Below are 72,089 nucleotides of genomic sequence, written 5' to 3' on the forward strand. Positions count from 1 at the left end.
CTATGAGAGACAGCCAGAGAGTGTGAGAGTGGGAAAGTGAGGGAGAGAGTGTGGAAGAGGGAGAGGGACATGATGATAGTGTGACAGAAGGGGAGAATGAGAAAGTGGCGACAAATAACGGAAGAGAATACATGGATTCATGGAGGGGGAATAAGAGAGAGACTGTAACCGAGAGAGATGGCGAGTGAGGGAGAGAGTGTAGAAGATGAAGAGAGAGTGAGTGAGGGAGAAAGAGAAAGAGCGGTACCTGAGAGAGGTAGAAAATGGCGGGGTGAGGATATGAAAGAGGAATGGGGCACAAAGAGTGAGAAGGAGGGGAAGGGAAGTAAAGAGAGACCTTGGCCGAGAGAGACGTCAGAGTGCAGAAATGAAAGAGGAACAACGAGAGAGAGAGAGAGAGGCGTGTCAGACAAAATGAGAGAGACAAGGGGAGAATATCAAGGAGGTAGGGTAGGGAATAAGAGTGTGAGAGGAACGGGAAGTGAAATAGAGAAAGGCTGTGTGGCCGAGAGAGAGGAGGGAGATTGTGTATGTCGGAGTGCGCGCTTGAGCGAGAAATATCAGCCTACCATTGCCATGACCTCAATACTGACCGGCTCAATGCTTACCATTTCAGGTCACAGATAATCTGAGTCCACACGCTATGCGTATATTTACATACTCTTATCATTGACTGCAATCACCCTCTGACGATCAGATATCAGGAAGTAGTTTGTTTAAGGTCTAACTACCGCAAGATTAAGCCAAGGGTATACAGAATAACACTTAGTTCAACTGCTACTGGCATATTTGTTCAATGCCATTCATTCCAGAAATGATCTGTCTGTACAGTTATGTCATGTCTAGTGGGGCATCTAATACCCAAGCAGATTGGTATATGGGTATTTTAATGCAACTTGAAACGTCCCAAGACCACAGACTGTGGACACGTGACAAGATCATACCAAGTTCTGTTAATACGATTTAACGAAATGTCAAATGAGTTCATTGACGGCAACATATTGATGACATCAGAATAGTAAAATCAATAACAGTCATCGATCCAATGCTAGACTTTCGAAAGTTCGACAAATGAAAGCATTCGACTATTCGAAGATCCACCAACCTAGATATTTGGTAATAAGTTGAATCATTAAGGTGGATGGTCAGGTTCGCAGGCGCTTATTATTATAGACAATATAATAAGTCTCCATTGTCTACGAAATCTTTTTTGCGCGAAAAAGACAAAACAAAAGGTAACAATGATATTTATGGATAACCAAACATCTTCGACAACACCACATTAGGGGCGTCTCAATGGGGTAGCCCGATGTAATATCTTCTCATAAAGCTTCTCCACAAATGACTGACCCTTGACAGGCTTGGTGAATGATTTCACCTGGTTTACTCCCATCGCCGTAACGTCATGCCAGCAGTACAACCAAATCAGACTGTCCAACAACCTTGGCACGCTTACAGTAGATGTGGAAACATCTTTTGCTTTCATCATAAGTCTGGACATGAATCAACATAGGGTCATCCGATAAATAAATATGTGCAAACGTGCCCAATAAAAATCTGTCACGAAAAGCCTCCACATTAATCAAAACCCGACATCCAGAACCGACTGGCATACACAAATGATCAAGTGAGAAACGAGAGTTGTGGACTCTGTTATCAGACATGATTCTTCTGGTTAGGCTGCCAAGATTCTGCATAGCTCATCCAGTCAACTTCTCCGACGAAGTAGGAGAAGCATGTCACAGCAAAAGTATTGGTGGCTTTGACCTTGTTTCAAGCATTTAGCACTGAGCTCCAGATTTTCTTTAGTTTAAGCGAGATTTATGTTCGACCCGAAATTTCTCTTGAATCTGGGTATTCTGGAGCTTGTCTCGATCTTGCATTTCAAGATAGGTTTAGGTCTGATCTTCCACCAGATGCTCAATCATTTTTGGTGCGAGAAGTTGATCGAAATCCCCCTAAATCCCTTTCTCGCCCCTTTTGCTCTCTATAAATTATGTCAACAGAGGAGCGGTAAGGTGACACAGTTTGTCAAACACCCTGTGAAGATTTTATATTGCGCATTCAAACATTTTCATTGGCATCCATGGGAGTCCGTTTGTTTTCAGTTACTTGTAGAAAGTTTTTCATGATTTTAAATAGTTTATTTTGTTGTTTAATGTATTTTTCTTTTCCCATTTTTTTCTCTCTTACAGTCCAAACCTTAAGGGAAGTAACAATTTGGAGAAGTATTCTTCTCTGGTTGTCTTATACGGTAATTTGAACTTTCTCCAAACTGACTATTATTAGTATTATTATCATTAACACAGCCGCCGCCATACAGCTAGCATATAGAGTCAGGTGTTACACAACACACAAACAAAACAATCAAAATTAGCTCACCGTCATACTTCAATATGACTTGGAAAAGTTATACGCGAACCATATTACATATTCTAGATGCAGCATAGTTTCAAACCGAGTTTGGAAATCAATGCATGGGTTATTGTGTGCTCTTGACACAATATTTATGTGTTTAAACTCAGAGGCCACTCCATATATAGAATTGATAGTCTATTTCCATAACCACTAGGATGAATGTATCTTTCACTGCTTCTGGTATTCATCTCAAACACATGCAATGGCAAGTCGATTTGTCAACTGCTAGAATATAGGAGTAGACACGTCTGAAAACGGATCACCTTATCATCATATTTAGACAATATCCTAGATATGTCCACTATGAATGTTTATCAACTATGCCCTTGAAATACCTGATCAAACAAACTTAAACGGGAATCATATGGCAAATGTGATACCATGTTTACACGCAATTTACGTTTTCCTGATGACAGACACGTGGATCTGAGTGTAGTGACCGGACAGACAGCATATGTTGTCAGTAAACAAGAACAGTCTTTCCGAATCAATAGACAATGTTCCTCCGAAGGCTCAAAAATAAAGATTGTTCCAGGACAGTGACTCAGGGGAGAAATCAACAGGGAATGAAGCAAGTGTCATCGAAGTAAACTGGCCACTCTTATGACTAATGAGTATCAAATACATGTACCAGCATCTGGTTGAGGGAACATGTTGCGAGCAAATACAAGTGCTGTACATTTGTCAGATTCCATCGGTCCGTTTACGAGTATTGATAACAACTTAACAAGATCGGTGTCACCTGTCACTGAGGCTGTGAAGAGCGTCGTGAATGACTGATATTAACAAATACTGGGTAGAGGTTCTCTCGGTTTTTTGGGTACATTACGTCATGTGTTCAATTTAATGCTAAAAGGAACTGGGCAAGTGGCAAAAACGTGCTGTAATTTTCTATTTTCAATATCTTCTCTTTGCTATTTTTGTGTTGATTTGGGGATCATAAATGCATAAATTTAAGATCCATTTGCGTTTTATTTGCTCTTTGTCTATCGCTAACGTTATGCGTGGGGTCACAGTAAGTCGTGACGTCACTCGTGACGTAAATTATTACAAATTATGCTGAATGTACATATATTTTCCTACTTCCTGGTACGTTAAATGTTCTTTCCACATGAGTAAGAGTCTGTGAACGGATCTCTCACAATATGAGATAATGATAAACAGTGTAAAATCTGAACTTTGTTTTCTTTGCATTTTAAACAAGTCTTGTTTTCAGAGTACGGCGTTCGTTTACACGCCTGATTAATTTTGCCAGATTTCACCGAGATACTTGGTATTCTGATTTTGTTATATTATTTATTTATTTTATTCATATTGATTTTATTTATTTGTTTATTATTTTTATTTATTTTATGTGATGGGTTCATGATTCATGTAAGGAAGCTGGGTTTGAATTATACGTGATGTCACACGCGTAATATAACCTGTATGCGTACGTAACAGTGTACGATATCAGGGAACTAGAGCTATACTATATCGTAGTATCGATAATCGAGATACTTTATCGGAAAATAAATATAACGACACACTTTTTCGCATCATGATACGTATCGTTGACCATGAAAATGTAAATTTTCACTGTAAAATTCAAAATTCACACTTTTACTTGATATCAAAATACACGTTTTCAAACATAACTAAATAACTAAACATAACACACTGTGATGTGCATCGAATTGCATCGTATCGGTCCAAGATATCGCGATACGTATCGCATCGTGAATTTACAGCATCGTCACACCACTACAGAGAACACGACATTTCCCCAGAAAAATCAAAATTGTGAAGTGCATTTACGTTTTTCATGTATTTTCATATGTTTCGATATCAAGGCAAAGTTTGAAGTGGAGTGACATTCCAAGCATTAGCAAACGTAGCATACTGGTATATTCACCCATGGGTAGGCACATTTTCGGCACGAACGTTTTAAATTTTCTGATGAAGAGACTGTTAGAAAGATAATGTATTCAATTTGAATCTTATAAAATTTGGTCACACTGTGTGACGAAATAACGTTGCAATAAATTTTATATTATATACAGTGCGGCGCTGAGCAGTGCACTAGTTCGCTGTCGGCCATTGCGGTCAACAGTAGGATGCACCACGTGAAAACGCTCTGAATACGTCATACGTGTGTCAGTTGGCACCAGTGACATGATATTACATGGGACATAACCCTATGACCTGTTTATGATGGAAAACTTTCGTGATGTAGCTATAGATGTATCTCAATTTACTAGAGCAAACCTCCATGTACTTGTCTTTCCCGGTGTATTTTGACCAGATTATCTTCTGAAATCATCATTACGGCCCTCAGTTCCCAAAGTAAACTTATGATATGATGGATTAGACAAGGGACGCTGATTTGTCTCCCAATAAAACCAAAAGCATCTCTAGGGTACAAAAAGCGAAGTAGATCAGTAAAAGCAAATGGAACTACGAATACAAAGCACGACAGAGATGTGTAAAGTATGTACCAAGAGAAACTTTATAACAAGTATCAAGAGTCAGTGAAGCTGTGGTACAAATCTGACAAATAAAGCGACAAAGCGCTTTGCACAAACCTCTGACAAGAGAGGATGTGATTCTGACTATATCATAAGTCATCGATCGCACCCTACGCACGCATCAGTCCGCAAAGTGTATTGGCTGATTGATTGTTCAACACCTTGTTCCCTTGACAAAACGGTTTCATATTGCCTTTTCTCTAGCAGCGGCAAGATGTGGTTGAGCCTGGCTCTGATAGCTAGCGGTATTCTCCTGGCGAAATGCGACGAAGTGAAAGTCCAACCGGTGAGTCTAGTCATGACAGCGTTCACTAATGACTGTGAAAAAATAAATAGATATTTAAAACAAAAATGATGAAGTCGACTGGGAAACTTGCATGTAGCTGTGAAAGTGATCTTTTTCTTACGGTTGGGATTGAAATGGGCAGGTGGGGGCGGCTTTAGTTTAAAATTGTGGGTACAAAATATTGTTCTCCTTCTACACCTGCAAAGAATATATGTTTGGTCTGAAGTCCAGTTGTATTTGTTTAAGGATAGTCTTGCGACGACCTGTTTTATATCGCTGGCAATGTTTCTCAGTTTAATCAGGACCCCTAAGTAACTGAAGGAATTACGGCAAATTTGAAGGAATTGCATCTCAAATTTAAACAAACGCAGCCCTCTCGCGAAACAATTGCAGCGACATCGGTAGTTTAGCGGTAATAACATAAACACAACGCCTCTACCGGAAACAATGTCGGTAATACTTAAAACACGCTCCGCCATCTTCGGAGATTTCTCGGCTCCGTTCCGTGATTTGTCGGTAGAGTCCTGAAACACACATGAAAAAACATGGCGTCACTGGAAGGAGCACCCGTCTCTTTTAGTTTTGTTTTTATCTTCTACGGTGTTCATTTTCATAATTATCCATCTCTGACCACCCGTGTTGAATGCGTTTAGGTATGAGGTGTTGTCGGATCTATAGAATACTTTGTTAAGGAAAGGAGCGTCATACGCCATGCTCCCGGGGAGGTTGTTTGCATCTGAACATCGGAAGCATTGCTGCATTTGTTTCGCGAGAGGGCTGCGTTTGTTTAAGTTTGAGATGCAATTCCTTCAAATTTGCCGCAGTGCCTTCCACTTAGGGGTGATGGCGGTGTGTGTGTGTGTGTGTGTGTGTGTGTGTGTGTGTGTGTGTGTGTGTGTGTGTGTGTGTTAATAGTCAGACGAGACATCGTCCTGGTGGATTGACACACTTCCTCTTCAGATTCCTACGATGTTCACTCTTCATATTCTCACCTAGTTGCCTTGGCAGATGAGCCGAACACTGACCATTAATTGTCTGATCTTACTTTTGAGAGACAGTCCTCCAGCGGGATTCTGTTGGAGTTCTCTGCAACCCCTCAAACCCGGAGCCAATTTACAGGTCAAAACCACAGACAGTCCCTTTTAATGTCCGCACTGCATTAACTGGATCGTGTTCAGGATGAACCCAAGGCTTCGACAAAACCTGCTGGGTCAGTTCAGTTCATGGAGCGTTTGTAAATCGGACCGAGACTCCTTGAACCCGAGCGTTCATGTCCAACTGATTCCAAAGAACCGTCCCAACTCTATCATGAGAGGATAAAACGTCTACATGTGTATATGTGGCAAATGGAGAAACATCCACAATAGCATCAATTATCTTATCAAAACTATTCCATAAGTAGCTGAAGGTCTTCCTGGTCTTGCAATCTTGCAATCTCCACGCAAAATCTCAACGCAAAAAATGATTAACAGTTATAGGACTGTGAAGAAAATATATTGAGCGGGTCGTTTCCTTCCAATTACAATGAGTATGCATAATGAGTGTCCAGTGCGACATCTTCGGATCACCTCTTCATCTTGACGATTTAAATCAGTAAAGGAATTGTATCCTATCAAAACATTCTATGGCATGAAGATTTGTTCCATCTACAATGCTTTGACCTATTACCAAACAGGAAGTTCCAAGTTAGTGTAAAATTAACGATAGCCCTTGATTTCACAAGAACTGATTTAACTTGGATCCGCCGTGGAATTTCCTCTGTTACAAATGTGACTGGGTCGCCTACCATCAGCATGCCATTGTAAGCTACATACAGGTTCAAACGTCATTTCAGAATTTTAGCAAAATGAATGGTCACATTGACTTTATGATTGTTTATTATCTGTAGGCAAGAGAAACTGTCTGCAAACATGAACGTTTAGTAGGTTTCAAAGATAATGAGATCGCCCAAGCGTCTGCTTGAAAGAGGGACCTCCGTCAGTTAATCGTTGTGATATAGTGTCACCATCAGTAACACCTGCAGCTGTCTCAATGCTTTGATCAGTCGAGATGACGAGGTAGAATAATTGTTAAGGCGTTCTCTCGTCATGCTGCATACCCGGATTTGATTCCCCATGGGTACAATGTTAGAAACATGTTTTGGGTGCTGGAATATGGAAAAAAGCGGCGTAAAACGTTACTCACATACTCAGTCTTTCATCGGTGTATAGAGTTATATTATCAAGAGACTGATGTTTAATTTCCAGAGAAGCTTGTTGTGACAAGGCGCGTGTTTCAATTTGTAATTCCACATTAACATGATGATTCATAAACTGCCAAGGAAACAATTGCAGAAAATAACCCTTTTCCCAAATAGTGTTAAGTAACAGACCTTACAGAGAAGATTCAGGGATATGCTTTCATAAGTGATAGTGGGCGCCGTATGACCCAGACGGCCTTGTATCATGAGTCTTGATGAAAGCCCCGCGTTGTTATTCAGCGCAAATCTTTCACTATAATCTACACAATTATGACCATTAAAGTCACCAACAAGCATGACAGACACTGGACTACTAGATTTGGTTCTTGACATTGACATGCAGAGCGCTGAGAAGGGTAGGTATATGATGAAGACAGCGTAATGCAACATAGAGAGTTAAGCACACTGCCATCGCTTGCAGTTGAAGGTTGGAATTCAAAGAAATCGAACTGTATAGTGGGCGATGTGTAAATCAAAGCCAGCAGATGTCTTACTATTTAAAACTTTTAACACAGAAAATATACATATTATAGTGGCCATGTTAGTATTTTCTTTCCAATATGGTTTAACATGGGAATTTGCGCTTAAACTTTGGCAATTCCACTGAATTAATGGGTTTGGGTAACTCGATTAAGGAGGTGTAACTTCTAGATCTGGACGTGGATGTTATCGCGGATGATTTTTGTGCAGTAACATTGTCATGAGAGACTTGATTTCGCGTGTCTCAAAATGTTCCTGGCAGATCAGTCTCTAAATGTATTGATGTTGTTTACAAACTTTTCATTGTCTTTAAATGTATAATAATGCCCTGTTATGTTTGCTTTGTTTGCCGAGGCAACTGATTTTGCTTGTTTCTCTACATTTCTTCTCATTTCATCTTTTGAGACTCAATGATTATTTTCCCTGCAGTCAAACGAAAATAACAATGGTCCCTTTGACAGTTCAAGTAGTTTAATGACTGCGTGACTGTATCACCATCATGGTCAAGTCTCAATTCCGCCCATGTTCAAATTTCTGAAATTTGAGACAGCATGTAGGTCCATGGAGTTGGGCACGCCTGAGAATACATGCTACAAATGCAGAATTGTCTTTTTTCCATGATGCGTCCTTCAAATTCCTGATGGACGTGAGGAAGAAGAGACGGTAATAGAGGGTAGAGCCAGGGATTCACGTGACAGACGATTGTGCCAGTTCTGGGCATCCCCTGACAATGTGATGAACAGTCTCATTAGATCCAAAACAAGATTTAACTAAACAAAACATTGGCAGTTTGGAGTAGGTATTGAGTGGACCAGAGCAGCAAACACAAGCACCCGTGTCATTTTGCATGTTTCCCGTTTCAGACTGACTTCTTATAAGCGAAAAACTCTGCAGAGTTGCTGTTCAACATTCTGATTCGACGTTCATTTAAACATGTTTCCTCTAAATCTCATTGAAGGCTTTACGCCGATTTTACCAATATTCAAGCGAGAGACACCAGAATTTGGCCTCAGATATTGCGCCCATGTGTGGAATCGAAACAGGGTCTTCAGCGAGACGGGCGAGAGCTTTAAACAGTTAGGGTACCCCGTCGGCCCGATATTCTCTGAAATCTAATGTAAACGTGTATTACATCTACATGTATGATTCTCAATGAGATTGGTTTTATGGTGTTGATGTGTTTTGAAAATGTCCATATTCATTTTCTCTCTGTATTCCAGGTGCCGCTTACGATTCTAAAGGAGGCCACCCCTCCGAAGATGGAGCCTCATTTCATGTTAAACGGTGTTGATGATTCCTTCTTCAACCAGGTAAGATCACATTTATACAGAACACAAGCGTTGCTTCTTCCACGATCAAGGATACATTCGACCACACCGTCCCCACATTCACCCGAAAGCAATGCTGAAAGCTGAATCCATTTCAATTACGGCATAAGCAATGTTTCACAAAATACATTCATCAAAGTTAAGTAGGGAGTAATCAGAAAATAATCACTGGAATAATGCTTTCACACATAACTCATCGATTATTTCGGATTGTTTCAAATGTAAGGTTTGCAAGTTAAGAACCATTTAGATCTATCTTTGAAACATAGCCGGATTGATCTGAGCAGGATTGATCTGTCACTTTGAAACATAAGTCCCAACAAACACAAACAAACACTAGCATACACATAAACACACACACACACACACACACACACACACACACACACACACTAATTGCAATGTGTTGTGACTAGAACTGCTTGTATTAATTGTACGTCATTGCGAAACATTCCAGACGGGATGCTGTTCAGAATTTGAAACTTTTGGACCTTTGCGTGTTTCAGCCTAAAGCTACAGGTGTTAACTAGACTAGACACAATCAATTCCATGTAAGCTGTTGTAGCTCTTGAAAACCCAATCCAGAAACGTCACACGTGTTTCATTCACAAAATCAACAATGTAGCCTTATTGGCTGATACAAGAATTCATAAAATGCTGACCACTGACCAGTGCTTGCCACTGCATCACAGATGTATACTTCAGCATGTCACATAAATAAATAGGTTTCTTCCTTAGGATGTCTGTGGACATAATTCCTATGCAGGATCTAGAATTACGAACCGGCGTCATATCGGTTCTTATAACCAGCCTGAGAGAAAATGGCCCCCGTTATTGCCAGTGGTGGCGAGTGGTCCTGAGCTTAGTGCTCAGGTCACCATCAGTTGAAGTTAAGCACCATCGAGCTCGGAGAGTCCTTGGATGGGAGACCGTGTTTGGCAGTTTGACTCCTGAGACGTCGGTCCTGCAACACAACGAGGCATTTGGGAAACATGTGGTCACACCGTAGGCAAGTGAGTTTGTTCAGATTTGCATCTGTTCACCCAGCACAAAATGGGTACCCGTTGAGATAAAGTCCTGTGACTATAACCTTCTAGCGCCTAAGAGGCAGCTTGGGTTATTCGGGGTAATGATAATCAGATTCTGATTACAGCGTCCAGTGAGCAACTAGTCAGATGGATACTAGGCGCTATATAAGTGACTTGTTATCATTATTATTATATCATTATCACTGTGCACCCTGTGAGACCATGGTGAAGTCCAATCATCGGCAACCAATGTTATGTCTCTACGCAGCCCTTACACCAGCCATAGATGTACCTTTGACTTCAGTATTGTTCAATGTTAAAGTGAAGGCCCACAACATTTTCCTCGTCATACTGCGTAAATATTGTGTTTTGCTATGTAACACATACTGTCAGGAACACCATTATAGATTAAAGTTTCATGAAAACGCATGTCGTGTCCTGTCAAAAGTAATAATTAATATTCAAGGACGTTTAGGATAAACTATGTGGCGACACCTGAGCAGGATTGATCTGTCACTTCAGACACACATGTTAAAATCAACAATCAACATTTTGTAATTTGTGTGTATGTATCAGAAACTGAGGTTTTTCTCAGGTTCTGTTTCTCCGTTTGTTTATTTAACAAAGCAGCAGGAAAACTCCAAAAAAAAATACCGAAGACCTGTATGCTCAGGAATCGAAGAGACAAACCACTGATTGACATTATACTAATATGGCTACAAAACCCCTTGGAGTAATCAAAAGAAATCATTCATATCACAGTCATTTGTACTCACCCAACTATTATATGGGCATATGGTCATGATTCATGGCCAGTGACTATCAGATAAAAGATGGCCTTTACACAAAAACTGATTATTCCTTTTAAGAAACAAAGGTACACTGTACAAAATAATGAACTGCATCGGACACCATTTTCTTCTTGTACCCGAAATCATTGAATTGTTCAACATATAATGAATGATTGGATCTTTTTAAGATCCTGAATGTTATAATCCTGACCCTGCTATATCGGTCGCTGTATATATCATTAACTTTACAACATTTACATAAAACATGTAGAATAAACCGTAGGTGTTTCAGGGAGACAATAAAATTACCGTACAACTCTATCATAATAAAGAGTTTGGTGAAGACAGAGGACATCTTTCTGTATAGTATTCATGTGACAACAATATCAAAACCTGTCTTGTTATTATAACGGGTTAGAATTCAAATAGAACTTTAGAGCTAAAGCACCTTTCATAAAATCCTTTGAAGGCCTGTCATATCAAACAAATGGCATTGACGGAACTGTTTGTGTATTGATTTATGCTTGCACAAAATAAACTATTGACACGCGACAGCAAGCATAGATCAGGCATCAATATACATGTTTCCAGAACTGTATACAAACATTTTATGTCTGAAAATCACTCAATCTTATGCCCGAAAAATAGGACATTAGAAAAAGCACACCATTCTAATAGCCTTACATGCAGTCGACCTTACAAAATGCCAAGAGAAGATCATAGCATTTCATTGCTTCATGCATATACAGCAATGCCAAATGGATGGCATGTCAGAATAGAAGACGACGGCAGTCTTTCCAACAGAAGTACCGCCAACGGTAATGTAATGTTTCCGGCATTCAAAAGGCAACGTCCAGTGTTGACGAAGTTCTCAGTGTGATGGTTCTTTTCGGTCAGGTGGTGAGAGGCATTGACACTATTACTTCACTGGAAAGACTTATATACCTACTGTTATCGACACACAAAGAGTGCAGGTCAGTTCCCGACTACATATGTTAGTCAGACTTTCCCGTTCACAAACTTTGAGGTGCAACTCAACATTCTCATTTTACCAATATTTCAAACAGGGTCATACGACTTTTCTCAGAATTTGTTGAATCAAGGGCACATCCAATATCTCAGTGGAACATTGAAAGATATCCAAGAAGACTCTCTCTTTGATGGATCAAGGACACATCCAATATCGCATTGGAACACTGAGAGGTATAATGGAAGACTCTCTCTTTGTTGGATCAAGGACACATCCAGTGTCTCACTAGTACTGGTACACTGGAAGTTATGCAGGAGGCCATGTGGTGAACATTTCTAAATTTGTGAATCAGTGTCAAACATAGTGTACGATGAAATTGCCTATTTTGATTTCGATTCTTTTTCATGTGAACAATTGACTAGCCTTCACGTGTGTTTAGGCCGGGTGCGACTGGTGTGGGAAGGAAAAGCTTACTGCCTTATCCCGAAGGTCTGCTGTCGTCACTATAATTCATAAACACATGTTCATGATGTAGTCGGAATTGTGCAGTCGACTCTGATTATAACAATATTTAATATTCAACAAAAATGTGGAGAGGCTTTTGGCCGTTTATTATTTATAGCATACTTGGGGAAAGAAATGTAAACCTTTGAAGCGAGGTGCACAAAAACGGCACATCTGTCTACATACCATTCCACACACTGTGAATTCTAACGCATGGTAAATAAACTCTTCAGAAAGAAACAAAAGGGCAATATTGGAGACAGATTTTGAGCAAGTTTATTCCGGGTAGTTCTTCATAATATTTGTTAAACGTTCCAAACATCCAAAGTCTGCAAAGGTGAATCCACGGTAACTAGGTGAAGTTTAATGTCACTCAACGACAAAAACGAGAATGGCCCCTGTGAGCATCGATAACTGCTTGGCATCTCCTGCCCATGGAAGCGATGAGATGATGAATCACATCCCGTGGTCTGCTATTCACTCAGCCTGCAAACCCGCTGCAAGCTGAGGTTAAGTCTGCGGTTAAGACTGTCGACGTCGCAGACGTCGGTCCAACTCGTCTCAAACATGTTCAATGGGGTTTAAATCGGGTGATCTGGAGGGGGTCAAGGGAAGAGCGTCGATGTTGTGGTTTCTCAGGAAGGCAGTAGTCAGTCGAGCTGTGCGAGGACGGGCGTTGTCCTGCTTAAAAAACGGCGTTGACATTCACCATGATGGGTTGCACATGGGGCTAAAGAATCTTGTCGACGTTTCGCTGAACCGTAAGAATGTGCACAAGGCTTGCTCTTGCATTGAAGCCTTGTAAGCCCACATCATGACACTATCATATCCAAATCTGACAACTTCTGCACACAGTTTGTTGCAAATCACGCCGACGATAAACACGGGGCCTTCCTTCCTGCCTACGAAGCATAAAATATGATTCATTGTTGAACAAAACTTGCCTCCATCGCAGATGAAGCCATACCTGACGTGCCCGAGTCCACTGCGGCCGTGCTTGACGATGTTGCTGGGTGAAGGTGACGCCTCTTACCGGACGTCGAGGTCGGATTCCTGCATCTCGTAGACGGTTGCGTACGTACTTTCTGAGCGAAAGTCCTATGCAGCCCTGATATGGTTGAGGCAGTAGACGTCGCAGTGGTGGCCCTATCCCGAACGTGACGTACCCGTATGTAACGATCTTGTGTGGGCGTGGTCACACGAGGTCAGCCGGATCTGGGTTGATCCATGTTGTAGGTGACGATTCCACTGCCTTGTGATGGTGCTTGGGCGGACATTCAAAGTTCTGGCGACATCTGATCGAGATTCACCTGCTTCCAAGCGACCAATGGTGTTCTTGCGTTGATTCAGTCTGGGCATCACTTAATTAGCTTGGTGGCTTAACACTGAGCCATGTAAACCAAAAACCTGTCACCTTTGTAGAGATTCTGCTCATGTTGCTGAACACGAAGATCTCTCAAACAACTTTATTGGAAACGACTGAGATTTGTCGAAAAATTCTACGTTTTCTTCAGTTTTCAAAGTGGACAACTTTTATTGTCATTTTCTCTGACAATCAGTGCCTAAATATGTGTAACGTCACATACTATGAGCTAGTGATGTTATTACATATATTTCTCTTTGAAATAAAAATGATATCCCGTTTTCGTTTCTGTTTTGAAGAGTATATATGATGTTGTTTCCAAAACTATGTGAACAATTTTATTTCAAATAAATAAATATTTCAATAAAATAGGAAAACTTGTTTATCTAAATGCCTCAAGGTAATGTGTTGTAAAAACAAGTGGTTTGTGCTAAACGTAACGTACAATTGCACAAGTGAAATACACTAAGTCAGTATGTTGAAGTTGGTGTTGTATGGTATGTCTAGGCGAGGAAAAATGACAATGATTTGCGAGCTTCCGGAAAAGAAAACGTTACTTGTTTACACATATGTATGCGATTCAATATTTTCCAGTCACTGTCATTGTTGCAAGCTGTTGATAGTTTTAACGCCCTTCAGTCATATTACTGCTTGTCTGGGCAGGACTATTGACGGAGAACACATGGCGTTTGTAAAGTATACACCTCTGATGCGGTCTTTCGTTAGCTGTAGCAGAATCAATGCTAATGTTTTAACACATGTGGACACGTAAGGTCATTCGTTACAGGGTGCCCGTCAGACCTTTCAAAGAAGAACCATGGACAGTGGCATTTTCACAATGTATAACATCTATTACGTCACTTGCTACAAGGACTAATCAGGGGCAATATAGAGTAAAGAGTAGTAAGCAATAGAGAATACAGTCACGTTAATTCCTCGAAGGAGATTCCTCTGGACCTGAACAAATTTTTGTTGACATTAGTATGAATAGTTAACATAGTCGGTAATCAAATAAGGTATGACGACTGTCATACCTAGTTACACTATCCATTGTGTTCTTGAATTGATGTGAAGGTGTATTTCGACAGTGTTTCTAATAAGCTAATCACATCATTACTCAAACGTCGCATTAAAACAATAATAAATAAATTTGACAACCCTATCTTCACTGATAATGTATTCAAATAACATTTATCAACGTCTCGATTATGAAACAGATTCCACTGTTCAATTAAAGATCTGAGCATTAGCACACCCCTTCTCACACAATGTGCGCATTGTTTGTGTAATAATCAGTGGCTCCAATATTTTGAAATGGCAAAGAATCTATGCAATGAAAAACAGACCAATCAAATGTTTGTCTTTATGCGGCTAGGTACCAAAACGTACCATTTGTAACGCATCAGCATTCGAAGCTGAAAGAAAAAGAGTTCATTTGCACAAGGAATGCAAGTTCGTTGATGTCCCACAACTGACTGCATTTTTTCTCACTTCCGCTTCAAGACCATCAACACTAAAATTAACATATTACATTTGCTTCTCAGATAGACGATCTTCACAAAGGCCATAGTGAAGCTGAAGCTAAACTGGAACGAGAGGTATGTAGGTGGTCTTTGTAGCCCTCCAATCGGACATCGTCTCTAGAACTCGTGTCTTCTAGACTATCCTTCATCCATATAATTACTGAAGAAAACCGTTAGTACAAATAAACCATTAACAAGACATTACCATACACTAAACAGTGACATGATTAAGAAAGTTACACAATAATTATATATACTAATTCCATATGGATTTAGGAATTAAAGTCTTTCCTGGAACTCTACAAGTCTCGGGAAAAACAGAGGAAGAGCTATGAAAGGGTCAATAAACGTGAAAAGGTTGACCAGAGCCGGAGGACTAAACGCTCAGCAAGTCTTGAAGTTCACCGTGGCCTTACTAGACGGAAGCGATTCTTTGGCACATGGATGTTATGGGAAAAGGGAATTGTGCCTTATTCGTGGGGCAACGCAAGTAGGTATCTTGACATTCAAAAATATCCCCCTTATTTGTTTAATAAAACCTAATAGCAAAAGAAACGATGCGTCTCAGTTGATTTCAGCACATCTGCAGGCAATTATAAAGTTATCATGGCAGATAGTTCCTGTGCCGAGTTCGATATTTGATTGTCAGTTAGATGGTGATGTAGAGGAGACTGCCAGATGTCGTTCTAACAGTGGCTATAGAAGATACTGATGTGACCGACAATAGTGAAACATACAACCACAGCAAAAACTATTTAAGAACCGGTCTAAATTAGATTGGGAGTGCAGTTATAATATAATTTATATAGTTTCTTTGCTGATTTTCGTGCTTTTGCGCCCGTGAAAATCCGAGTTAGAACTGATCTTCAGTAGAGCATGATTGTCTTATGAGGCAACTAACGGGATCGGGTGGTCAAGCTTGCTGACTCGGTTGACATAGGTCATCGTGTAAGAAGTGGCCAAGCAAAACCCCTTTGAGCTGGTCTCTTACTGGGGTTCTGCACCGCCATCCAATGCTAATTCTCACACATCCTGCAGATTGAGATGTTTACACGTTAAACGGCCCTAATGCTTGAGTTCATCATCACTGTATTAAACCCCTATATTTGATTTCACTACATCTGTGTTCGTATACTTGGGTTCACCACCTTTCTGCTCAAAATCTGTATGTCGATGTCCTATACAAACACATGTGTTCATCGTACCTATTATGTACCTACATGCCAGGACCCGGATTCACGAAGCGTTCTTATCGATACGACCTATCGTAAGTTTACACTTTACTATAGGTTTACGAATGGCATAGTGCTACGAACAATATGTACACATGGCCCTAGGATTGGGATCAACAGCGCTACGACGTTCGTAAGCCTACGTCAAACTATAATTTTGCGACATGTCGTAACTTTACGAACACTTTGTGGATCGAGAATTCAGTGATAATGATAGCAACATAAGACACCCATGACAATGTTTCAGCGATCCAAGAGCAGATGTCTGCTAAGGCAGCTATGGACATTATTCACAAGTACACCTGTGTTCGGTTCGTTTTGAGTGATGGGTCGCCTGACTTCAACAGAAAACTAGGCCTTTCCCATACAACAACTCTGACCTTTCTCAAACAGGGGTCTTCAGGGTACGTTACTTCAGTTGAAATCTCATTGATTTATACATGTCACACAAGAGAAACAATATACAATATACCATTTAAAAATGTAGAGGATATTGGATTTACAAGATCGACAAAATGTAAATGATGAAACCAAAGAGAAAACAGATGACGAGGGGGTATTAGGGAAGATGTGACAATTTATTCCATTCGTTTAGAAATGTTTCACTTGTAAGGATATATATTACTTTTTCTCATACGCATTGAGTGAGTGAGTGAGTGAATTTGGTTTTACGCCGCTTTTAGCAATATTCCAGCGATATCACCTCCGGGGACACCAGAAAATGGACCTCACACATTGTACCCATGTGGGGAATCGAACCCGGGTCTTCGGCGTGACGAGCGAACGCTTTAACCACCCCACCACCCCTCACATTCATTGGCAATTGCTAGTGGTATGCTCGCAAAATGGACTATCCCCTACCTTTTTCGAATGGTATATATTGGAACGAACTCCAGAATACATCAGGCACATGTTTGATAGTATCGGGTGACATGTCCTTTACTAGTAAGTCAGTGGTAGTTCCTTTCCCAATGATAATGTTAGTATGTCGTGATTACCTTGGCCGTCGAGCGTCGGTATTTTTTCGTTCAACATGGAATTTGCTCAAGTGGATCATGACAGTAGTCGTCGTTCCTGTAACCGATGAACGTCAGTATGTCGCGTCAGTATGTCGTGTCAGTATATAAACTGAAGCAGGCACAAATATGGAAGCACATGTAGCCAAGAAAAAAAAAAACAGAATCATTTTGAGTTCTGCTATTGACAATTGTCAAATTATTGTCTAAATTATTTCCAGGTGCTGGTCACGTGTTGGAATGAAACAAACCAGAATACAGGAGATCAGTGCTTGCAGTGGAATGGTAAACTGACATTTACAGAACAGTCAAAGAGTTTTGAGGAAGTTTTGAATATATGTACCGATTGAATTCAATTTGTAACTAACATCCGAAATTTGAAACATTTCATCTCAAGCGAGTTAGTGCGTTAGTTTTACGCGGCACTCAGCAATATTCCGGCTATGTGGTACGTCATTAATCGAGTCTGGACCAGCCAATCCAGTGATCAACTGCTGGAGCATCGATCTACCCAAATGGGTTACCATGACATGAATGAGTCAAATCAGCGAGTCTGACTACCCGACAGTCGCCGCTTAATACATAAATGGGTTACTGAAGATCAGCTTAAGATGGATGGATAATCCGCAGGTACAAGTAAATTATTCTATATTAAAATGACTTGACACATGCCAAATTGCGTCGATCGATGCTCATGCTGTTGATCACTTGATTGTCTAATGCAGACTCGATTGTTGACAAAGTGCCATCATAAACCTGGTCTACTGCTAATTACAATTTTAATAACAAACAAAACTATCTATTTGGTGCGCTACCAGAGCGAACAGAAACGCTCGTAAAATATACGTAGCGAGGACTTCTTACCTGTCACTCAAATCAACCAGCTGTCTTCGACCTTGGAACTGTGATTGTTAAAAGCACATCTAATAACGCCCGATGCTGAGTTCTTCAGGTATCTGACTGAAATGAACACCATTCCACAAGCGAATATCATATGAAGGCAAGTTTACTCCAAAACAATGCTCATGTATAAAATATTTAAACTTTAAGGCACGAGGCTTGTAATAAGTAAATGAATGCCCCCTGGAGTGAATAGTGTTTTACGCCGTTGATTGTAGCAATGCTCGAACAAACACACACTCACTCACACACACACACACACACACACACACACACACACACACACACTCACACACACACACACACACACAGAGTAAAAGCTTTATAAATTGTAATGTCAAATATTATAGACAATATTATCCTTGAAGATCCTGGCTAGATTTGATCCTCAGTAACTCATGCTTGCCGTAAGAGGTGACTGACGGATCGCGTTGTCCAATTCGCTGACACATACCACCGTATATCCAGTTGCGTCGAAGACTATGCTTGTTGTAAGAGGCGACTAACGGGATCAGAGGGTCAGACTCGCTGCCTTGGTTGACACATGTCATCGGTTCCCAATTGCGCAGATCGATGCTCATGCTGTTGCTCACCGGAATGTCTGGTCCAAACTCGATTATTTACAGAACGCCTCCATATAGCTTGAATATTGCTGAGTGTGGCCTAAAACTAAAACTGCTTACTGGAATATTGATGAGAGCGGCGTAGAACTAACCTCACTCTTCCACTCGCTATAGACAATATTACACACAAAGAGCGAACCCCCAAAAGGACTTGACGAGAGAAAATCAGTCGCCTTAATTAGTCGGCTAAAATCCCACGTATTGAGAATTGAAACTTTGTTTTATTTCAAGTCGTAATGAAAGTTCAGGGCTCGGGAGGCTGAGAACAGAGCATTTCACATCCACCTAAGGCACTTCCTTGTGTTTTAAGCTGACGTCCCTCCATGAGATCTGCCACGCACTGGGCGGGTACCATGAACACGTCAGCTACAACCGAGACGGGAACGTCGAGACAAACACCCAAAATATAAAGAAAGGTAGGTGTTCTGCGTACCGTCTGTCAGATGTTTCGTGACATGTAACGGTGCTGGTAGTAAAAGGTGTCCAACAATGGTGTAAATGTTTCAAAGTTCAAGTTCTCTGTAACTCCCTGTACCATTCCAGCTTGGACTGCAAAACAAAAACTGCTGTCCTGAATGAAATTCCCTTAAGTTATCAACACTGCATTCATACAGTGAACAGGCACACACATCTTTGTTTATATTTCTTGATCTTATCTTATCTTATCTTATCTTATCTTATCTTATCTTATCTTATCTTATCTTATCTTATCTTATCTTTATATAGCGCACATATCCATAAAGTTATTGCTTGCTCAAGGTATTTGTTTTCGCTCGATCATTGTATGTCCGTCTCAGCGTCACATCGTATGATCAATCTCAACTCCCTGGGGACTATTGAATACAGATGTTGATTTCACTGTACTGAAGTAGATTTCAGATAAAGCGAGATAAATTTAAGTTGCAAGAAATTAATGTTATTCTATATTTCAAGGTGCTGAGAACAACTTCCAGAAGTTTAGCCCCGCTTACAAAAGCTTCTTCAACACAGATGTTTTCGATATCCAGTCGATTATGCACTATGAGCCCCACGTAAGTAGTTACGTTGTGAGTGGTCCATCATGCACTGACGATTCGTCTCAGAGTATTAACGTAAGTCAGTTACGTTGTGAGTGGTCCATCATGCACTGACGATTCGTCTCAGAGTATTAACGTAAGTCAGTTACGTTGTGAGTGGCCCATCATGCACTGACGATTCGTCTCAGAGTATTAACGTAAGTCAGTTACGTTGTGAGTGGTCCATCATGCACTGACGATTCGTCTCAGAGTATTAACGTAAGTCAGTTACGTTGTGAGTGGTCCATCATGCACTGACGATTCGTCTCAGAGTATTAACGTAAGTCAGTTACGTTGTGAGTGGTCCATCATGCACTGACGATTCGTCTCAGAGTATTAACGTAAGTCTGCTAAGATACTCGTACACTCCGTTAACGGACACTAATCACTTTGTGCTATGAGGCTCATACTCTCATTCATCCTCATATCAGACATTGATCTAAATCCTTTACCTCTGCCTCTATACCAGAAGCACAAAATCCTGAACATAATCCTCATCCTCATCCGCGTCCACATCTTTATCCTCGCCCACACCTGACTGTATTACCTTCATATCATCACTTATACCTCCCATGTCCACCATCAACAATGCCCTTTGTAGGAATGCCATACTAAGCATCACACTCACACCTCCGAAAACATCACTCCTATCATCATTTTCACCCTCAGTTTCGCCTCACCTGACCATCACCCACAACCTCAACCTCACCCCATTCCCACCCTCAACTTCACTCCCAACCCCAACCCCAACCCCAACCCCAACCCCAACCCCAAGCTCAAGCTCTCACTCTCGCTTAGCATCACCCCCAACCTAACCGTCAACCTCAATCTCAACCCCACACCTACATAATTTGGTGTATACAATCAGGCCCTTTGAACAGAAACAAACAAAACGTATATAAACAATGGTGTGCACTTTCTAAACCCATGGGTTGCCCATATAATATACCCTTGAGACCGGTAACAGCTAACACTATCTTTCTAGGACTTCTCCTCCAACGGTATGCCGACCCTGGACCCTTTGTACCGAGACTTCGCTGAGCCTGCTGATGACTACTGGCTTCTGATGAAGGAGGTCAGCAAAGTGTACAAGTGCATGGGTAAGAAGGAGTGTGGTGGTAGCCTACTGGTTAAGGCATTCACTCGTCACGCCGAAGACCCTACATGGATATAATATGTCGAACCGATTTCTTGCATCCCACGCCCTGATATTGCTGGAATAGTGATAAAGGTGGCGCAAAATAAACCAAACTCACCCACCTTGGTAATCCACGTCTACAGCAGTAAATCTAGCTGATGATGATAATAATGAAACAATTTTACCAGCTCAGTGATTGTTTTAGTTTAATGCTGTTGTAACGTCACGGCGTTTGTGATAGTTTTGCTAGTTTCTGTACAGTTATTTTCCTCTTTGGTGAGACCTAAACTTTAACTCACTCACTCGCCAACCAGTACGGTATGCTGACAACCAGTGAGGGCACTCAGCAATATTCCAGCTGTATTGTGGCGGTTTGTCATTTAAAATAATCGATCCCGGACCTCACAACCCAGTGATCAACAGCATGAGCACCGATATGGGATACGATGACATGCGTCAACCCTGTCATCGAGCCAATCCACCCAATACCGTCAGTTACCTCTTACTACAAGCATCGGTTAAAGAAGATACATTCTAACCCGGATCTTCACGTGCCTGCAACCATAATCAGAGTAAATCGGCGTCTGAACCAAGGATCTTAGGTTCCTGGCGTGTCCAAGGGAACCAACTCTACTCAGCGAAATCCAAAATGATTTGAAATGAAATATCATTCAATGCAAATAACAGTAGTAAAGAAAGGTACTAACATCAGTTACCTTAAGGTAACCACCATATAGCTGGAATATTGATGAAAGTACAGGAAGAATTAATCGATCCGTGATATTGGACATCTTTGCACGCCCATGAAGCTGATCAAAGTATCGATCTTTACAACCTTACATTCTTGTATTCGCTGTACTATAGAAATATTACTTGATACACCAGTGCTGACGTCCTGTGACCTGTGACCGTCTGCCCTTTCAGACATGAGGTGCTCTTCAGCCAAGCTGAACTGTTCTCACGAAGGATGGGCTGGGTACTATGATGACAAATGCCAGTGTGTCTGCCCAGCCGGACTGGACCCCACAACAAACTGCACAACTCTTAAAGCTGGAGGTAAGTCTCACAGTGGATAGGTCAGCGGTGAAATTGGAAAACTGTCGATTCTGACTGGTGGGTCAGAAGTTTCAAATCGACAGATTGGAGTTCATGGCATATCTCTTGGAATGTGATTAGCTGTTCCTGTGAATTTCGACCTTTACTGGTCTGTTCTCCCATATTCTTTTCTGTTTCGTTTTCTTGACATGCAGCCATATTGGCCACAGAGAGAAAAGAATCATGATAATATGAATAATTGTGTGTCTTATGACCAAATACAGAAGATACTACTACACATCTATGTTAAGACAATGGTACATATAGTAGTCAATCTCTTAGTGAAAACATTGTTTTAATATATATTAAAATATTTTAACATAATAATGTTCAATATATTTTATGCTAAATCTTGTAAACCGTATTTAATCAGTTTTTAGGTCTATTTTTTTTAAAAAATAGTCCTGTCATTTTAACGTTACAGTTTAATTCGAACTGTAATACTCAAGTTGATTCTAATCTGTCTATCGGAGTGTCTATCAGAGTCTATCGGAGTGTCTATCAGAGTCTATCGGAGTGTCTATCAGAGTCTATCGGAGTGTCTATCAGAGTCTATCGGAGTGTCTATCAGAGTCTATCGGAGTGTCTATCAGAGTCTATCGGAGTTCTTATGATATTACAATAGATGTAATCCTTATCAATGCCAAATTTGTTCTCGTCACGATATGGATGGAAACTTGCCAATATGACGTTCAGTATCAGCTCATCAAATAATAAATGATCCATTCGTTATAACGTCACCGTGCCAGCTGACTTCCTACATCTGAACAATATCTAATTAAGTATTCTTGTTAAACTTCAGACTGTGGAAGTATCATCGAACTATCACGCGAGAAGACTAGGGCAACATTTAAATCTCCAAGCTATAATTTGCCCGCACCACCCTCGTCAGTCTGTACTTGGATTATCAAGGTGAGAATTATTTGATATTTAACACGTTATCATCCATCATACGTCTTCCTTATTTATTATCTTTGTGCATTAAATTTATGCTCGGTGGTACATGTTGGAAGGAGGGAGTTTTTATATCCATGTCCCTAAAATCGATGTATGCTTGTATGGATGTAAGCATTTTCTCTGTGGAATAACAGTTTTGTATGATCTGCCTCAGTCACCTGGGATTGTAATGCTGAAAGTACAGGACATGTACCTGGAAGGAACTAGCGATAAGTGCCAAGCTCATATTCGAGTCCGACGAAATCTTCTTGGTCAGTCTGGCACAACGTGAGTACAGCGTCCAAAATAACCGTCGGCCCGAAGGCCCGGCGCCTGTGTTGGGCCGGCAGTTTCAAATATGTGCAAGAAATTGGGGCCTTCAGTAAATTATCTGTCTTTTTAAAACTTGAATTTTTACCTTTGTCTTTTGGGAATCATCCATAATTTATCATGTTACGACCCGCCAATCAGTGGTCGTGTAGAAACAGTGTGAAACTGTGTCCAGTGTAGTCAAGTGCACCTGTAGATTTCATTGCGGGCCTTAGATTTTAATGCTGCCAGTCGGCCCTGATGGCCAATTGGCAAATTAAAGTATTGCGAGCACTGCCGTGAGTACATAGCTGTTGACATGCTGAAATTGTGTACACACTTTTCTTGGGGATGTCAAAGACATAGTATTATGAACTGATACTGTATTTAACGGGTCCTAAACACTTTTCAACACTTTTCGGTGGAATCAAACTTTATCAAATTGCTCGAAATCCGCAGATGTGTATAAAATCAACGGTGTATAACGATTCATCGGATTCAGAGTTCTGTCTAAAGTATTTCACATTCGTGATCTCCAAAGTTGCCAAAACAAAAATAAAACGTCTAAATAGCTTCTTGCAGATACTAATTTTCATTGAATTTGCCAACTATTTGGATGATGACAACACTTTTCCTTGTAGTTTATCACGATTTCCGTTGGTTAATTCTGACTAGTTTTACTATTCACCATGTTGGGAGACTTGGGTTCCATTTATCCTAATACTTTTTCGAATGACTAGTAATTACATATTACAGGAGTCCATTACAGCATGGCTAAAGAGGGTATTCATACTGGATTTGTTGAAGGCTGGCACTAGTTTTCCGGCGTCGCTATGCTTATAACAGTAAATCCAAAATTCAGGTTCACATCAATGATATCCGTGTTAAATATATCGCCATTACAATAGTCATTATTGATTCTTTTATCAACCGTGAGTGGACTTGTTAGCCACGTTAGATATGTATTTTCTTGTCTTTTTAGTTATTACAAACATGAACACCAAACCAGGTATGCAGTGTCTGATTCGGATTCTTTAGCGTCTCATGTAATTCGTAATGTTCGGACACTTTACATTTGCAGGAAAACTTTGTTATTCAATACCCTTGTTTAATTGTCGAAGGCACTTATTATGTAACATTTCAAATTCTTGAAGACACACACTTGTTATATAACTCTTGTATAACCATTTAATTGTCGAAGACACTTTTGTGTAACCGTTTTAATTGTCGAAGACACTCTTGTATCTGTTTTATTGTCGAAGACACTCTTATATTGCTGTTTTAATTGCCGAAGACACTCTTATACAACCATTTCAATTGTCGGAGACGCTCTTATATAACCGTTTTAATTGTCGAAGACACTCTTATGTAAATGTTTTAATTGTCGATTCTGTTTGACTGTCTGGAGTTCGGAGGGTGTATTTCATCCTACATTTCTTTCCAACTCTTGAAACCGCTGGTTCCACCCCAAGTGTCGACATGAAGACATACAACGTTCCCTATTTATCTATTCTTATGACGCTTGTTGTAACGTTATTGCAGGTTACGAAGAAAAATCACATATAAAGTTTCCTTGTAAATTGTGGTGTCACAACATCGATACAACATTTATTGTCCTTGCCATATGTGTCATGTTTTTGTCTGTAAAGACATTTTTGGCAAAATGTTGTCATCACCTTCGCAGGTACTGCGGTAATGGTTTTCAGAGGTCTCTTTTTTCCACCGGCAACTATATGGCGGTAACTTTAACCACTGAAAATACGTTGACAAGCCTTTTCCTAGCCACAGCAGAGGCTTTGTTCGGTAAGTCACCTTCAGACACTAATCGCATATGAATATTGTTCGATTCATAATATTGTACAGCATTGCACTTCTGCGTGTATAACGTGTCATTTGTGTCCTATTTTACAACGTGTCAACTAAAAATCCTTTCCCTTGAACAGCCTATCCTCTATACATTTCACATATATCCCATTTTGTGTCAAATGTGTCAAATATTTATCCTCCTGCATGAAGCAAGTGTTCAATATGTGTCCTATTATAAAACGGTGTCACTATACATCCTTCTATTTGTAGAACGTTCCCTCGATGTATCCTATTTTACAACGTGCCAGCAATATGTGTTTCTACTTGTACTAGGTATCCGTTGAATATCCTACTATGTATGCAACATGTCAGCTGTATATCCTTCTACGTGTACAGTGTCAACTGTATAATCTTCTACTTATATGTGTACGTGTCAATTAAATATCATTCTACTATCTACTAATTCAACGTGTCAGTTATATATCATTTTACTTTTTGCACAACGTGTCATCTACATATCCTTGCCGTCTGTATATCCTCTGCTATGTCACCTATATCTTCTTCTACATGTACAACGTATCTGCTATGTATTTTCCAACTCTCACGTGCACGTTACATATACGTCTGCTTGTACAATGTGTCCGATATACATCCCTCTATGTGTACAATGTGTCCGATATACATCCCTCTATGTGTACAATGTGTCCGATATACATCCCTCTATGTGTACAATGTGTCCGATATACATCCCTCTATGTGTACAATGTGTCCGATATACATCCCTCTATGTGTACAATGTGTCCGATATACATCCCTCTATGTGTACAATGTGTCCGATATACATCCCTCTATGTGTACAATGTGTCCGATATACATCCCTCTATGTGTACAATGTGTCCGATATACATCCCTCTATGTGTACAATGTGTCCGATATACATCCTTCTATGTGTACAATGTGTCCGATATACATCCCTCTATGTGTACAATGTGTCCGATATACATCCCTCTATGTGTACAATGTGTCCGATATACATCCCTCTATGTGTACAATGTGTCCGATATACATCCGCTATGTGTACAATGTGTCCGATATACATCCCTCTATGTGTACAATGTGTCCGATATACATCCCTCTATGTGTACAATGTGTCCGATATACATCCCTCTATGTGTACAATGTGTCCGATATACATCCCTCTATGTGTACAATGTGTCCGATATACATCCCTCTATGTGTACAATGTGTCCGATATACATCCCTCTATGTGTACAATGTGTCCGATATACATCCCTCTATGTGCACAATGTGTCCGATATACATCCCTCTATGTGCACAATGTGTCCGATATACATCCCTCTATGTGTACAATGTGTCCGATATACATCCCTCTATGTGTACAATGTGTCCGGTCCGATATACATCCCTCTATGTGTACAATGTGTCCGATATACATCCCTCTATGTGTACAATGTGTCCGATATACATCCCTCTATGTGCACAATGTGTCCGATATACATCCCTCTATGTGTACAATGTGTCCTCCAAATATCCTTTCATGGTACATGCCTTCTGTATATATTGTTTTCCTTTATATATCTTGTTTTACGACATGTCAGCCATATGCTATGCTTATACTTTACAACATGTCAGTTATATATCCTTCCTCCTGTACAGCCGAGGACAGTTGTTACAGCTGGGATGATCGAGGGGAGACCTACAACGCTGACCTCCAGTTCTCCGAGAAGTTCCACAAGTGTGTCAACTGGTCAGAAGCCACGACATGTAACCACAGCCCGTTTTCAATGACTGGGTGAGTTGCGTCATCATTTAAGAATCCACCTGTAATACCGAATCCGAATAGATACAGTGCATTGTCAACATCACTCCAGCCATCATCATTATATACGACATTAGATACCAGATGGTTTGATAATTGAAGTAGGTAAATGAAAACGGTGCATTATTCCACAATTCGACACCAGTGTTTGAATATGTGTACATATATGAGCAAGTATGCCTCATTGGATAGTCATTATGAACATCATCACATCTTTACAACTTCAGTCCATTTAATTAAACATTTAATCATAGAAATCGAATATAATAGTGTGCAGATCTCAAACAAGAGGTGATTTGCGCCCTTTAATGTGTTTCAGTAACCTGATGGCTGACTGTCCCTGTGTTTCAGTATCTTTAAGACTGACTGTCCCTGTGTTTCAGTATCCTGAAGGCTGACTCTGCCCGTGTTTCATCAACTTCAAGTCTGACTGTTCCTGTGTTTCAGTAACTTTAAGGCTGACTGTTACTCGGTTTTAATATTATATAGACAGAGTTGTCCCTTTGTTTCATTGTAGTAAAGGCTGACTGTTTCTGTGTTTCAGTAAGTGTAAGGTTGACTGTTCGTTTGTTTCAGCGTCATAAAGGATGAGTTATTCCTCTGTTTCAGTGACCTGAAGGCTGACTACACGGGCAACAGCTGCCGTAATCCCGGGGGTGTTCTGCACAGGCCCTGGTGTTACACTGACGTCAAGCCTACAAGCTGCACCATCCGATACTGCGAGCCGTGCCAGGAAGGTAGAGTAGACATGGAGGCAAAACTTTGCTAGTGTATCTGGAAATTTAAAACATTTCCAACCATATAGGTGAGGTCAGGACAAATGGGGTTTACAATCACGACCCAAATTATAATGCGATACGAGTGCGTGTGTGTGCATCGCATTATTAGTTTGGTCGCGACAGAAAATCGTACATTGTGATTTTATAGTCGCTTCAGCACTGTTCAAACACAATTCAGAAACAAACACCAGAAATGGACTTCACAGTTTGTATCCATGTGGGAATCCAATCCCGGCCTTCTGTGTCACGAGTGAACGCTTTAACCACCGCCCTCGATGATTTACATGTTGTAATTTTATCAACGATACAACAGGAGCCAAATGTCACACACAATACTGCATCGGTGTTGTTTCTGTCAACAGGCGACGTGTATGACGTATATGACAACTGCGGCGATATCTTACGACGACTCCCTGAGTTCTGCACGGACCCAGAAGCTGAGCATGGCTGTAGGAAGACTTGTGGTATTATGAAGCCCATGATTCAGAAAGGCAAGATGTAACGACAGATCATTTTAAACTATGCAGGTCTTCAGTGACATATAACCTTGGGGAGAAAAAAAATGTTTCACTTCATACTTCATCCGAATCAGAAATGATTACAAGCCACGATTATCGTAAGAGACAACTACTTCCAGGATCGGAGGATCACGCGGAGTTGGTTGATGCATACCATCGATCCTAGTTCGGTGCTCATAACATCAATCACTAGATTGATTTTTTTAGATATTGGGATATTGTAACATCACGGTAGTTAACGTTATGGAAAGAAAGAACAGTGAGGTGAGGTTAGCAGATAAGAGGAGTGGGGCTAGCAGATAAGAGTAGTAAACAGAATTTTCAGAGCAAACTGACAGAACACATTATGACTCCCTAACGGAGGTCAACGTCCATATTTTAGTCATACGATTGTATGACAACGACAATCATTAATGCTGCATCATGGTGAAGTCAATCGTTTCGCCCAGTCAAAAACGAATGAATATTGCCCATATTACTTCGGTTAAACATACAGGTTGCTCAAAAGTTCTTTCGTGACACGTCAGGGTGTTCCTGTAAGGGATGCAGCTTTCCGTAATGAATTAATTCGCCATGGGCAACTTGACTCTTCCTGAGGGTTATTAAAGCTCATGCAATATTCCAGGGATATCAGGAACTCGAGAAATGAGCCATGTGAAGAATCGAACCCGCGTCTTCGGCGTGACGAGCGAATGCTTTAACTACAAGGCCAAATGAGTCAGTAAAATGGAACCAGTTTATTTGATTTTCAGAACAGTGTGGTGTTCCCCCTGCAGTCTATTTCGCTCGCCTGACGGCTGCCATAAAAGCCAACTATAACGTGAACGAAGTGGTCATGTACCAGTGCATTCACGACAGCTCCAAGATGTCACCGCGATGGTGTCTCTCCAATGGTGTATGGTCCGACCTTCAAGGAGTTTGTGGAGGTAATGCTTGGCAATTGAGTGAGTTGATTTTTACGCCGCAATGAACAATATTCTAGCTATAGCCTATATGCATGAGCATCGATCTACTCAATTTTGATGCGATGGCATGTGTCAAGTAAGTCAGCGAGCCTGACTACCCGATCCTGTTAGTCGCCTCTTACTGGTAATACTGGTAAATCTTGTTTATAACAAGAGCCACTGGTGGGCCAGCGTACTCACAACTTTTCGTGAGCTCATTATTTGGTAGCGATAGTTGAAAACATTGAAATTTCTCTAACGATTCGGCTCAAAACGTACAATCGACACCATTCTTGGCAAAGATTTTAGGAAAAAATTTTGTCGCGTGGATTCCAAATGAAATCCTCCAACCCAATCACGGAGAATGAGGGGGGAACTAGGCACATGACAAGTTGATGAATCAACAATGTTGAAAATTAAATTAATATTATATCTTTTGGTGTGGTTGTGCTGTGAGTGTCAGTTCTGTACAGTGTGCGAAACAGACATTTGTATTGACGTTTTGAACTGCATTTTGAAATGATTATCAAGAATTTATGGATGTCAACTTCTTTATTTTCATTATCTTATTTTTATCCAAGGAGGCACATTCACCGAGCGAACTTTGAATAAGAAACTATATCAGCACATGTGACTATATCACTGTAACTTCTTTGTTGAGGACCACAAATAATACATATTTTGGAAATCGAAAATATCATAAACATCAAGACATTTGTACCAGTTGCTGTCTGTTCATTTTTGGTAACTTTTTCATAACATCAGCACTTATAAAAATAACCATCAAATGCGAATCTAAGGCAGGAAGTACATAAAGAGTTCATATTCTCCAGAGTGTGTTGATCAGAAGACGACTTGTCTGGACCTGCTGAAGAACAACCGTACATTGTGTTCCACATCCCCAGCTTACAGCTCCAAATACTGCCGTGCTACATGTGGGATGTGTCCTGGATCGAGTAAGTTGTAAACATCATTTCCATAATTATATTTGCCGTTTGCCCTTTTTATATAATTATACTCCCAATCAGATGAAACAGGACGATTTGTCCTTTTGGGACCACAAATTGTCAATCTTACACCGTCGGGACATGTAAAATATTGGCAATGGCTTGTTCAAAGACATGACAGACTGGCCGTTTTTATTGTAAAGAATGTTTAATAAGAGAGGAAAGGACGGATTGTAAAATTTGAGTTTCTTGCAGTATTGAGAAGAGAGCTACCTTGCTATGGGAATGCGATTTCCAAAGCATTCTGGGCGTACTTGCATAAAGCCGTGCCTCTGTTTAAAGTTTGTCTCAAAGTGTAATTCATACGATCATGGAAGAAAACGATCGATTTGTGCACGAGGGACTTTAGTAGTCATCCAGTGAAACCTACGGGTTAATGTTCAAATACAAATATGTAAAAGAAATATAGTAACACCTACCCTGAAACAAATATATCCACGAAAGCCGATTCAAGTCTAGAATATGTGGCAAGTCTATAAAGTATGGAAATAAAGAAAGCCCGTTGGCTTCTTTTCAGTATATGTCATGACTGTAATTTTGAAACCGTCGTTTGCTGTAAACTAGGTTTATTTCAGAACATACATGTGAGTCTAACAAACACTTTAAACTTCTTAAAGCAGTCTCATGACCGGTGCATAATTGCCAATTCATTAACCTTTTGAACAGCTCTCTTTTTGGTTTGTTTCTTGTCGCCATTATCGGTAGCAGGGCGTCGGTACATGAGCAACTTTAGTCAGGCAATGCCATGATGAATCACATCATTAGCATGTCTTTGAGCAGTTCAGATATTCTGAGATGCATTAACCAAGTCCATGAGCCTGACCACCCGATCGCTACAAGCATGCTTTTTTCTGATGACCCGTTCTAACCCAGGTCTTCCTACGATGCCTCATTGTTAGGTATTTCGATATACGATATTGAAACAATGTGCCCTGACATTTGCTTGTTTCTGTGTTTTAACCTGTGTTCTCTGTCCCAGAGGCCACATGCACTGTGAAGGCTCCAGCAGCATCGTCGAGGTCGGAGCTGGTCACCGTTGGTGCGACTGTTACCCAAGGACAATTTGTTCAGTACAAATGTAGCACGGGCTTCTTTAGACAGTCTGGTGACACGGAACTAGCGTGTTTGATGGATGGGACCTTGTTCGGAGAAATGCTTGTCTGTGGAGGTAAACAATAAGAGTTTAACTACATTACTGTTTGATTGTTTATGTGATTGCTTTCCTGATTGCTCGAGTGCTTGATTGAATGCTGGATTGCTGGATTGATTGGTTGATTGATTGATGGATGGCTGCTTGAACATCAAATCTATTTTGGGATACGTTAACACTCCTCATCTTAAAAATCAGAGAGCCGGATCACCCGTTAGTGACCGGTTAGCACAGGGCGTGATAATAAATCGTTTGTATTCAAATTTGAAAGAAAAGAAATACACCGATCCATAACGACGCATTCCAAACTTAAAGGAGTAGTGTTTCACAAAGTACTTCCACCTTGGATAAGATCTATCACCAGCGAAGGTGGCTTTCATATAATTTGAGTATTGCCAAGTAACGTTTCTCAGGCGTTTTTTGTTTTTCATAAATATTCTTCATTGTGGTGACACAATGGAATTTTTGGTGTTATGTTTTGGGAGATGCATTAAGCTACATCAACTTGACAAAAGACAGTACATTTCAGAATAAAAGTTGCACGGTGATGTTGCCACCGATCTTTGTTGTGGTGCAAGATAAATCTTCATAAGAAATGTTATTCAATGTCAGTTATAACACTCAACGTTGCCGCCACACAGTAGCTGAAACAAACCATAAACAATCTCCCCATGTCAAAACATTGAATAGAGAACAGTCTGCTTTCCTTTTTACTTGGTTCTGACCTAATGCGTAACTTAGTGCGATAACCAGTCCAGAATTTTTAAACTATGTCAGTTAACTAGATATTAATCAGTATGATTTGATAAGTCTATGCACTTGAATATTGCAACACTAGGCTCCTTCTAATCCTAGCAAACACGTCGCACGGCGTGCTCTGTCGTAAAGCGAGCTATGACAGACGGAAACCTAGAAATCGTGAAATTTCAAAACGAGGCTCTGCCTCTAGAAACGTTTGGCGGTCTCTGACGGAACAAATATTACATCAACCTCGTTGTGCGTCACAGGACTACGGTAAATAAGCGTAAAACAGGTTTAACCAGTGAACCAGATGCATTGTGACTCATTTTACGACCTCATCAAACAGGGGCAGTCTGCGATTCCATAGTTACGATAAGCTGCCTGAACCTCGACATAAAGTATAGAAAGACGGTGTTGTTAAAGTTTATAATTACAATTCATTTATAAATATCATTTTCTTATGAAACAAGGAATTGAAATTCAGTTTAACTAGAATTGCTTGAAGTGTCGATTTACAGTTTCACACGAGAAAATTCGGATCGGCTGAAAAGTAAGTCAGTGTCTGAATAGCTTAATGAGACTTATGTTTTGGTATGTGCCAAACACATGAACTGGGTTGATGCCACATAGTAACAATGATATATCATATATTTACTTATTTCATATTTTACCCCTGCCTAAAATTCTGTGTCAAATAACAATACATTGTGTGATTACCAAGTCTTTACTCATAACGTAAGATATACTATGGCTAAAGCAGGTATAAGTAATAAGTACGATTAGGCCGCACTGGCTGTCAGTCACAGGTGACACCGAATCTACTGCGCAGAGTTGCCTCCCTTGTGCAAGCCATGAACCTGTCGTGGTGGGTTCGAGTCCCGGTTCTGCCCTTGTAGGTGTCTACGTTTTCCAGGACCTTGCTCGTATTTTAACCAAAGTGGATAAAGTCTGATACATTAATCCCTTTTAATATGAGTTAATATTTATGGGCCTAACATGACGATCTCCAACATGAAGCTGACACACGTTAAACCCTGCACACACACTCACTACATACTTAGCGCATTCGTGAAGTAGTACCACTTTGCTGTCTCCCAACACACCGTAACCATTATATTATGTTTGAATATTGATGGAATATTGCCCATTTTCTGCTAAAACATCTGATAATGGTTTTGATAGGTGACAACAGGGCGACTACTCCGGTCAGTGACCTTGAGGTGAAGCAGCTGCAGCTGACTTTCCTGCCAACCTGGGCGTTCGTTGCTGGCAACCAGTACACGAATATCACCAGGTCCGGTGCTTTGAAGACCTGGTACTTCTACTGCGTCAAATCCGGCCATGTCAAACTCGGAGTATTCAGAGATGTACCTGGAGGGTAAAATCACATTGGAGATTGTTTATATTTTTGAATGCCTTTTGGTCATTCAGATAATCTTGGAGGTACCTCGTTGACTACTGCCCAGCAGGTGCTTTCCGAAATCTCAAATGAGGATCACATGTGGGTTTTCTGTGTGAGACTGGTATGAGGTTCTGAGTCCTGAAACATGTCAGTGATTTTGTGGTTTGGTTTAGTGGGAAAATATGTATTTGTATTTAAACCGTCGTATATGGAGCTCTCAACAATGGTCCTGCTAACTGAAAACTATATAATCTGTACTTAATCGAGTTTACCCAGTGATTACCATCTATGCAACAGGGGTGTCCCAGCCAAGTCAGCGAGCCTAACCACCCGATCCCATCTGTCTCTTCATACGAGATCATGGGTTGTTCTCTGGGACAAGCGTATGTGTTGTGAACTAAACTGTGATTCCGTCTTTAACTTTCAGCGCCCTCATAGTTGGTGTAACAGACACACAATGTGATGCGGAACGAGTGAACGTTGTCCATCTGAGCGGACTCAACGAAATCTATGTACAGAAGAACGATTACATTGGGGCCGTCGACGTCGATGGCGGCGCGCTCACCTACTCAATGTGCATGGACAAGTCGACTGAAACCCGAGTCCTGTTTCTCTTTAACACCGACATGCTCCGTACCAACAACACACTGTCTTTTAATGCACCCCCTATCTGTGCCTTTGTAGCTCTAAACGCCGACGTGGGCGAGGTGAGTTTAAGCGGTCAGAATGCTGACCAAATGACCCGATTACGACCCGATATTCCTCTCTGTTTCGCACCTTCTCTCACACACATCTCCTTCTCTACTCTCTGTCACACGCTCTCTCGTACACACTCACTCCCTGCTTCACCGACCCTTACACACACTCTGACTCTTTCTCTCTCATCCTCCCTCCTCTGACTTTATCTCTCTTTCTAACCTCTCTCATGTGCTCGCATTTCTCTCCTTTCTCACTTTCCCATCCTCTCTCTCTCTCTCTCTCTCTATCTATCTCTCTCTCCTTACACTCACATTCACGCTTATTTGTTTCGTTTCAGATAACTTCCTCAGGCTACAGGATCGTGAATTACAAATTATCAGGTAAATGTATAAACTACATACGTACATCCGTTTCACGTCGTAAATCTAAAAAAAACCTTCTAGCGACCGCCCATGATGTGGGCATGTGTCTGTGGTGTACACCATGAAGATTTATAACCATAATTCATTGATGTTATACTTTTTGTAATTTTTCGTTTGATTCAACTGAGAAATGTTTAACGGGTTTTCTCAAAACAGACGTAGGCATCCATTTGATGTTTAAGGGTTGAAGGTTTCCCTGCATGAATAGTAAGCCACCAGGCAAACGAAACTCATCAGCTGATGCTGTGCCTCATAAAGAAGACAACAAGACATATGTGATAGAAATATTGTTTATTATACTAAATGTAACCATTTACCAAATGTGAAGTAGAATCACCGATGTCCAATCGACTGTAAATTGGTCAAGGACTTGGAAAATCAAGCACAAGAGACGTAGGATCAAAATGAAATGCTACCCAGTCACAGATCATTTACAAGATGTGTTTCAAATCACAGTATGGAATTTTCCATGCATTCAGTAGCGCGTGAGACTAACCTTGAAACGATACATGCCAAAACACGTCTCCTCGTGGATGGCGTTAGTCACCGGATGATCTCAGCAAGAATTCTGTGCCACAGATGCAAGAGAACTTGTTCGTGTTCCAGTCGATTTGCTGGTGGATGTTGCCGTTGTCTCAGCTGTCTATTATATCCGGAGATCGTGCCGTCGAGGGCAATAAGTTGATGTTCACGTTCTTGGCGTAGCCTTGTAGAAGCCTTACAGTATGTGGACATGCATTGTCCTGTTGCAAGATCAAACCCCTCGACTGTTAAAGTCTCGTCATTTCTGTGATTTTCAATTTGATACAGTAACTGCATGTTTACACTGTTTCACACCTGTATTCCATTCAGAAGGGGAATTTTCCAGGGGGACTCCTTCAGTCCTTTGCTTTTTTGTCTGTCTCTAAATGCTTTGAGTTTCCTGCTCAATAGGGAGGAAGGTTACCATCCCGGGCCTCCTCAGCACAGATCCCCAACACCTCTTACTCATCTCCTCTACATGGATGACATCGAGCTCCTTGCCAAAGGAGATACCAATTTGAAAGAACAGGTTCTCCTTGTCGAGTCCTTCTCTAATGATACTGGCATGACTTTTGGGCTCGACAAATGTAATACTCTTCATTTGAAACGTGGCAAGGTAACTAATGATGGATCGGTCAAGTTACAAGGGGGAGGAGTTATTGAGCATCTTGTGGAAGATCAGGCCTACACCTATCTTGGAATGCATGTTCGAGACAAGCTCCAGAATGCCCCGATTCAAGATAAACTTCGGGCCGAGTATACATCTCGTTTAAAGAAAATCTGGAGCTCATAGTTAAATGCTCGAAACAAGATCAAAGTCACCAATACCTTTGCTATGCCAGTCCTTTCCTATTCCTTTGGAGTAGCTGATTGGACAAAACAAGACATCCAGAGTCTTGACCGCCTGACCAGGAGGATCATGTCTGATAACATAGCACACCACCCTCGTTCCTCTCTTAATCGTTTATACATGCCAATCAATTCTGGAGGTCGGGGTTTGATTAATGTGGAAGCTCTTCATGATAGAATTCTATTGTGCACTTTTGCACATATTTATTTATCGGATGATCCTCTGGTGATGCACGTCAAGACTCACGATGAAAGCAAGGAATTCCACAGCTACTTTAAGCGTGCCAAGGTTGTTCTGTTGTTCAAATCTGAAATTTGACGTTGATTTTGTCGATGGCGATGTACTGCTGGGCGGTACAGTGATGGGAGTAAACCAGGTGAAGTCCTTCACCAAATCTGCCCAGAGTCGGTCCTTTGTGGAGAAGCTGTCTTAGAAGCCACTGCATCGTGTGTACATGCAGTGTGTGGAACAGAACAGCAATCCAACCGACTCCTTCGCCTGGATGAAGTCGGCTGGTCTCAAATGTGCAACTGAGGGCTTCCTTTTTGCTGCTCAGGACCAGCCACTTCCCACTCGCAATCGCCAGAATGTGATTCATAAAGAAAATATCAATATGAAATGTCGTCTTTGCAATGAATTCACAGAGACTGTCCAACACCTTGTCAGTGGATGCCCTTCCTTGGCACAAACAGCATATCTTAAAAGACATGATGGCATGGCTCGCTGCTTTTATTATCGTCTCCGCCATGCCTGTGGCTTTGACCCCGAGGTCCATCCATGGTACGACCCTGAACATGTCCAGGGCGTCCTGGAAAATGATGGTTTTAAGCTTCTCTGGAATAGGCCCATATACAGCCTGAGGCGAATTCCAGCTAACAAACCTGATCTTGTCCTTTTGATAAAACCAATGAAATTATTTATGTCATTGAATTTTCTGTCCCTTTTGACAGCAGTGTGATTGGCAAGGTTCAGAAAAAGCATGATAAATATGCGGACCTCGCCCTTGAAATGTCTCGCTTGCATCCGAATTACACTGTCGTCAGGCTCCCTATTGTTCTCGGTGCCCTTGGTTTGGTACCTCCTGATCTCTTGGCGCAGATGAGGAGAGTGCCCGGGTTCTCCACCGGGAACACTGCCCTTCTGACAATCTGGGTAATGCAGAAGGCTGCAGTGTTGGGGAGCCTCCATATTCTCCGAAAAGGTCTTGGTGGGTTCGACTAGGCAGTGTTTCCTGGGAGAAGTCCCATTCGCTGTCTGGGCTGCGTGTAGAGGGAGCGAGTTCCCTGAGCTGATGATGAGCTTGACCAGCCTGACTATGCCAGGACCACCCAAACCCTCTCTGCTGCATTTCATTTCTAATCTGTAAAACATAATAATAATAGTGGGTATTTGTAACCTGCGCCTTATCCGTGCATTCGATGCTCGCTCGAGGCGCTACAAAAATGGTGAATGTACAGTATGGTTCAAAATTATTGAGAATAGCTAAAGCATTTCATATTATTAAACGAGAACAAATCAGATGAAATTGAATGTATTGTGAAAGTGAACTGACCTTTTCATGTTGTGTAGGTAACAATTTAATATTTTATCAAGTCTCCTTGAGCTTCACGGCACAGTCTAAGACGGGTAGGCATACTTCCTATCAGAGAGGTTAGTGTCTCGTGAGTTATGCTGACCCAGTATCGGACCACTTCTCTCTTCATGTCTTCAATTTTTGTCAACCCCTTTTGATTCACACATTCCTTCATCATCCCCCAAATGTTCTCAATGGGATTTAAGTCAGGACTATATGCAGGAAATGGTAATGCAGTCACATTTTTCTCCTGAAACCACTGCTTGGCATGTTTTGCGGTGTGTTTAGGATCATTATCTTGCTGCAAAATCCAGTCATTTCCATAAAACACATGTGCACTTGGAAGCAGAAAATTATCTAATATGTTAGTGTAGCGTTGACTTGTCAGATTTCCCTCAAACACACACAGCGGGGTGGTTCCTAATAAGGATATCCCTCCCCATACATGAAACTTTGGGCTGTATTTAGGTCGTCGATACAACGGTGCTGACGCAGACTTTGTCAATATTTTCACATTATTGGGATATACCCATATTGAGCTTTCATCAGTAAAAATGACATTTTCCCAGTCAAAGTTTTCATGTGCCAAACACCACTCAACACGCCTGTCTTTATGTTCTTGTTTCATGAGAGGAGAAAGAATTCCAGTCTTTTTCTCCCATCCAAGATCAATCAAATTTCTTCTAACTGTAGATTTTGATACAACTGTTGATCCCCTTTCTATCATTTCATACCTGATGTTGGAGATGCTTGCCCTTTGCTTTTTAGACGCTAAAATTCCCAGCCGGACGCGATCTGAGAAGTCCAATTTTCTGGGTCTCCCTGCTCCTTTCTGATGCCCAAAATCCTTTCCCTCTTTAAAATTCCTCCTAATCCTATACACAGTAGAAAGAGGAGTTCCTGTTCTCTCTGCCAGTGTATTTACATCATCAGTTCCTTGATTACACAACTCAAAAATCAACCTTCTTTTATCTTCAGCAGACATTGTTGACAGTGCTGAGGAAAATGACGTCTGCTACAAATTCAGGGGAGGTAACTCTAATTGTACTATACTCAGTAGGCCAAGATGAGTTACCTCCCTTATACCATTACTTAGTTTTAAGTATCAGTGAATCAGTTGAGGTGTTAGGATAGCTCAAAGTAAGAAGAAAAATTCTCAATAATTATGAACCAGACTATATGTTTAGCGTATACATGATGTTACTAATTTTTAGAATTAAGAAATGAAGAAAGATCTAAGAGAAGGCTATGAAGAAGTAATGGGTTTTCAGAAGGGACTTCAAAGAGTTCAGCGAGTTGGCACAATTGATGTCAGCTGGCAGTGAATTGCAAATCAATGCAGCGGTTTAGGTAAAGGTCCTCTAACCATAGGAGACTTTGGGGACTGTAGGTAAATGCTGATTCTGGGGTCTGAGACATCTTGGAGAGGTGTAGAGTGTAAGAAAATCACATAGGTACTTTGGAGTTTGGCCGTGGAGACATATACAAGACACAATATTTTGAAGTTCACACGGTACTTAACAGGAAGTCAGCATAGGAAAATGAGTGATGGAGTGATGTGATCTCTTTTGGATTTTGGACATACAATAAGGGCAGCAACAATTGTTTGGAGTTTCTGTAATTGCACAGATTTCAATCCAGCGTGGAGGCTATTCCAATAGTCAAGTCTAGAAAGGACATGAGACCTCACTAAGGCATGGGCAGAGTCTGTGGTGATGTATCGACGGATTGAGCTACTGATTCTGAGGTGGTGATGGCAGATATTACGTAGATGGTTGATATGGGCCTCTAGTGAGAGATTAGAATCTATGTACACGCCAAGGTCCTTGGCAACAGAGCAGGGTTGAATGACAGAGGAGGCTACCTTGACACCTGAGACTGACTCCATGCAGTTGCCCATGGCTGCCGGCTACCAATAGTTCAGTCTTACTGTCACTGAGCTGAAGCATCCTAGATGTCATCCATCTCTTTACGTCAGACACACAGTCATCCACAATCTGCAGGTGTGCCAAAAGTGAGTTCCGTCTCACGATGGTAGTGAGCAGGGTGTCATTTGCATATCCATAATGGCTGCAACCGTGTTTGTTGATAACTGCCGGTAGCGAGTTCACATAAAGCAGGAATAGAATCGGCCAAGGACGTACCCTTGAGGAACTCCATGGGATAACTCAAGTCCTGATGAAGTAACACCCTTAACTGACACTCTTTGGCTCCGACTACATAGATATGGCTGAAAGCACCTCAAAGCAATTCCTCTCACTCCAACTTGCAGATTCAGGATTTCGAATAGCTGTGCGTGATCCACAGTGTCAAACGCTGCACTCAAATCAATTAGCACAAGGGCAACCATATTTCCGGAATCAAGAATATTTCTCAAGTCATTTACTAATCTTAGGAGAAGAGTTTCCGTGGAATGGTGTGGACGATATTCCGACTGTAATCTATTTAGCAGATCATGTGGTGTTCCATCAGCCTCTTTAACGAGTTTTGGCAGAAATGGCAAATTCGACACAGGTCAATAGTATATATTCAGGACTATGACCCAAATGAAATATTGAAAAAAAATATAGTTCTTCTGTGGAAAATTCTGAACGTGACTTTTTTCTTAAAGATAAGTAGACTGTAATGGTATTGAGTAAACAAACTGTTGCATGCATATGGAAATAGGTTGTTCATAAAACCACCAATACCAGCCCCAAACGAAATGGATGTGCCGAGAGTCTACCTGTACAAACCAGTTCATTTTGCCTGTCATTTAATGTTATATCTTTCAACTAATGATTGTAAAATTAAGAGCACGATTTGCCTACTAACCTTAATCTGTGTGACGATTACGCATTGATAGTTGCGTTCATATCGATATACATGTATTATTTCACTGTATCGTTTTGTTTTATATCTGCTCTTGTAGGTTAGAGGAGCCAGTATGTGCTGTGGCTGTCTGTTGGCTAATGGTTACTCCCCAAGTTAATGTATTTTCATAGTGGAAATAAAAGACCTTGTGTTAATTGACCTTGCTGTCATTTGTAACTCAAGTCAATGGGAATTTTAAATAAGGATTCGCATGTTTGCCGCTCCCTGTCTCTTGAGATGAACTTAACTGTGCAAACATTTCATATTTCATGAAAACAAATCAAATCGAGAGAAATGTTATAAACATGTGAAGAGCGTACACACCTGGAATGTCATCCCGTTAACACCAGCAGGTATTAACATCAGGTGTCGGGTATTATGCATAATTATCAGTTGTCAAGCATCACCCAGCTGTTACAACTGTCGGGGATATCCATTACTTACAGCTGTCGGATGTTATCCCAGAGTTACATCTGTTAGATGCTATCCAGGAGTTACAGCTGTCGGTTGTTATCCAGAAGTTATAGGTGTTCGGTGTCATCCAGAAGTTAAAGCTGTCGGGTGGTGTCCAGGAGTTACAGCTGTCGGGTGGTGTCTAGGAGTTACAGCTGCCGGGTGTTATCCAGGAGATACAGCTGCCGGTTGTTATCCAGGAGGTACAGTTGCCGGGTGGTATCCAGGAGTTTCAGCTACCGGGTGTTATCCAGGAGTTACAGCTGCCGGGTGTTATCCAGGAGTTTCAGCTGTCCGGTGTTATCCAGGAGTTACAGCTTCCCGGCGGTATCTAGTAGTTACAGTTGCCGGGTGTTATCCATACGTTACGACTGTCTGTGGTCTCCAGCACTTACAGCTGCCAGGTGCTATCCAGGAGTTACAGCTGCCGGGTGTTATCCAGGAGTTACAGTTGTCCGGTGTTATCCAGCAGTTACGGCTGTCGGTGGTATCCATGAGTTACAGCTGCCGGGTGTTATCCACGAGTTACAACTGTCCGGTGTTATCCAGCAGTTACAGCTGTCCGGTGTTATCCAGGAGTTACAGCTGTCCAGTGTTATCTAGGAGTTACAATTGTCAAGTGTTATCCAGGAGTTACAGCTGCCGGGTGTTATCCAGGAGTTACAGCTGCCGGGTGGTATCCAGTAGTTACGGCTGTCCGGTGTTAACCAGTAGTTACGGCTGTCCGGTGTTATCCAGGAGTTACAGCTGTCCAGTGTTATCCAGCATTTACAGCTTTCGGTGTTATCAAGGAGTTACAGCTGCCGGGTGGTATCCAGGAGTTACAGCTGCCGGGTGTTATCCAGCGGTTACGGCTGTTGATGGTATCTAGTAGCTACATCTGTCTCTTTCTGAGGCATATCCAGCATTTCCAGCTTTCAGTGTTATCAAATGTTGAAGGCAGACGTCCACAAAACTGGATTACGACCTTGACTATCTTCACTTTGAAGACGTCATTGCCATGCCACTAATGACTCTAAACACTCATATGCCCACTCATATATACCATTCCCACGCACATACATGGTTATAACAGGACACTGTGAATACATGGTAACACGACACTGTAAATACATGGTTATAACAGGACACTGTGAATACAGGGTTACAACGTGGCACTGTAAATGCATGCTGCTAGGACACTGTAAATATGTACATGGTAACAGGACACTGTAAATACATGGTAATAACAGGACATTGTAGATACATGGTAATAACAGGACACTGTATATACATGGTTATAACAGGACATTGTAAATACATGGTAATAACAGGACACTGTAAATACGTGGTAATTACAGGACACTGTACATACATGGTTATAACAGGACATTGTAAATACATGGTGTAAATACATGGTAATAACAGGACACTATAAATACATGGTAATAACAGGACACTGTAAATACATGGTAATAACAGGACACTGTAAATACATGGTTATAACAGGACATTGTAAATACATGGTAATAACAGGACACTGTAAATACGTGGTAATTACAGGACACTGTACATACATGGTAATAACAGGACATTGTAAATACATGGTGTAAATACATGGTAATAACAGGACACTGTACATACATGGTAATAACAGGACACTGTAAATACATGGTAATAACAGGACACTGTAAATACATGGTAATAACAGGACACTGTAAATGCATGGTAGTAACAAGACACTGTAAATACATGGTAATGACAGGACACTGTAAATACATGGTAATAACAGGACACTGTACATACATGGTTATAACAGGACATTGTAAATACATGGTGTAAATACATGGTAATAACAGGACACTGTAAATACATGGTAATAACAGGACACTGTAAATACATGGTTATAACAGGACACTGTAGATACATGGTAATAACAGGACACTGTAAATACATGGTTATAACAGGACACTGTAAATGCATGGAAGTAACAAGACACTGTAAATACATGGTAATAACAGGACACTGTAAATGCATGGTTATAACAGGACACTGTACATACATGGTTATAACAGGACACTGTAAATACATGGTAATAACAGGACACTGTAAATACATGGTAATAACAGGACACTGTAAATGCATGGTAGTAACAAGACACTGTAAATACATGGTAATAACAGGACACTGTAAATACATGGTAATAACAGGACACTGTACATACATGGTAATAACAGGACACTGTAAATACATGGTAATAACAGGACACTGTAAATACATGGTAATGACAGGACACTGTAAATGCATGGTAATAACAGGACACTGTAAATACATGGTTATAACAGGACACTGTAAATACATGGTACCAGGACACTGTAAATACATGGTAATAACAGGACACTGTAAATACATGGTTACAACAAGACACTGTTACAACCTGTGATAATTCGGGATGTAACTGATCTTTAGAAACTCATGATTGTTATAAGAGGCAACAAACGGGATCAGATGATCAGGCTTGCTGGCTTGGTTCCCATTTGGGTAGAGTGATCACTGGATTGTCTGATCCAGACTCGATAACATACATACTGCCGCCATATAGGTGCAATACTCATGAGTGCGGCATAAAACTAAACTCAGTAAGACAGTTAACGGACATTTAATGCAGCATAAATGCCAAAGGCCCAAGGTATAGTACAAGCAAATACATTTGAACATCCTAAAATTTGAGAGTCGTATAAATAATGTGGTGATCTCTTTTACAGTCAGTAAATTCAATTTTTTGTGTACTTAATGGAAACTTTAAACGACATGCCGGAACATGCAGTGAAGCAAATGATTCCACATTCACTGAGTTTAAGTGAAATGAAACATTGTCCAAAAAAAACCCAAAACAACAACAGCGAAAAACAGGTATGTTACGAGTAGGTACAAGAATGGACCTTGTAGATTGTCCCCGTATGAGGAACTCACCAAGGCTCTGTGTGACTGTCTAATCCTTAATCAATATGTTTTTGTGAGAATAAATAATGTTTGGATTTGAAAAGAAACGTTGGTATATAAGCTGGATTGAAAACTATCAAAACAATAACGAGGGCCTTATTGATATCTTTTCATCTGACTTTCACGTTCATGAATATTGAGATCTTAAAAATGTGTTAAATAGTCATAAACAGTCGGGGTACAGCGTGTTGCTTAACATTACCGCTGTCATCTCCTCCAGACATTCCTTGGGCAACCGGGGTCAACTTATGTATGCTGCAATTTAAAGATCACCATCGACCGACACCACACAAGCTGGATGACCTAAAGTAAGATATGACCAAAATATGTCATAACACACCATCCCTTTGCATATCAACCAGTGTTCTTTTCCCACTAATGGCAGGATAGCCTGAGGTGTTCGATATTCATTTCGAATAGCCAGGTTTGATTCCCTACATTAGTACAATGTGTGAATTGCTAAAAGTAGAATAAAAAACATTCTCATTCACTTTCTCTCGAAAAGGGGAATAAACACCTGATGTTCGAAGACAGCAAATTGATCGATACCCGCACAATACGTTACCGATGAGAACTTTGTTGTGTCGAACATGTTGTTGTATTGAAAGAAAAGCTTGTACCCTGCCTACTTCGAATTGTCAGACTTTTTCGGGAGTGTCGAATCACAGACATCAACTGGATGTATTTTCGATGCTTCCTTCAACTTAAACACTAAGTTTGGTTGAATATTATGAAAGTTATTCCAGAAACAAAACCAAGGCAATATCTTCCCTACTTTGAGATGAGTGACCTCCTCTCCCAATTTGGTGACCGCGGAGCTGGACTCTTGGCCCATAACGGGCGGTGACAATCCTGCAATACGTGCATGCTTCCACAGACGGACATACGTATCACATATGTCATAGTTCAGCTGCTTCACTTCAACTTGTGAATGAGTGAGGGGGGAGTTGATACGACCGTGTTGCAGTGATAGCGTCAATACCGTCCATGTATCAGTACTATATGATCATACTGTGCAAGGAGTGGGTACAAACACGTGTGATGGTTGATCAGACTGACTCCTTACAAGCATGTCTTAGCATACCATGTTTGTGATATGACGAGACACATGCCACAGAAATAGGGAAGCATTAATGCAGATTTGGCCAAAACAAAACAGAATGGTTTCCTCCGAGAGATTTAGGAAAAGTCGCTTGAATATAAAGTATTGTTTATGTCAGGAGTAGGGTCACAATGAGGGATCCAGTACCAACAAGAACAGACGAACTGACCTGGATGGACCCCCCTCCCCTCCCACCGGATTTGAGTGTGAGTGTACATGTGCACAGTATAGATGTGCAAATACTAACGTTTAGATGGTATGAGTTCCTATTATGAACAGAATGCCTTATAACTTTGTATTTCAATCTTATCATAGCCTGAGATACATGGATTTTCCTTAACCACTGGCAGAATGTTTACAAATAGAACTCACTAGTAGTAATCTGTGTGAATGTTAGTATTTAGTATTGCATTTCATAAATACTACCTTATCTTTTGATTTCTGACAGACCTTTCCAGCCCCTTGTATAAAAGATCATTTTATGTGCATATGATACTGTTCCATACGTCCGTTAAGACATTTCTATACGCGAAACATATCTGTACAGACAAAAAGTGTACAAAACGGATTGTAATAATGACACTCTATTATAGCCTGCTTGGCGCGGAAAACTCATCATAGCAATCAAACCCAAAATACTTTGCGGTTTTTAAGGAAAGCAGGTAAAAGTATTTTACAGATTTCTCTCTGTATGTAAACAGTCACGAGTGAACTAGCAAATCGGAATTGGTGAAGAATACACCTTTTTAGTTTGTTTTGAAGACTTTCAGTGAATGAATCTTCATGGTCCATGAAAATGGATCCGTTACGCAACGTATCACATCACAATTATTGCTTGCCGTACTGCTCTACATCACTATTCATTTCTATCGGACGCTGTAAGTTTATGGAACGCTTTACCGCAAAATATTAAATCTCTAACAGTTGTCAATGAATTCAAATGTGCCTTAAGTCCCATGGGCCAGAGCTAAAGTTATTCATTTCGATTCAAACATAGGTTGAAGAGTTTGCCAAATCCTCCACTGTCGCTTAAGGTTAGGATGTAGCGATCTCAATGCCGACAAATAACAACAGACATATATCAGAGAGAGCAGATTCTCAGTGTGGCCACCCTGCTGAAGATGCACGTCATCTTTGTATGTCCCAGATTTTATACTTTAAGACTAATAATAACTATGTTATGTTACGCTATGTTACGTAGAGACTTCTTAAAGTAAACAACCCTACAGCATTAACTCTCTTTACAAAGTACACAACCCTAGAGTATTAAGAAGCTTTACAAAGTAAACAACCCTAGAGCATTATCTCACTTTATAAAGTACACAATCCTAGAGCATTAACTCACTTTATAAAGTACACAACCCTAGAGCATTATCTCACTTTATAAAGTACACAATCCTAGAGCATTATCTCACTTTACAAAGCACACAACCCTAGAGCATTATCTCCCATTACAAAGTACACAACCCTAGAGCATTATCTCACTTTATAAAGTACACAACCCTCTAGCATTAACTAACTTTACAAAGTACACAACCCTAGAGCATTATCTCACTTTATAAAGTACACAATCCTAGAGCATTATCTCACTTTACAAAGAACACAACCCTAGAGCATTATCTCACTTTATAAAGTACACAACCCCAGAGCATTATCTCACTTTACAAAGCACACAACCCCAGAGCATTATCTCACTTTATAAAGTGCACAATCCCAGAGCATTATCTCACTTTACAAAGTGCACAACCCTAGAGCACTATCTCACATTACAAAGTACACAACCCTAGAGCATTATCTCACATTACAAAGTACACAACCCTAGAGCATTATCTCACTTTATAAAGTACACAACCCTAGAGCAGTATCTCACATTACAAAGTACACAACCCTAGAGCATTATCTCACTTTATAAAGTACACAAGCCTCTAGCATTAACTAACTTTACAAAGTACACAATCCTAGAGCATTATCTCACTTTATAAAGTACACAACCCTAGAATATAAACTAACTTTATAAAGTACACAACCCTAGAATATAAACTAACTTTACAAAGTAAACAACCCTAGAGCAGTATCTCACTTTATAAAGAACACAACCCTAGAGCATTATCTCACTTTATAAAGTACACAACCCCAGAGCATTAACTAACTTTACAAAGTACACAACCCCAGAGCATTAATTAACTTTACAAAGCACACAACCCTAGAGCATTATCTCACTTTACAAAGTACACAATCCTAGAGCATTATCTCACTTTATAAAGTACACAACCCTCTAGTATTAACTAACTTTACACCCTAGAGCATTATCTCACTTTATAAAGTACACAATCCTAGAGCATTATCTCACTTTACAAAGAACACAACCCTAGAGCATTATCTCACTTTATAAAGTACACAACCCCAGAGCATTATCTCACTTTACAAAGCACACAACCCCAGAGCATTATCTCACTTTATAAAGTGCACAATCCCAGAGCATTATCTCACTTTACAAAGTACACAACCCTAGAGCACTATCTCACATTACAAAGTACACAACCCTAGAGCATTATCTCACATTACAAAGTACACAACCCTAGAGCATTATCTCACTTTATAAAGTACACAACCCTAGAGCATTAACTAACTTTACAAAGTACACAACCCTAGAGCATTATCTCACTTTATAAAGTACACAACCCTAGAGCAGTATCTCACATTACAAAGTACACAACCCTAGAGCATTATCTCACTTTATAAAGTACACAACCCCAGAGCATTAACTAACTTTACAAAGCACACAACCCTAGAGCATTATCTCACTTTACAAAGCACACAACCCCAGAGCATTATCTCACTTTATAAAGTGCACAATCCTAGAGCATTATCTCACTTTACAAAGTACACAACCCTAGAGCATTATCTCACATTACAAAGTACACAACCCTAGAGCATTATCTGACTTTATAAAGTACACAAGCCTCTAGCATTAACTAACTTTACAAAGTACACAATCCTAGAGCAATATCTCACTTTATAAAGTACACAACCCTAGAATATAAACTAACTTTACAAAGTAAACAACCCTAGAGCAGTATCTCACTTTATAAAGAACACAACCCTAGAGCATTATCTCACTTTATAAAGTACACAACCCCAGAGCATTAACTAACTTTACAAAGTACACAACCCCAGAGCATTAATTAACTTTACAAAGCACACAACCCTAGAGCATTATCTCACTTTACAAAGTACACAATCCTAGAGCATTGTCTCACTTTATAAAGTACACAACCCTAGAGTATTAACTAACTTTACAAAGTACACACTCGTAGAGCATTATCTCACTTTGCAATTAAACAACCCTACAGCATTAACTCTCTTAACAAAGTACACAACCCTACAGGATTAACTCTCTTTACAAAGTACACGACCCTAGAGCATTAACTCACTTTGCAAAGTACACAACCCTAGAGCATTAACTCTGACTCGCATTTTGTTTTGGAAAGAGTTCGTCACCAGATGAAAGCTGTGCATATTTTGACTAAATGTCAGTTTGACTCCGGTTAAAAGTAAACAGCCATGTCATACCGTGTTGCCCTGACACTGTGAATCGTGTTACCTGATAGCAAAAATCACGTGTGTTACCTTGACACAATAACTTTCTGATCCATTGCTGATGGAACAAAACAGCACGTGGGGACTTGTTTTTCATGCTTCCTTTCATTGTAATCTTTGACATGTATTCATCGCAATATTCGTTAACGAATTCGTGTAAGTTAACGCGCACGCGGACAAACATGTAAAGAATCTTGCTAGTGCATATGGTGATGCATGGTGGGACGGAGTGTCATGACGTGTTTGATTATGCTCCTGATGAAACTGTAGTAAAATGGCTAAAAACAAGGTAAATACAACGTGGGATGTGGAACTAAATGGTGATAAAGTGTATTCCAATGTGGGAGTTGATTTTCATGAGGAAATGTTGACGGATGGATGATTAATTTGGAGATTTGAATTGGATTGTGACGGTTCACAAAGCGGTGAGTAACACGCCATGTTGTACACTTATTTACTTTGTGTAGTGAGACTAATACACGCCGCTGTTGAATATTCATGTCCATTTAACTACTTATCATGAACAGTCCACTGTCATCAACCATCATTTTCAACGACACATCGAAGCTCAAACGCTAACTGTTTTGGTTAAAAAGCGTACACGATCTTCCTCGGACAGTTCAGCGTTCCTTCCTTCAAATCCAGATATATCCACAATGTCTAGTGATATCACTTTACAAACAAATTGTTGAGGCGCTCAAAACCCCTTCAGTTACTGATACACTTTGTCTGAATCTTGTCGGTACGATGGTGCCACAAATCAGTGAAATCTTGGATACGAAATTAACCGCTTTCAACGAAATGATTAAAAAGAATGAAAGTGACATTTAAGTTCTTCATGTAAAAGTAACTAATTTGACCGAAAGATTAAATATTAAGTACAAACAGGTGGATGAATTCTACTTATATGGCCGGTGTAACAACATAAAAATACTGACCAACTCGTTCTACGCACTCTAATGTGGGTGCAGCTGAAACTTGGGGATTTAGATCGTACACATAGAACGGGCAGCCCCGCAAAATATAGAGCACGCAAATCCAGGCCAATACTGGTGAGATTTGTGTCTTGTCGGTCCAAACGGGCTATTATGTCAAATCTGTCCAAACCAAAAAAACGTGAACCTAAGGTATTCATCAACGATGATCTGACGAAGGAGAGAGCTCGTCTCTCAACGAAGGCACGTCAGCTGGTGACGCGTAAACGTCTGACAGGGACATGGGCCAGAGATGGAATAATATATGCCAAGAAGCTGGATGTTGGCTCGATTCACTTAATCAAAACCCGTGATCAGTTCACTAAGTTGACTGAATCCTTAAGACTCAAGATGCACTTAAAACTATCTCAAGGTCCACGTGACCGTGTGGAATACACTGGCGATAGCAATAATTGACCAGTGTCACCTGGAGTGGCTATAAGAGTGAAATCACAAATTTTATGAGTGTTGAATATCTAATCTGACTACGTGTTGTGTGGCTACCTAAACACCTTCTGCCTAGACAACATTAAACATTTAAGGAAAATAATTGGTGATTGGCATACCTAAATACAATGAAGTGCCGATAACACCATTGTACCATAAAATACATAAACATTGTCACTCAGGGACTTACCTTTCACATGTATTGAATTTCCTAATTGTCCCTCTCCAAATTCATGGCAAATCTAGTCATCTTGATAATTATTTATGAATGTTTTCCCCACCACAAGCACTTGTCAGTTGTTCTTGCCACCATTACTGGACCTCTCAATTAATATTCTCCATTATTATTTTGTAACATGTTTGTCTGATTTTCATGTTTAATGTACCATTTCATCGCTGCGCATTACACATCACTTGTGTCGCAACCTCGATAACGAGGAAGCATGCTGCACTTGCGATAGCACATAGTGTGTGTTTTCTCGCATCCTGGTTTGCCGGGTTCAGATTGTATCATAAATCACAAATCAACACTGTCACTTAGTCTCTGACTTCACAAACTTTTCCATAATGTATTGTGTCCACTCCACACTGTTGCTATTTGTTGGGTTTATTAGGTGGTCTTTCGTTTTCTTAAGTTTATAAAGCCACATAAATCCAACGTATGAATGGTTTTCTCGTCTACAAGCACTATTTATCTGTTTTTGGCACCACTGCAGGATCTCTGATATTTTGTCATTATATTGTAACAAATATGTCTGTTTCATACTTAATCCAATCCTTTTTACCGCTACGTATTATAGGAATTACGTTAGGAATTTGTAAACACAAAGGCAAGCGACACGTGAGACAGAATGTAATGAGTGTCTCTTATTCTTGATGAATGTTATTTCAAGTGCTGGCATCAACATTGTTGACATCAATCTGATTCTATATGTCATTGCTATTTACTTTTCACTTCCCTCATTTATGTTTTCATTAGCCTATTTTATATTTACACCACCTACGACCTCCACTACTCACTTGTATGCGCTATATTACATGTTTTCATGCCATGTTCGTTCTCTCTCTCCCTCTTGCTTTCCCTCTTTTCCCCCGCTCCATCTCCAATGTTCAGCCATATTTTAAGAAGATGTGTATGCTTCTGTCATAACACAGTCCCTTTTATTTCCACAATTGCTATGCAGTTTTTCACTAGAATATTTGATGTATTTTGCCTTTTAACCGCCCTCTGCACCAATGAACTTCTTAACTTCTCCAACAATGTACGATGCCAGTTCATCTAATAAGGTACAGTCGGGTGGTTTTCTGTTTGAAACTACACTGTAGTGCTTTTGGAAACTTCTACCATATTATTTTCATCTCTCAGATTGTATAATCCGTCCTTTTTCAATTTACATACTCATTTTATTTTTATGCTGCGGGGATATTCACCCAAATCCTGGGCAAATAAGTAGAGATCTGAAAATTGCCCATATAAATGTTCGTAGTCTAAGAGAAAACTTGACTCAACTGAAAGTGAATTAAACGATTATGGTGCTATTTTTGTTTCAGAAAGTTGGTTAAATGATTCAGTGATTCTGATTTGGTAATTCCCGGATTTCAGTTACCTTTCAGAAAAGATAGGACAACAAGGGGTGGTGGAGTAGCAGTCTATGTAAAGAAACAGCTACATGCAACATGTTTAGACTATCCAAGTCCACCAAATCGCGAGGCGATATGGATTCAGATTAAGCTAAAAAAAGAAACATTTTCTGTTTTCATAGATCAGACAAAAGTGAGGAATACTGGCATCTAGTTTGTCAGCCAATTGGAAATGCTATCGACATGAATATGGATAGCGTCGTTGGTGATTTCAATATCGATACATTGAACAGAATTAGTGAGAAAGTAAGTGATATCAAACAAATGTATGGTATGAAACAGCTTATCACAGAACCTACTAGGATTACTCAACTCACGTACACTGATTTAATCTTTGTAACACATTCTGATTCTGTTTTGAACTCGGGTCTACTTGATCCTGTTTGCAGTGAGTATTGTCCAGTTTTCGTTACTATCCATGATGCAATGCTGAGTCAATATTGTTTGAAAGAAAAATATACTACTACGATTTAGCCGACATTGAGTGTTTGAATATAACTTTCAAAATACAGACTGGTTAAAACTCCTTTCAAATGAAATCAACATTGCAACTGCATTAGTAATGGAAAATATTGTATATCTTTGTGGCACCTTTATTCCAAATAAGGTTATAACTATAAGATCGCGCGACTCACCATGGATGATTAATTCGACCCGCAGACTTTAAGGCAAAAAAATCGCCAACACAAAATAGTCAAACGCAGACATTATGACAATGATTGGGCAAAATTTTAAAACCTAGAAATAAGGTGGCATCAACGGTAAGGAAAGCTAATTCAGATTATCATTCTAAACTTGATGACAGGTTAAATAACAATAATAATTTAAAACTATGGTGGAAATTGGTTAACAATTATCTGAAAAAGAGAAGGAATAACAACAGAGACAATTTCCCCCTCTGCATCACAATGGTGTCATTTATGAAAATGCAAGTGAGAAAGCAAACATACTTCCTGATTTTTTATTGATCAAGCCAAAATTGACTTCCCAGAGAAACAGCTACCAGATATAAAATATAGAAATGAAAATTCATTGATTGAAATTGATTTGAATCGATATTCTTTTATCAGTTGACATAAGCAAGGCAAGTGACCCTGACAAAATAAGTAATACGTTCATCAAGTTGACTGCAGAATCAATTTCTTTGCCCATCACCTATATACTTAATAAGGCATTGCATGAATGTATATGTCCTACTATATGGAAAGAAGCTTCAGTATTTCCGTTGCATAAGAAGGGTAGTGTAAATGAATGTCACAATTACAGGCCCGTTGCACATACACGCTGCATTGGGAAGGTATTTGAAAAATGCGTATTCAAATATGTTATTAATTTTCTTCGGGACAATAATGTCTTAACAAATTTGCAGTCCGGATTTATGCCGGGAGATTCTACTGGTTATCAACTTACATATCTATATGACTTTATAGCAAATGCTTTAGATCATGGAAAAGAAGTAGTAGACGTTTTGTGTGACATTAGTAAAGCTTTTGACAAAGTATGGCTCCATGAATGAATGGTTCCACGGTTATCTCAGTAATAGAGTACAAAGAGGAGTTATAGATGGCCGATCATCAAATTTAAAACACATATCGGCAGGGGTCCCCCAGGGATCAGTCTCAGGTCCGTTCTTAGTGTATACACATGACATTGTAGATGGCATCAACAGCAATATTCGACCATTTGCTGATGACACGTCAGTATGTGTAATACAGATTCCAGACAAAGCAACAAGGATTTTGAATAATAACTTAAATCGTATTTCTGACTTGGCCCATATGTTGCAAGTAAATTTTCATCAAAAAAGAACGGAAACGATTTTATTCTCTCGCAAGGTAAATCCCTCTGTATGTTCACCCATCGAAATGAAAGGAACTCAAGTAACTGAAGTATATTTCCATAAACATTTATGTGTTTATCTTCAAAAAGATTGTTATTGGAAAAAACAAACTGAAGAGATAGTAAAAGTTTTAAGTCCTATGGTAAACTGTTTAAGAAGCTTTAAATATAGATTAACTAGACATACCTTAGAATGCATGTATTATTACATACTTCCACACTTCGATTATTGTCGCCACATATATGACAACTGTACGACAGAACAATCTATGATTTTAGAAAATTTACAATTAGACGCTCTAAGAAAAAATTGTGGAGTCGTGAGAGGAACTAGTCATGAAAAAATCTACAGTGAGACTAATTTCCTACCATTGCCAGTAGCAAGATCATTATAGAGTTCTGTAATTCAATGTTAAGAGAAAGAGTTTTTTATATCCTGGAGACAAGAACGAGAGTCTGAAATTATTTTTTATATATATATAATTATATTTAGGGTGTTTTTATTATAGTTTAGGGCGGTTGAGATAGCATTTGTGTTCTGATGATGAAATTCCTGTTCATATTGTAAATTTCATGTCGTATCATATGCCTTCTCAGGGTCGAAAACAATTGATACAGCAAGCTGTTTATTTAACATGGACGTTTAATGAAAGATTCTAAACGTACCAAATCATCGATGATTCTGCGATTTTCACGGAAACCACATTGAACTTTAGTGATGAGGTTGTTGGTTTCCAGGTACCAAGCTAAACGATTATTTACCACACGTTCCATAGTCTTACAAACACAGCTAGTAAGTGATATTGGTCGGTAGTTAGAAGGATCAGTATGATCCCGGTCAGGTTTAGGAACAGGAATGATAATAGCATTTTACCATGATGAGATGATCAGATGTTCATATTTTATTAAAGATATTCAACAATGTTTCTAAAGGCAATACAGGTAAATGTTTAAGGAGCTGATAATGTTTGTTATCAAGCCCTGAAGCAGTGTCGTGAGCTTGCTCAAGGGCAGTAGGGAGCTCATGAAGGGAAAACAAAATTACATTACAGTCTTCGCCGTTCTTTATCTTTACTTTTCTTGTTGGTCCATAAATTTCCTAAAGGATGATAAATATTTAGACGAAAAAGATTGTTTAGCAATCGTTCGCCGCATAGTACTGGCAATATCCGAAGTTTCAGTGAGAAAAGTGTCACCCTCCTTGAGATAATGAGCACTGCTCATTGACCCCTTACCTTTACTTTTCTGCGCCATATTCCAAACCTTGGAAATTGGTGTCTCGGATAAATGTTGAATTGAAATAAAAATATGTCTCGAATTGAGATAATTATAGATAACTAAAGAAATCATGATATTGTGAATTGAATTAAGGAAATGTTGAATCATATTAATGATAGCTTAGAAAGATTTGCTGATATCTTGAATTGAATTAGTGATATCTCAAATAGAAAGGGTTTATCGAGGAATTACTGATATCGCAATTGTTTCAGAGATATCGTGAATTGAATTGAAAATATCTGGAATTGAATTACAGATATCTTGAAATGAATTAAATATATGTTTGGTTGAAAAAATGTCAATATATCTTCAAATCCTTCCAGCTACATAACCACAAATACTTCCGCATTGGAAAATGGCGGGTAACCATTACAAATCGTACATGCGTACGATGCGATCCTCTACAGTCAAGACAGGACGCAGCATAGCGGCAGAGAACACCGCCTGTATAAATATCCTACTCAGTTTCATCGCTATATGACTGAAATATGACTCGTAAAACTCAACATGACCCTTTTCAGATTTTCGTGGCCGATTACCCCTCGTATTTTCTTGAGATATTCTAGAAATATTTCCAGTCTTGGCTGATAAGCCCCTACCATTAACTTTCGTCCTTGTGTTTGACGTTTGCTGGGGACAACCACTGACTAATTGCTATGCTCGCATAAGTGGACTGCGTTATGGTTGCCGTCGTTTCTGAATGATATGTAAGAGAAAAATCGTATCGGCTAGCTGCTGAGTCTGGGAAGCGTATTTCCTTTGTAACCAATCACGTCGCAGACATTAGCAGGGATGGGTCAGTGCATTTTGTTGGCGTTGTATTTCTTTCATCGTAATTCCCATCGTAATTTATTAAAACCGCGAACACAACCACATGTACAAGGTACAGGTAGTCAAGATGCCTATAAACAGATTGTCAACACTAACTTTCTTTACTCATCTTTATAACATGTTCAAATTTATTTAAACCAATAGTCTGAAAGCATGGGTTTCTATCTTTTAAATTGATTAAAAGAATGGTACGTAAAAGCAAAGTAAAAACAATATTTTCCTTCTCTACTACTTCGTTCGTATTTGTTTGTGTATTTGTCTGGACCACTACTACCATAGTAAAGGTCTGCTTGAGAGAGTGAACGTTCCAACAACTTGATCGCTACCAACATTAATTTCAGAGTTTTCAAAGTCTTGTCGAGATATAGGATCAGTCTCAACTCTCACCAACTTTTCCACCAAACTGCTGTCTTTTTTTAAACTCGTGTTTAATGTCTGAAGTGTTGTTAAACTCGTTTCGTTCAGAAACAACCAATCGCAGTCAGCGATCATTGTCACGTGACCGCACCAATAGCGATATGGCTCTCAAAACCAAGGATATTCTACAACCTCTATATAGGCTCCCTGTCAAAACAAAGGTGGTCATCGAAGACGACCCGATCCCGTTTTATCGCCTCTTACTGTAAGGTTAGTGAAGAGCATGGATCTTCACAGGGGCGATTAGACAGATTCTACGATAACTCATGCACTCACTCCAGCAATCTAGGGGTGCTAGAGACGTGACTCAACCACACGCTAGACAAATGGCTCAGTTTTGTTTTTGTTTTTTCGTTCACGGTGTGATTGCAACCCCATTGATTTTATGCGAGACCTAACTCCCGCTGGTGAAGCTCTTTCAACAGCCACTAGACATTTGAACGTGAGCTTAATGAATTTAATACTTAAGAAGCTGCAGCGATATACTTAGATATAAAGGGTTGAAATGCTGTAATTGTGAAACGCAGGTGTGCTAAGCTCTTGAATGTTGCGATATTTAAATGTAGAGATGATAGGGTTCTTGGATAAAATGAGGTGAAACGTTGTCTTTCATCGACCCCGCTCACAGAATGCAATATAAGAATGATTTTCATATTTAAATGTATAAGTGCTGGTTTATGGGTATAAAGAAGTGGGACACTTTTAAGATGTCCGCTTCAGTCTTCGGCACAGCGGACCATCACCTTGACGGCCACTCCGCTCGCTTTTGTCTGCAGAGCTTCAAGAGACTTCTCCAGTGGGAATCGATGGGTGATGAAAGGCTTTACGTTCGCCTTCCCGCTGGCAACCAGAGACACCGCAGTAGTGAAGCTGAAGCATGAACAATGACACATTTGTTTAGTTATATTCACAGGTTGTATGGACTTCAATCACGTGTACACGTGTAGGTTTAGACACAATACTTTGATCACGCTGAAACCTGTAGGTGCAAAGAAAATACCTTGGCCACTTCTGGGCTCATGCAATATGCTTTACGTACATTAACGTTTCTTGGTTCATACACTATTGTTTGATCAGGTTTATCGGTGTATGTTCATACAATACGTACAGACAAAATCTGTAGCAGATAATCTAGTTATATTAATCATGGTCAATGTTCAGCGTTCGTGTAGGATGATTGGCTTGTCAAGAGTCTGACCAAACGATCAAATACGACGTCTACTACAAGTATGGAGTGGTTGATTTGTTGGTTGTTGTTGTTGTTATTGGTGGTGGTGGTGGTGGTTGTTGCTTAGCCCCACACTCAGCAATACTCCAGCTATATGGCGGTGGCCCGGAGTCTGAACCAGGCAATCCAGTGATCAACAACATGAGCATCAATATACGCTACGATGACATGTGTCAACTAATTATAAGTTAGCGATCCTGACCACAGGTCCAGCTGATCGCATCTTATAATCATGGGTTGATGAAGACCAGTTCTAACCCGGACCTTCCAGGTTTGTTAGGGATCTACACCCACAAGATTTTATACTTGTGTCTAATCATAGGGGTCATTATCGTGATTCCTTTACCCCAAAACACGGACAACGGATTCCACTAATCCCGACTAATACACACACTGCAATATATTCGCTACGTGGTGTCCAAGATAGGGGTCGAAGATAGGAACTTGTTACTGACCATCTTGGAGTGTTTGAGCTGGGTATGATGGCATTGTAGCGGGGTTGCCCTATAAAGTCCTAGTCTGGGCTTTTATAAAGAGTTACATTCACGTGCATGCATGTTGTCATATGTGTGCAGTGCAGTAATCTCAAGTTAAATCCGATTTATAATCACTCAACCGAATCAAGTACCACCCCCAGCCCCCATATTAATTACACCCCTGATCATTCAGCGTCCTATACAATAATTGGAGATTTTTGTTGTGGAGGTGGACAGAAGTGTTCAAAAGCATTTTAACAAATATCCTACCAGATCTGTGACCGTGGTTATTTAATGTTAACCAGAACCACCCCAGAGCACCTGCATAATTATGAATTAGCCTTACTCGTCGTGGCAGTATCTCAGGACTCCTCTGATGTCCACTTCTTTCATAGCAGCTGTGCCCAGGGGCACCTCCAGAACGGGGTCACCAATCCCAACCATGGCGACGTTGCCACCACGTGTCGTCGCCTAGATACACACCGAGACATTCATCGTTATTTAAAGACCTTTACAACAACGACGACCACCAACAACACCAAATCAGCACACTGCAACTACTACTTCTACTAATACCACTGTGTTCGATTCCCCACATGGGCAAACTGTGTGAAGTCCATTTTTCTGGTGCCCCCTCCTTGATATTGTTAGAATATCGATAAAGGCGGCGTAAAACCGAACCCACTCACGCACTCAGTCACTGCTTCTGCTGCTACTGCTACTCCCACTGCTGCTTCTGCTGCTATTACTATTACTACTACTACTATTACTTCTACTGCTACTACTACTACTACTACTACTTGGTATCTTGATATTGCGCTATGTCAAAGTCACATAGTCACCACATAAGCTACAACCAGGCACTGTCATCTCTTTTCATCACTTTGATATGAACATATTTTATTTTAGTCTACTTTCATCTTGAAAACAACTACACGTTGCCTATGGTGGCACTGTATTACTCACATAGATTGCGGTGCTGACACACGAGGGGACGCCAGTGCATTCCATGGCGACATCAGCTGGTCCTCCTAGAATATCTTCAATGGCGGCAGCAGCCTCCTTGGGGGACTTACCACCGATTTTCAATGTATAGGAAGCTCCCGCTTTCTTCGCAATATTTAGCTTTTCGTAGGATCTACCTATTGATATTAATATCATGTTGAATTATTATTAACCACGGTAGTAATTATAGGAATACTACTTCGAGTGTTACAACGCTTTCGGAGCGCTACGACTCTCCTTAGCTGAAGTTGGGGAACTGCCATCATCTTAAAAAATTAAAAAAGCATTTTGCTTTATTGTTGCTCAGTGCTTTATGTTTGCTCAACTTAGCTGCTCAAAGGCGCTTTGTTTTCCTCTAGATCACTGGATGTTAAGCTCAATCAACACACTGTATATAACTCTCAGCTCCCTGAGGAACATACAACTCTTGCAGACCACTAGGAGCACCGATTTAATGTGGCTTTCGAAGTACACATTCACAATACTTTGTCCAGGATTACTGCCAGTTGCTGTACCTGTAACTAGGTGTTTGCACGTATCCTGTCCCTATCTCACCTGTCACTAGAACTGTTGTGGCACCACTGGCAAACGCTGCCACCATACACAAAAGTCCCATTGATCCTGAAATTACAACACTTTCCCAAATTATGTGTAAGTCCTTCATAACTGCACCTATTAAAGGGTCTTTGCAATGTACGCATCCAATAATTGTTACTTATCTGATCAGATCATCATATCCCCCCACCTCTTCTGAGCATAAATGACCCACGTCTTCATACGGTGTCCCCCATGTTCATCGTCTCTGTTACCCACCCATCGTCACGTTGTCCCCCATGTGAATATTCTCTGCTACCCATCCATCAGAACGGTGTCCCCAATATGAATCCTCTCCGTTACCACATATCATCCCTGTGTCCCCAGGTGAATCCTCTGTTACCTTCATTTCATTCCTGTGTACCCATGTGCATCCTTTGTTCCCCACATATCACTCCCGTGTCCCCCATATTATCTGTTACCATATATCAGCACGGTGTCCTCCATGTGAATGATCTCTGTTACCCACATGTGCATCCTCTCTGCCCCCTACATATCAACACGGTATCCCCATTTGAATCCTTTCTATTACCTGGGACAACATACCAAACCCACGCACTAGCACGGTGTCCCACATATGAATTCTCTCTGTTGCTTGAGACAACATACCTGACCCACGTACTAGCACGGTGTCCCACATATGAATTCTCTCTGTTGCTTGAGACAACATACCTGACCCATATACTAGTACGGTGTCCCCCATCCCAATCTCGGCTCTCTTACATGCATTCACCGCACACGCCAGGGGCTCAATGAGCGCGCCCTCCTCATCGCTGATGTTGTCAGGCAGTCTGTGCAGAAATCGGAAATGCACCAATTCATATTCTAAAAATGGCGTATGTCTAAGTGACGTTAGGATAATGTCACAGGAAGTACAGATGCTCAGTATGACGTTTTGAATAATTCTAAAATGCCTAATCACAGGTTCAGCAATACATCAGCAATATGATGGCAGCAATACCATTCCCACATAGGCCACTCGATCTCAGACTGTCGACGAAACGTATTAATCACTAGACTTACTAACGTCACATTCACCCATCGGCAGTGGGTTGCTGTGACGCTATTCTGTCTGGATATGTTGTTCAACGTTCTGCCACACGAACACTCATTACAGTATCCTTTCAAAAAAAATAAAATTCGAATATTCGAAAAAATAAAGATTATCGTATTTACCGGCATTCTCCAGTAGGTGTCTTATCTAGCAGCTACTTGAGGCTGTACAACAAGGGTTGACAAGATGATGACATTTAAAGACACAAGGTTTGACAATATGACATGTAATGACAAGGCTTGACAACATGGCATGTAAGAACGAAAGGCTTAACGACATGACAACATGTACGTGCTCATGGATTGACAACATGTAGGACACAGCGCTTGACAACATGACGAAATGTATGGATACAAGGCTTGAAAGCACAACATGTAAGGACAGAAGGCTTGACAGCATGACATGTAAGACACAGGGTTAGACAACATGATAACATGTAGTGAGTGATTTTAACCCCGCACTCATCAATATTCCAGCTGTATGGCGGCGGTTGTGAATAATCGAGTCTGGGCCAGACAATCCAGTGATCAACAGCATAAACATCAATCTGCGAAACTGTGAACCGATGACATGTGTCAACCAACTAAGCGAGCATGACCACCCGATCCCGTTAATCGTCTCTTACGACATGACAACGTACAAGAACACAAGGCTTGGCAACATGCTGGCATTTAAGAAAAGACGGTTTGACAACAAGACAACATGTCAGAATACAAGACTTGACTACATGACAACATGTAAGAATACAAGGCTTGACAACATGACGACATGTAAGAACACATGGCTTGACAACATGCAATATGTAAACACATATGGCTTGATAACATGACGACATGGAGGGACTCACTTGTAGCAGAGGTCCGCTGCGTGTTTTGCGTATCGTGTGAGACCGCCGACGTACTTGAAGGTAATCTCTTGTAAAAGTGGACACAGGTTGTAGCGGCCGGCCTTGCACTTCTTGCACTGGAAGCACGAGATACCAGGCTCTGTTGCCACAAGGTCACCTGAAGAACACACACGGGTGAGTGAGTGACTGCGGGCAAAGGAGAGAGGAGGGAGGGATTCGTAGTTCAAGGAATAAATGTGTCATTAAGTAGGTTGGTGAGTGGGTGGATGGGTGAGTAGATGGGTCGAGGCTGGACCAGAGAAGCCACTGATGGACATGCAAAGCATATATCTACGCAAAAGCGTCGACAGGACACCCAGTCTGACCATCCGACCCCGTTAGTCGATGGTAAAGGTCTATCCCTTTATTACGAGCTGATGAGAAATGATTTGAACTGACATGTTTACGGCATTTCAAGTGTGAGTACAATATTTCAAGTGCGACCGCACTCAGTTCACACTGTTTGCTGCATCCTTGTATCCAGGATGGACTTTGCACATTGTATCCTTGTTAGGAGCTCTACAAGGGCTTTCTGTGTGACGGTTTTACGATAATTTACATTTGAAACAATTTGAATTAAATTTGACTTTCACGTTTACGAATCAAGAAAGAGATAATCGGACGGTCGGGTCACTGGGTGTCGCATCAGCATCTTCTGGCTCTTGTTTCACATTCCTAGTGACCCATGCTGTTATCTCCCCAGACACTGGCAGCTCAAACGGGGTAAACTGAAGTATGCTGCAATTTACAGATCACCATCGAGCGACGCCCAAAGGCTGGTTGATCTAGCTAAAGTAATGAATAACAGAAGTGTGTAACAACCAGTGTTCTTCTTCCATTAATGGCAAGGTAACCTAGTGGTTGAAGTGTTCGCTATTCATGTGAATATCCAGATCCGATTCCCTACATGGATACCATGTATGAAGCCCACTTCTGTTGTCGTACTGCTAAAAAGTGACATAAAACCATGTTCATTCCTTCTTTCGAAAATGGAGAATAAAAAGTGTTATTTGTCACACACAGTAATCGATCAATTAGCACAAACTAATTTTTACTCAAGCTCCTTTATATATCCGGTTGTTGCATTGAAGGAAAGCTTGGTCCCTGCGTATTCCGAATTTAGTCAGACTTGCTCTGGAGTGTCGAACCACAGGTATCAATTCAAAGTATTTTTGTAGCTTCTGTCACTTAGTTTGGTTGAATATAATAAAAGTTATTCCATGACGAATTCAAAGACAAAGCCAAGAAAGTTAGTGAAAAGCGGGCGCATTTCCCCATTATCAGAAATTACCTCAGCATTTAACCACAATGGGATCAGAATCGTCTCCAAGTGTACAATTCAAAGGAAATTATTCGAACAAATTATCACAGAATGTGAAAAAAATACTTCTCAGAGGAAAACTTCGATGGCGAGTTAATGAAGAGTGGAGTCGTGTCATATTCAGTGATGAATGTAAAATAATTATTGGAGAAAATAACCGTGTGTATATGTGGAGAAGACCAGGGAAAGGAGTACACCCCACTGTGTTTGAGCTACGGGGGTCGTGCACGTTTTTTATCGTCTGGCCCTCTGTCACTTGGCACCGTGTTGGGACACTAACCGTTGTGGAAGGTAACATAAATGACCTGAAATACATTGATATTCTTGACGCACAGTTAAGGCACGTTATTGTCCCGAATGAACATGTTATATTTCAAGATGGCAATGCTTCTGTGCACAGAGCCCGTATCATAGCAGAATATAAACAGAGAAATAACATCAATGGCATGTTGTGGCCAGCACAGTCTCCAGATGCCAATATCATAGAAAAATGTTGGCTACTACTGAAAAATCGATTGCGACAACGTATTGTTTACATCAATACCCGTGAGGATTTGGAGCAAGAAATCCGACATGTGTGGGAAAATATATCTGTGAACTATATCAGAAACCTAAATGTGTCTATTCCACGGCGTCTGAGGAAAATAATTGCTGCGATGAGATACATCACTGAATGTTGAGGTCAGTACTTCAGTAATTTACTTTTTATGCGAGTTTGAATTTTTCGCTACTGTGGGTGTCGCCAGTGACGTCAGCCATGTTGTTTCCTAAATATATGGCACACCGCTGTACACATGGCATAGAGCTTCTGAATTCAACAAAGAACAGGCACTCGTATCCTCGTGGGTAATATCTTTGGTTGTCATTCCGATTTTCTTTAGAGACGTTGCCAGTTCTGTTGGGACGTTCAACGAAGACACGTCAGTCGGAGACTGACAGCTGTACAGGAGTGAGTTTGTCTTCCTACATGTTCATTCATCACCAGAACTGGTCGTACAGGATCCAAGTCGCTGCAGGTGACTTTGATTATATCAACAGGTGAACTGACCGCTTTGCTAATACCCCCATTTCACATTTCACCCCCGATCGCAAATTCTTTAAATAAATCGCCAGCGGTCGTATAATGTCGGAAATGAACCTGGTGTAGACGGCAGAGACCAGTATGACACATGAATGTATCTGTATAATCTGGAGGGGATTTTTTAATCGGCGCAAGCTTTTGAAATGGTTCATATGTGACTGACGGGCATAGCCGCCAGTGTGTCGGAAGTTAATCGGGAATGCAATCATCATGGACAACCGGCTTAAACGTTGGTGAAGCGTGAACGAGTCGTGCCATTATTGAGAGGCAGAATCGACCACGTGTCATCCCCGTAATGTCACGCTTCACACCCGGTTAACTCCATCCCCATCGGTCGAAATCAACTGATAACAATATGTCTTCTAGTTGGAATAGTAAGGAAGGATGTCAGTATATGGATGAACAAGTTCTTTATTGCTATGAGAGCGACGTTTCGGTTTAGGCTCTAACAGATAAGAATATGAAACATAAAACACGGGGATTGACATTTATTTACATCAGTATCAAATGTCATTTCAGACATCAATAATCTCAGTTCACACCTTCTTGGATTAGATCATAGTATATGATATATGCATGACACTGCAACAGTCACTGGTGAAATACAGCTTCAGGTATCACCTTTGCCTTTTAGTTTGACAGTGTCTTTGTCTGGTCCCGTGACAGCATCCAAGTCATTTTTACGCCACTGCCCAGGGGTGCCCAGCTTTTATTGCCTAGAATCGGGACCACCTTGTAGTTTAGAGGCCAGGTTTACATGTCTTACTCGGCTGTCATATGTGCAAGGCGTCGATTGGTAATACGACATTTATGGCAATGAGTCTTCGATATCGTAATGTGTCTGCCAGCAACGGGGGCCATCGGGACTGAATCGAGGTTATATCGCTACAGAAACGCGACAAACGTAGCCAATCGGCCAATACTGGGTGAAATCGTGTTAACAACGGATGCTCAGTCGTGACGTCAGCCATGTTGTTTCCTAAATATATGGCACACCGCTGTACACATGGCATAGAGCTTCTGAATTCAACAAAGAACAGGCACTCGTATCCTCGTGGGTAATATCTTTGGTTGTCATTCCGATTTTCTTTAGAGACGTTGCCAGTTCTGTTGGGACGTTCAACGAAGACACGTCAGTCGGAGACTGACAGCTGTACAGGAGTGAGTTTGTCTTCCTACATGTTCATTCATCACCAGAACTGGTCGTACAGGATCCAAGTCGCTGCAGGTGACTTTGATTATATCAACAGGTGAACTGACCGCTTTGCTAATACCCCCATTTCACAGGGCTGCGATCGGTCCCGATCGCAAATTCTTTAAATAAATCGCCAGCGGTCGTATAATGTCGGAAATGAACCTGGTGTAGACGGCAGAGACCAGTATGACACATGAATGTATCTGTATAATCTGGAGGGGATTTTTTAATCGGCGCAAGCTTTTGAAATGGTTCATATGTGACTGACGGGCATAGCCGCCAGTGTGTCGGAAGTTAATCGGGAATGCAATCATCATGGACAACCGGCTTAAACGTTGGTGAAGCGTGAACGAGTCGTGCCATTATTGAGAGGCAGAATCGACCACGTGTCATCCCCGTAATGTCACGCTTCACACCCGGTTAACTCCATCCCCATCGGTCGAAATCAACTGATAACAATATGTCTTCTAGTTGGAATAGTAAGGAAGGATGTCAGTATATGGATGAACAAGTTCTTTATTGCTATGAGAGCGACGTTTCGGTTTAGGCTCTAACAGATAAGAATATGAAACATAAAACACGGGGATTGACATTTATTTACATCAGTATCAAATGTCATTTCAGACATCAATAATCTCAGTTCACACCTTCTTGGATTAGATCATAGTATATGATATATGCATGACACTGCAACAGTCACTGGTGAAATACAGCTTCAGGTATCACCTTTGCCTTTTAGTTTGACAGTGTCTTTGTCTGGTCCCGTGACAGCATCCAAGTCATTTTTACGCCACTGCCCAGGGGTGCCCAGCTTTTATTGCCTAGAATCGGGACCACCTTGTAGTTTAGAGGCCAGGTTTACATGTCTTACTCGGCTGTCATATGTGCAAGGCGTCGATTGGTAATACGACATTTATGGCAATGAGTCTTCGATATCGTAATGTGTCTGCCAGCAACGGGGGCCATCGGGACTGAATCGAGGTTATATCGCTACAGAAACGCGACAAACGTAGCCAATCGGCCAATACTGGGTGAAATCGTGTTAACAACGGATGCTCAGTCGTGACGTCAGCCATGTTGTTTCCTAAATATATGGCACACCGCTGTACACATGGCATAGAGCTTCTGAATTCAACAAAGAACAGGCACTCGTATCCTCGTGGGTAATATCTTTGGTTGTCATTCCGATTTTCTTTAGAGACGTTGCCAGTTCTGTTGGGACGTTCAACGAAGACACGTCAGTCGGAGACTGACAGCTGTACAGGAGTGAGTTTGTCTTCCTACATGTTCATTCATCACCAGAACTGGTCGTACAGGATCCAAGTCGCTGCAGGTGACTTTGATTATATCAACAGGTGAACTGACCGCTTTGCTAATACCCCCATTTCACAGGGCTGCGATCGGTCCCGATCGCAAATTCTTTAAATAAATCGCCAGCGGTCGTATAATGTCGGAAATGAACCTGGTGTAGACGGCAGAGACCAGTATGACACATGAATGTATCTGTATAATCTGGAGGGGATTTTTTAATCGGCGCAAGCTTTTGAAATGGTTCATATGTGACTGACGGGCATAGCCGCCAGTGTGTCGGAAGTTAATCGGGAATGCAATCATCATGGACAACCGGCTTAAACGTTGGTGAAGCGTGAACGAGTCGTGCCATTATTGAGAGGCAGAATCGACCACGTGTCATCCCCGTAATGTCACGCTTCACACCCGGTTAACTCCATCCCCATCGGTCGAAATCAACTGATAACAATATGTCTTCTAGTTGGAATAGTAAGGAAGGATGTCAGTATATGGATGAACAAGTTCTTTATTGCTATGAGAGCGACGTTTCGGTTTAGGCTCTAACAGATAAGAATATGGAACATAAAACACGGGGATTGACATTTATTTACATCAGTATCAAATGTCATTTCAGACATCAATAATCTCAGTTCACACCTTCTTGGATTAGATCATAGTATATGATATATGCATGACACTGCAACAGTCACTGGTGAAATACAGCTTCAGGTATCACCTTTGCCTTTTAGTTTGACAGTGTCTTTGTCTGGTCCCGTGACAGCATCCAAGTCATTTTTACGCCACTGCCCAGGGGTGCCCAGCTTTTATTGCCTAGAATCGGGACCACCTTGTAGTTTAGAGGCCAGGTTTACATGTCTTACTCGGCTGTCATATGTGCAAGGCGTCGATTGGTAATACGACATTTATGGCAATGAGTCTTCGATATCGTAATGTGTCTGCCAGCAACGGGGGCCATCGGGACTGAATCGAGGTTATATCGCTACAGAAACGCGACAAACGTAGCCAATCGGCCAATACTGGGTGAAATCGTGTTAACAACGGATGCTCAGTCGTGACGTCAGCCATGTTGTTTCCTAAATATATGGCACACCGCTGTACACATGGCATAGAGCTTCTGAATTCAACAAAGAACAGGCACTCGTATCCTCGTGGGTAATATCTTTGGTTGTCATTCCGATTTTCTTTAGAGACGTTGCCAGTTCTGTTGGGACGTTCAACGAAGACACGTCAGTCGGAGACTGACAGCTGTACAGGAGTGAGTTTGTCTTCCTACATGTTCATTCATCACCAGAACTGGTCGTACAGGATCCAAGTCGCTGCAGGTGACTTTGATTATATCAACAGGTGAACTGACCGCTTTGCTAATACCCCCATTTCACAGGGCTGCGATCGGTCCCGATCGCAAATTCTTTAAATAAATCGCCAGCGGTCGTATAATGTCGGAAATGAACCTGGTGTAGACGGCAGAGACCAGTATGACACATGAATGTATCTGTATAATCTGGAGGGGATTTTTTAATCGGCGCAAGCTTTTGAAATGGTTCATATGTGACTGACGGGCATAGCCGCCAGTGTGTCGGAAGTTAATCGGGAATGCAATCATCATGGACAACCGGCTTAAACGTTGGTGAAGCGTGAACGAGTCGTGCCATTATTGAGAGGCAGAATCGACCACGTGTCATCCCCGTAATGTCACGCTTCACACCCGGTTAACTCCATCCCCATCGGTCGAAATCAACTGATAACAATATGTCTTCTAGTTGGAATAGTAAGGAAGGATGTCAGTATATGGATGAACAAGTTCTTTATTGCTATGAGAGCGACGTTTCGGTTTAGGCTCTAACAGATAAGAATATGAAACATAAAACACGGGGATTGACATTTATTTACATCAGTATCAAATGTCATTTCAGACATCAATAATCTCAGTTCACACCTTCTTGGATTAGATCATAGTATATGATATATGCATGACACTGCAACAGTCACTGGTGAAATACAGCTTCAGGTATCACCTTTGCCTTTTAGTTTGACAGTGTCTTTGTCTGGTCCCGTGACAGCATCCAAGTCATTTTTACGCCACTGCCCAGGGGTGCCCAGCTTTTATTGCCTAGAATCGGGACCACCTTGTAGTTTAGAGGCCAGGTTTACATGTCTTACTCGGCTGTCATATGTGCAAGGCGTCGATTGGTAATACGACATTTATGGCAATGAGTCTTCGATATCGTAATGTGTCTGCCAGCAACGGGGGCCATCGGGACTGAATCGAGGTTATATCGCTACAGAAACGCGACAAACGTAGCCAATCGGCCAATACTGGGTGAAATCGTGTTAACAACGGATGCTCAGTCGTGACGTCAGCCATGTTGTTTCCTAAATATATGGCACACCGCTGTACACATGGCATAGAGCTTCTGAATTCAACAAAGAACAGGCACTCGTATCCTCGTGGGTAATATCTTTGGTTGTCATTCCGATTTTCTTTAGAGACGTTGCCAGTTCTGTTGGGACGTTCAACGAAGACACGTCAGTCGGAGACTGACAGCTGTACAGGAGTGAGTTTGTCTTCCTACATGTTCATTCATCACCAGAACTGGTCGTACAGGATCCAAGTCGCTGCAGGTGACTTTGATTATATCAACAGGTGAACTGACCGCTTTGCTAATACCCCCATTTCACAGGGCTGCGATCGGTCCCGATCGCAAATTCTTTAAATAAATCGCCAGCGGTCGTATAATGTCGGAAATGAACCTGGTGTAGACGGCAGAGACCAGTATGACACATGAATGTATCTGTATAATCTGGAGGGGATTTTTTAATCGGCGCAAGCTTTTGAAATGGTTCATATGTGACTGACGGGCATAGCCGCCAGTGTGTCGGAAGTTAATCGGGAATGCAATCATCATGGACAACCGGCTTAAACGTTGGTGAAGCGTGAACGAGTCGTGCCATTATTGAGAGGCAGAATCGACCACGTGTCATCCCCGTAATGTCACGCTTCACACCCGGTTAACTCCATCCCCATCGGTCGAAATCAACTGATAACAATATGTCTTCTAGTTGGAATAGTAAGGAAGGATGTCAGTATATGGATGAACAAGTTCTTTATTGCTATGAGAGCGACGTTTCGGTTTAGGCTCTAACAGATAAGAATATGGAACATAAAACACGGGGATTGACATTTATTTACATCAGTATCAAATGTCATTTCAGACATCAATAATCTCAGTTCACACCTTCTTGGATTAGATCATAGTATATGATATATGCATGACACTGCAACAGTCACTGGTGAAATACAGCTTCAGGTATCACCTTTGCCTTTTAGTTTGACAGTGTCTTTGTCTGGTCCCGTGACAGCATCCAAGTCATTTTTACGCCACTGCCCAGGGGTGCCCAGCTTTTATTGCCTAGAATCGGGACCACCTTGTAGTTTAGAGGCCAGGTTTACATGTCTTTCTCGGCTGTCATATGTGCAAGGCGTCGATTGGTAATACGACATTTATGGCAATGAGTCTTCGATATCGTAATGTGTCTGCCAGCAACGGGGGCCATCGGGACTGAATCGAGGTTATATCGCTACAGAAACGCGACAAACGTAGCCAATCGGCCAATACTGGGTGAAATCGTGTTAACAACGGATGCTCAGTCGTAGTGTTATCGGCATTTATACGCAGGTCTACAATCCACCATCTATTATAACAGATGTATTTAATTAGATAATTATGTAGGTTTACCGCAGATACTGCGTAGATATGGAAATATAACCATGACATCGTAGGTGACGAATCGACACTTCTAGGGGTAGTCTTGATAGCAATGGGGGTATTGCTTTGAGAGTAAACACCGTGATGGTACACCGCCGAAGTGAAGCTAAAATTCGCACATCCTAGATTTGACTCCTTCGTGCGGTTTGTGAAGGAAAAAGGAAGCATGATGGATACTAACTCTTTGAGGTATAGTTGAAGCCCTGCCTTTACATTTCAAAACATACTCATGGAAACAGAAAAGGGAACACATGAAAATGCGGGTGTTCCTTTAATATTTTCCAGGTTTCTTCATATAGTATCTATTGGACTATGAGTGAAATCCTAGAGATAAATAAAGGAACTCTTGTATTTTCATGTGTTCCCTTATTTGTTTCCATGAGTATATGTCTATTGTGACAATATGACCTCAGATATGACATTTCTTTTTGTGATCACTTCAATATTGCCAACAGTTCCAACGGATGGGTTTCGCATGTGAGAAGCATCATTTTTTTTTTATGGGGTTTCTTTTGTTATCTGGTTGGGTTTTTTTTATTTCTTAGAATAGTTCTGTGAACTAATATTAAATTCACCAATTTTGCGTGATAACATTGCTATTGTTTATTGCGTGATAACATTGCTATTGTTTATTGCGTGATAATGTTGCTATTGTTCTGAAGTGTAGCTTCTCCACTACTACCTAAATTACCTTTTCAGATTTAATATCAGTAAACGATTCGCTACATTCAAGGATTTGTCTTTATCGGGGAGCACACACCCCTATAACATGGACTCTCCCATTTTGTTCTGGAAACGTAGGTCACGAGACTAAAGCAGTGCATGTTTGACTTATCTGAGATTGAAGTTTAATTTGACCCTGGTTAAAAATAAACGGCCTCGTTATATCTCCCTGACGTCGCGGATCGTGTAACTGGATAGCTACAATCAAGTTCGTTACCATGGCACAAGAACTATCTGATGTAACAAAAAAGAGGCCGAATAATCCTGTCGACATGCACGCACATTTTCATTGTGTATATCGTTTTACCCAATACGAATGTTTAAAATAGGTACATGAACTCATTGACGACGTTTAAATCATGTTTCACGTTACACAGAGGACTTTAATAGTCTGTGTGAGATGTGTAACATGTGCATGTGTAAAATGTTGCTCTTCTATAAGTCTCTTCCGGGAGAGTCTGAACACATTATAATAGTACCGGCTCTTCTTTGACCAAGCTACAAAAAACGACTATAAAGTAGATCTTTCTCTATACCTCGAACACAAATTAGACTTTCTTCCAAAACCCGAACACAAAGATCGATGACCTTCTACCAATAACTCGAATGCAAAGTACATAGACATCCATAATGCGAACACAAAGTGGACCTTTTATGTGAAATATATACTGACTACTACATACGTAACTCGAAAAAAATAAATCTTGCATCTGTAACTCGAATACAATGTATGCCTGTGGGTCTGCATGTGTACGTGCAAATGTGCGTGCTCGAGTGAGTGCGTGTACGTAGGTCTTACCTCCGTATTCCGGCTCTGGGATAGGAACATCAGTCTGTGACGAAACGATATGTCTATTACAATGAAGTGTTAAGGCGTGGCGTGCAGTGCAGCTTGATAAAGAACGAGTAATATCATATAACGGTTTACAGCATGTTGTGTGCTGACAAAGTACTCACCATGTGCTGATTATTTGCGCCCTGCAGGACGGCGGACAAGTTACCCGTCTTGGCCATCTTGTTTTTAGATTGTGAGGCTC

At 40.8% G+C, this 72,089-nt stretch overlaps 2 protein-coding genes across 2 annotated transcripts; one reads left to right on the top strand and one right to left on the bottom strand.

Annotated features, from left to right (window-relative positions):
* The first annotated feature begins 5,095 nt into the window (after window positions 1-5,095).
* On the top strand, window positions 5,096-41,002 carry LOC137266078 (uncharacterized). Its single transcript, XM_067801579.1, has 23 exons — window positions 5,096-5,211; window positions 9,151-9,240; window positions 15,459-15,512; window positions 15,714-15,927; window positions 16,917-17,073; window positions 17,907-17,970; window positions 19,519-19,624; window positions 20,142-20,239; window positions 21,249-21,363; window positions 22,326-22,457; window positions 23,299-23,408; window positions 23,608-23,720; window positions 25,426-25,544; window positions 27,225-27,360; window positions 27,997-28,124; window positions 28,529-28,657; window positions 29,437-29,610; window positions 30,462-30,584; window positions 31,615-31,803; window positions 33,709-33,904; window positions 34,356-34,635; window positions 34,965-35,007; window positions 40,906-41,002. The coding sequence occupies exons 1-23, from the start codon at window positions 5,140-5,142 to the stop codon at window positions 40,908-40,910; spliced, it is 2,847 nt and encodes a 948-aa protein (XP_067657680.1). The 5' UTR covers window positions 5,096-5,139; the 3' UTR covers window positions 40,911-41,002.
* Window positions 41,003-57,127: 16,125 nt separating this feature from the next.
* On the bottom strand, window positions 57,128-72,066 carry LOC137266147 (sorbitol dehydrogenase-like). The gene is made up of 8 exons (XM_067801635.1): window positions 72,010-72,066; window positions 71,852-71,885; window positions 61,616-61,772; window positions 60,387-60,505; window positions 59,676-59,741; window positions 59,082-59,257; window positions 58,462-58,586; window positions 57,128-57,281 (listed from the first exon to the last, which is right to left on the bottom strand). The coding sequence occupies exons 1-8, from the start codon at window positions 72,064-72,066 to the stop codon at window positions 57,128-57,130; spliced, it is 888 nt and encodes a 295-aa protein (XP_067657736.1).
* Window positions 72,067-72,089: the final 23 nt, after the last annotated feature.

This window comes from Haliotis asinina, chromosome 15 (genome assembly GCF_037392515.1).
Source record: "Haliotis asinina isolate JCU_RB_2024 chromosome 15, JCU_Hal_asi_v2, whole genome shotgun sequence".
In the NCBI taxonomy this organism is placed as follows: domain Eukaryota; kingdom Metazoa; phylum Mollusca; class Gastropoda; order Lepetellida; family Haliotidae; genus Haliotis; species Haliotis asinina.

What these genes read in the sequence shown, in the direction of transcription:
- LOC137266078 (XM_067801579.1), top strand. Translation starts at nt 5,140, where the DNA reads ATGTGGTTGAGCCTGGCTCTGATAGCTAGCGGTATTCTCCTGGCGAAA. An exon ending in CACAACTCTTAAAGCTGGAG is followed by an intron (nt 22,458 to 23,298) that starts GTAAGTCTCACA and finishes GTTAAACTTCAG; the next exon opens with ACTGTGGAAGTATCATCGAA. An exon ending in GAAGCCCATGATTCAGAAAG is followed by an intron (nt 28,658 to 29,436) that starts GCAAGATGTAAC and finishes TTTGATTTTCAG; the next exon opens with AACAGTGTGGTGTTCCCCCT.
- LOC137266147 (XM_067801635.1), bottom strand. Translation starts at nt 72,066, where the DNA reads ATGGCCAAGACGGGTAACTTGTCCGCCGTCCTGCAGGGCGCAAATAAT. An exon ending in GCGCAAATAATCAGCACATG is followed by an intron (nt 71,886 to 72,009) that starts GTGAGTACTTTG and finishes GTTTCGTCACAG; the next exon opens with ACTGATGTTCCTATCCCAGA. An exon ending in CTGAGATACTGCCACGACGA is followed by an intron (nt 57,282 to 58,461) that starts GTAAGGCTAATT and finishes TTCATGCTTCAG; the next exon opens with CTTCACTACTGCGGTGTCTC.